At 43.5% G+C, this 72,089-nt stretch overlaps 1 protein-coding gene across 1 annotated transcript; it reads left to right on the plus strand.

Annotated features, from left to right (window-relative positions):
• Positions 1–44,759: 44,759 nt before the first annotated feature.
• Positions 44,760–57,980, plus strand: LOC125551525 (villin-2). The gene is made up of 24 exons (XM_048714781.2): positions 44,760–45,006; positions 45,707–45,814; positions 45,911–46,010; positions 46,108–46,176; positions 46,274–46,510; positions 46,589–46,766; positions 46,851–46,983; positions 47,660–47,819; positions 47,896–48,049; positions 48,131–48,231; positions 48,326–48,484; positions 48,793–48,861; positions 48,939–49,007; positions 49,273–49,410; positions 50,166–50,294; positions 51,462–51,609; positions 51,739–51,749; positions 51,840–51,980; positions 52,061–52,186; positions 56,493–56,549; positions 56,661–56,759; positions 56,848–57,046; positions 57,136–57,320; positions 57,426–57,980. The coding sequence occupies exons 2-24, from the start codon at positions 45,759–45,761 to the stop codon at positions 57,537–57,539; spliced, it is 2,832 nt and encodes a 943-aa protein (XP_048570738.1). The 5' UTR covers positions 44,760–45,006; positions 45,707–45,758; the 3' UTR covers positions 57,540–57,980.
• Positions 57,981–72,089: the final 14,109 nt, after the last annotated feature.

A 72,089-nucleotide genomic window follows, 5' to 3' on the forward strand; every position in this document is an offset into this window, starting at 1 on the left:
CAACGGCCACGTCAGCAGAGTCAATGCTGACGGGTGGGTCCCACTGTTTATGAACTAAACTAAACAGAAAATAAAACTAACCTAAACAGATATAGGGGCCCACATGGCAGTGGCTCCAGGGGTTAGTTAGAGCGTCATTAGTGGCTAATGACTTGCCATGTCAGCACTTTCGGCGATTAGTCGCCGGCGACCTCAAGTCGTGGAGGAGCCTGCACGGCAGGCCACGGGGATGGCAGGCGAGGGCACCAGGAGGAAGCCCAGGCCCATGCGCGTCTAGGGGAGGCCGCAGGGCCGTCGGGGATGGCCTGTTGTGACGGCGGCGGCGAGGTTAGTGGCGGCCGGAGCTCGGTGATGTGCGCGGGTGGCGCTGCGGGGTGCAAGCGGGCAAGGGGAGGCGCTAGCGAGGCTCAGCGCGGGGCGCCAAACATGTTACACAGCACGGGATGACCAAATGGTCGCCAGAGCGATGCCGGCGACAAGCTCGAGCGAAGGCGAGCTTCGGCCATGGTGGAACTATGGCCTAGAGGGTGCGAACGCGTGGGGTAGAAGAGGGGTTCAAAGCATGGGCTCATGGCGAGTGCAGCGGTGGCCTCGGCGTGCTCGGGGAAGCACCGGAGCGAGCGGGGCGGCGAGAGGGATCTCCGGCGGCCCAAGGAGGAAGACGATGGCGGGACGGCGATGCAGAGCTTCCGATGAAGCATGGCTGGATGGAGAGGACGAGGGAGGCGTGGCGATGCTCGTCGACACGTCGGAGAGGCTCGGGGATGGCTGTGGCTGCGGCTATGGTGAACGGCGGCGATGGGCGCGCTCGGGTGTGGCGCGGGAGAGAGCCGAGGAGGAGGGAGAAACACGGGAGAGTGAGGGAGGTCCAGGGGGTGCGTGGCATCGCGAGGGAGGTCCAGGGCGACGAGGGAGCACGCAGGCAGGGTGGAGGTGGCCGGCGTGTGGCTGCGCACGCCGGGCACGCGCCCCTGCCTACTGGCGCGAGGAGGAAGGCGACAGGAGGCACCAGGTGGGCTGGGCCAGCGAGCTGGGCCGGCTACAGGTAGGTGGGCCAGGTTATTCTTCTCTCTCTCTCTCTTATTTCTGTTTCAGCTTTTCGATTACTTTTATTCTGTTTTGAATTAGTAAAAATACTAATTCATTTTGAAAAATCTTAAAAATGATTGTGGCATATGTTTGGGTTATTTCCAACAACCTTAAAATACTTTCAAGATTATCTGGACATTTAAAATTATTTATAGGATTTAAATGTCCAAATGCAAATACTTATGATTTAATTCAAAAATCCATAAATGACCTAGAAAGGTGTGCACCATTTTTGTCAGAGGTTTGATAGAGGCTAAGGTGTCCCGATGTTTCGTTGAGATGGTGGCTATCGTTTTCTGTGGGAGTCGACCTTGACGATCCGACTACAAACGTGCGAGACGTCGCGCCTTAGCAATCGCTAAACCAACTTTCGAGGGTTATTGACCATGCCGGAGCACGATCAACCTGACCACGAGGGTCTGTTTCCTGCGAGCAAATGAAGAACAAGCAAGAGACTGAGATTGCAATCGGGATATTGCGAATATAAGATGAAAGCTTTATTGATCAAGGTGGGGTTCTGTGACGTCTTGGTCTGGTCGTTGGACACAAACGAAGTACGCGAAGTTGCAGCTATGGCGAACTTTTAATCTAAACAAAACCCAAAGTCTAAACGACGCCCTAAGGGCTGTATATATGGAGGAAGAGGGGGGAAATTCGTGGCCCTTGAGGGTGGGGTCCGAAACCAACCCTAACTCTTGTTTCCCCACACATACGGACTCTAAAAATAGCCTATACTTAAGTATTTCGAAATTACATGGGCCTGGCCCATTAATAAGGTGACGCAGCACCTAGAATAGCCTATGGACGAAATTTATGAAGTGGCATCTTTTATATTTCGTCCAAGGCTTCATGCACTCCTTATGGCGGCTTCAAAGTCCTGAAATCATCACTTGTAACTCCGTTCTTGATCCCCATGCGCATGACATCAACTCCATGCGTGTTCTTGCTCCAATGTTCATCCTTCTCCAAGCTAGGCCCTTCATTTGTAAGCAAAACAAATGTATCTAATTTAGGCAGCATCATAATATCATGAACATTAGAATCATTACCAAGAAATGAAAGTACCTGGTAATTTAATTGGCGTGCGCGAGCTCTAGTAATTGGTCCAGTATATGTAACAGTAGGGGCTGTGGGTGTAACAATGGTATTGATGTCCTCATCATCCTCCCCTTCTTGAAATGAAGTCGTCCTCGACGGAAGCGCATCTTCCTCACCCAAATAAGGCTTCAAATATGCAATGTTAAAAGTGGGACTAACCCCAAAATCTACAGGTAGCTCAAGTTTATATGCATTATCATTTATTTTCTCTAACACCTTAAAAGGACCATCAGCACGTGGCATTAGCTTTGATTTGCGCAGATTAGGAAATCTATCTTTACGCAAATGTAACCAAACAAGATCTCCAGGCGCAAACACAACATGTTTTCTACCCTTATCTCCAGCAAGTTTATATTTAGCATTCATATGCTCAATGTTTTCCTTAGTTAACTCATGCATTTTTAAAATCAATTCAGAACGTTCTTTAGCATCAAAATTAACCTTCTCTGAAGATGGAAGAGGGAACAAATCAATAGGTGCACGAGGTAGGAAACCATACACAATTTCAAAAGGACACATCTTAGTAGTAGAATGCAATGAAAGATTATAAGCAAATTCAATATGAGGCAAGCATTCTTCCCATATTTTCTTGTTATTCTTCAAAACAGCCCTAAGCATAGTAGACAATGTTCTATTGACTACTTCAGTTTGTCCATCAGTTTGGGGGTGACAAGTAGTACTAAAAAGCAGCTTAGTCCCCAACTTAGCCCATAAACATCTCCAAAAGTGGCTAAGAAATTTAGTATCACGATCTGAAACAATAGTATTTGGCACACACCATGTAAGCGAATAATTTCACGAAAGAACAAATCAGCAACATTAACAGCATCATCGCTTTTATGACATGGTATAAAGTGTGCCATTTTCGAGAACCTATCCACGACAACAAATATGCTATCCCTCCCCTTCTTTGTTCGAGGTAAACCTAAAACAAAGTCCATAGATATATCCTCCCAAGGAACACTAGGTACAGGCAAAGGCATATATAAACCATGAGGATTGAGTCGTGACTTAGCTCTTTGACATGTAGTGCAGCGAGCAACAAAACGCTCAACATCCCGTCTCATCTTTGGCCAAAAGAAATGTGTAGCAAGTATATCCTCCGTCTTCTTGACGCCAAAGTGTCCCATTAATCCTCCTCCATGCGCCTCCTGCAACAACAAAAGACGAACGGAGCTAGCTGGAATGCATAGCTTGTTAGCACGAAACACAAATCCGTCGTTACGAACGAACTTGTTCCATGTTCTCCCTTCCTTACAATTCTGCAATACATCTTTAAATTCAGCATCATGAACATATTGATCTTTGATGGTCTCCAAACCAAATATTTTAAAGTCAAGTTGTGAAAGCATAGTATAACGACGAGACAAGGCATCAGCAATAACATTTTCTTTACCCTTCTTGTGTTTAATGACATCAGGGAAAGTCTCAATGAATTCAACCCATTTAGCATGTCTACGGTTCAGTTTTGCTTGACTTTTAATGTGTTTCAAAGATTCATGATCAGAATGTATAACAAATTCCTTGGGCCATAAATAATGTTGCCATGTTTCTAAGGTCCGAACAAGAGCATATAATTCCTTATCATAAGTAGAATAGTTCAGACTAGGCCCACTCAATTTTTCAGAAAAGTATGCAACAGGTTTTCCATCTTGTAATAACACACCTCCTAATCCAATTCCACTAGCATCACATTCAAGCTCAAAAGTCTTATTGAAATTAGGAAGTTGGAGTAAAGGAGCATGTGTCAACTTATCTTTCAAAACCGTGAAGGCTTCTTCCTGTGCGGTACCCCAAACAAAAGGCACATCCTTCTTTGTAAGCTCGTTGAGAGGTGCAGCAATGGTGCTGAAATCTCTCACAAAACGCCTATAGAAACCAGCGAGGCCAAGGAAACTCCTCACTTGTGTGACCGTTTTGGGCTGCGGCCAACTCTCAATAGCTTCAATCTTGGCTTTATCAACTTCAATTCCCTATGGAGTAACAACATAGCCAAGAAAAGATACTCGGTCGGTGCAAAAGGTGCACTTTCCAAGGTTTCCAAACAAATGTGCATCACGTAGAGCAATAAAAACAGCACGTAAATGTTCCAAATGTTCCTCCAAAGATTTGCTATAAATCAATATGTCATCAAAGTAAACTACCACAAATCGTCCAATGAAAGCACGTAAAACTTCGTTCATTAACCTCATGAAAGTACTAGGTGCATTAGTTAACCCAAAAGGCATGACTAACCACTCATATAATCCAAACTTAGTTTTAAATGCTGTTTTCCATTCATCACCCAATTTCATACGAATTTGATGGTATCCACTACGCAAATCAACTTTGGAGAATATTGTAGAGCCACTCAATTCATCAAGCATATCATCTAGCCTAGGAATAGGATAACGATAACGAATAGTAATATTATTAATGCCTCTACAATCAACGCACATACGCGACGTACCATCCTTTTTCGGCACTAAAATGATAGGAACAGCACAAGGACTAAGGGATTCGCGTATATAACCTTTGTCGAGCAGTTCTTGTACTTGACGCATAATCTCCTTCGTCTCCTCTGGATTGGTACGGTATGGTGCACGGTTGGGTAGCGAAGCACCGGGAATTAAGTCAATTTGATGCTCAATCCCTCGAATAGGTGGTAATCCCGGTGGCACGTCTTGTGGAAAGACGTCAGCGAACTCCTGCAAAATTTTAGTGACATCAGGGGGCAAAGAGGAAGGCACGTCCTCGAATGAAAATAATGCCTCTTTGCACACAAAAGCATAGCAAACAGATTTGCTAAAATCTAGCTCATCAATATCAGATTTGGTGGCAAGTAAACATGAACTTTTCAATTTAATTTCAGAAACAACAGTAGATGGTTTATTATTAGGCTTCATTTGGTGCTCAAATTATTTTGCCACAATCTGATTTTCACTCTTATTTGTCTCCTATTTTGCTTTATTAGCTCTATTAATATCATCTTTCAAAATGGAATCAGGAGTCATAGGAAGCAAAGTAATATTTTTATCGTTATGAACAAGAGTATACTGATTGTTTCTACCATGGTGTACAGAATTTTTATCAAATTGCCATGGTCTACCAAGTAATAAGGAACATGCTTGCATAGGTACCACATCACAATCAACATAATCAGCATATGTAGAGATACTAAAATGCACACGAACAGTACGTGTTACCTTAACCTTGCCGCTGTTGTTGAACCATTGGATGTAGTAAGGATGTGGATGTGGTCTTGTGGTGAGAGATAGCTTCTCCACCATCTCCATGCTAGCCAAGTTATTGCAGCTCCCTCCATCTATGATCACACGAACAGAATGTTCCTTCACAACTCCCTTTGTATGGAACAAATTATGCCTCTGATTTTGCTCAGCTTGTGTAACCTGCACACTCGAAACACGTTGAGCAACTAAACATTCATACCTGTCGTCATCTTCAGGAGCCATGTATTGCGTCTCATGATCAGAATCGTCTCCACCGTGTTCTTCACGTGTAATAAGAGCCAAAGTCTCCTCATCATAGTCACTAGCGGACTCATACCCACCATCCTCAGTAACAATCATCACACGCTTAGATGGGCATTCTCTCGCATAATGACCTCCACCCTTGCAACATCGACAAATAATATCATGTGTTTACCCTGTTGATGCCATGGATGAAGAAGAGCTCTTTGCAGGCCCAGAAGGTGTGCTCTTGGCAGATAGTGGTGATTGTGCCTGCTTTATTGTATCACGGTTGGAGGTGGCAGCCGACGGAGGCGCCGGTGTAGCAAAACGTGTGGAAGTAGATGATGCACGTGGTGTCCATGATGAAGGTCGACCTGCAGAAAAGTTAGTCCGCGCCAATTCCTGTCGATCCTGCACTTCACGTTCAGCTTTACAAGTAAGATGGAATAAACGAGTGATATTAGTATACTCCTTATACTCTAGAATCGTCTGAATCTCTCTATTTAATCCACCCATAAAACATGCAAGCATAGCTTCATTCTCCTCAACAATACCACATCTAATCATGCCAGTTTGTAATTCCTGATAATATTCTTCTACAGAATTTTTTCCCTGTCTTAAGCGCTGCAATTTTTGAAGTAATTCACGTTGATAATATGGTGGAACCCAACGAGTACGCATAGCAGTTTTCAAAGCAGCCCAAGTAGCCGGAATAGGATATAATCTACAATGCTCAGACCACCAAACACATGCAAAACTAGTGAATGCACAAACAGCAGCAGGAACATGTCTCTCCTCGGGATATTGTAAACATGTAAATCGTTGTTCAGTTTCTAACTCCCAAGTAAGATATATATCAGGAACATATCTACCCTCAAATGGTGGAATATTCAATTTTAGTTTAGGGAGATGGTCATGATCTCGTACCTGAGGGTGAGCCCTACCATTGCCATTATTTGCATGTGGACGACCTAGTGGTTGCTGTGCTGGTGGTGGCACGTAGTTATGATTTTGATCAACCTCATCCTCATAATCTCCCACATAATCATCCTCCTCCACATCAGCAGTAGGAGCCACAGAAGTATCAACAGCAGCACCAGCAGTTTGGCCCGACTGAAGAGGGACACGGCTCGCTCGGCGGAGGGCTGTTTCCCGACGTGGAGGTAGTCGATGTTGTTGCTGTTGTTGCAGAGGTGCGGCAGGAGCAGCCGGTGGTGGTGGTGGAAAACGCGAAAGCAATTCAGCAAACTTGTTATCGAGCTTTGTTTCAAACGTCTTCTCCATGCCATCTATCTTCTCCATGGCCTCTTCAAATCTGTTTATCACATCTTGCACCTGTCCACTCATCATTTGCTGAAACGTATCATGAAGCTCCTTGTTCGTCAAGTTCTCCCAGTCAGTCTCGTCGGCTTGTGATCCTGACATGGTTAGCAGCAATAGAAACACACAAGAATATGATCCTACAGACTACTAACAAGTGGTGGTGGTGGCGGGTGTCACAAATCCGTCACGCAAATCTCAAATTCTTACCAGTTCTTACCCAGCAGCAGGCGGTGATCGGCAACCGTTGTAGTCAAAACTCTCAAAAGCTTGGATAGAGCGATTGCCAGGGAGAGTCAAACGCACGACGTAGATGTATGTGGAGCTGGGAAGGCTTATAGTATGGTAACAAAAAGGGTCAGCAATAATCAATTTAGAGATGCAAAGTTGAATAAACGCTCAACGACGGTACTGTGCTGGTCCTAGGCTAGACCGTGCTAGAGACGCGAGCCTAGAACACTAACAAAATCACGGCGCTGCACGTAAATAAGGGAAAAGCACACTCTGGAACTCTTTTTTTCACTCTTTTTTTGCGCTCCTTTTTTTTTGCGCTCCTCTTTTTTTTGCGAAAAATCACTATAATGGCGAGTGTCTCAAAACTCTTCCCTCGTCAAACTGATAGGATGGGCACGAAATTTTTTTTCACTTTTTTTTCGGAAATCAGGGCAGCGACGACGAAAAAGTGCGACAAAAAATCACTCTGATGGCATGTGGCTCAAAAGACTCAGAAAAGCCTAAAAATAGGATAGGGAAAAAAAATTTGCCCGTGAAAATTTTGGCCTAAAAACTGCCCGGGGGTCTCCAGACTCTTTTTTTTCCGAGACCTACGCAGGCAAGGAAACACGAATCAGAATTTAGATTGATCTCAAGAACAAACCTAATATGAGAAGAACTCGGATTGGTGGTGGATATATGGTTGTGGTATATGGCAGCGGTGGTGGTATATGGATACAGATTGGTGGTGGTATATGGATACGGATTGGTGGTGGTATATGGATATGGATTCAGAGCGGTGGCGGATAAGCAAAAGTGGTAGACGGGCGATGATGATGGTGCGGCGGCGGCGTGACAACTTATGACCAGAACTCGAAACTCTAAAAGACTAGACTCTAAGACCAGCAACTTGACACGACGATGCAACCGCAAATTCAACAAAGCAAAAACCCTAAAAAGATTATGCAAAGGCTCAGATTGGTTCGGATATGGTGAACTAACCCTAATTTTTTTTCTAGCTTTTTCGTGGACTGTAGGTATGAAGAACAGACTCGATCTAATCTACGAAAAACTTTAAAATCTCACCGAGCAACCTGGAAATTTGATACCACTTGATAGAGGCTAAGGTGTCCCGATGTTTCGTTGAGATGGTGGCTATCGTTTTCTGTGGGAGTCGACCTTGACGATCCGACTACGAACGTGCGAGACGTCGTGCCTTAGCAATCGCTAAACCAACTTCCGTGGGTTATTGACCACGCCGGAGCACGATCAACCTGGCCACGAGGGTCTGTTTCCTGCGAGCAAACAAAGAACAAGCAAGAAACTGAGATTGCAATCGGGATATTGCGAATATAAGATGAAAGCTTTATTGATCAAGGTGGGGTTCTGTGACGTCTTGGTCTGGTCGTTGGACACAAACGAAGTACACGAAGTTGCAGCTATGGCGAACTTTTAATCTAAACAAAACCCAAAGTCTAAACGACGCCCTAAGGGCTGTATATATGGAGGAAGAGGGGGGAATTTCATGGCCCTTGAGGGTGGGGTCCGAAACCAACCCTAACTCTTGTTTCCCCACACATACGGACTCTAAAAATAGCCTATACTTAAGTATTTCGAAATTACATGGGCCTGGCCCATTAATAAGGTGACGCAGCACCTAGAATAGCCTATGGACGAATATTATGAAGTGGCATCTTGTATATTTCGTCCAAGGCTTCATGCACTCCTTATGGCGGCTTCAAAGTCCTGAAATCATCACTTGTAACTCCGTTCTTGATCCCCTTGCGCATGCCATCAACTCCATGCGTGTTCTTGCTCCAATGTTCATCCTTCTCCAAGCTAGGCCCTTCATTTGTAAGCAAAACAAATGTATCTAATTTAGGCAGCATCATAATCTCATGAACATCAGAATCATTACCAAGAAATGAAAGTACCTGGTAATTTAATTGGCGTGCGCGAGCTCTAGTAATTGGTCCAGTATATGTAACAGTAGGGGCTGTGGGTGTAACAATGGTATTGATGTCCTCATCAAGGTTCTAGACCAATTCAAAAATGATGAACTTTTCTAAAGAGCATTCTGGGTTCTTGAAAATGTTTTTAAGTTGAACCTACTTGATTTAATTTTGGTGCTAGGGTTTGTCATCCCCATTTCAACTTCAATTGAAAAATAAACATGATGCGTGGATGCTTTAAGGCAACTAATGGCAAGCAAATTCTAGGGCTGTGACAGAAGCTAAGCGTCCCCACTTGCCTGGTAAAACTCGCTTATCCCCCAAGCGCCGTAATTGATGGCGCGGTTGGGTTACCCACGCCCGTATTGATGAGAATCCCGTAATAAGGGGACACGATCTCTGCTTTGACAAGACGTGTCGAAAAACTGCCTCGCGTTATGTGCGGGGCTGGTTGAAGGAAACGGTTCGTATAATCACCGGGCCATGACATAATGTCATGCTGCCAAAACAAGCCAGCAAACTAGATCTATGAAAATATTATTCTCTCTACGGTGGAATGTGGAACTTATTTTGCAGGGTCGGACACTATCCTCGTATTCAAATTCTTCTGTGATGTATTCGGAGAAGGAACCCGCCTTGCAATGCCGAAGACAATACTGCGCGCCGGACTCATCGTCATTGAAGCCTGGTTCAGGGGCTACCGAGGGAGTCCTGGATTAGGGGGTCTCCGGACAGCCGGACTATCTCTATCGGCCGGACTGTTAGACTATGAAGATACAAGATTGAAGACTTTGTCTCGTGTCCGGATGGGACTCTACTTGGCGTGGAAGGCAAGCTAGGCAATACGGATATGGATATCTCCTCCTTTGTAACCGACCTTGTGTAACCCTAACCCTCTCCGGTGTCTATATAAACCGAAGGGTTTTAGTCCGTAGGAAAACAACCATAACATACAATCATACCATAGGCTAGCTTCTAGGGTTTAGCCTCTCTGATCTCGTGGTAGATCTACTCTTGTACTACCCATATCATCAATATTAATCAAGCAGGACGTAGGGTTTTACCTCCATCAAGAGGGCACGAACCTGGGTAAAACATCGTGTCCCCTGCCTCCTGTTACCATCCAGCCTAGGCGCACAGTTCGGGACCCCCTACTCGAGATCCGCCGGTTTTGACACCGACAGTGCCCCTGCCCCCGTATATAAAGGAGGAGAGGGGGAGGCCGGCCGGCCCCTGTAGGGCGCACCAAGGAGAGGAGTCCTACTAGGACTCCAAGTCCTAGGATTCCACTTGGTGGAAGGGGGAAGGAGGAAGGGAGAGGGGGAAGGGAAGGAAAGGGGGCGCCGCCCCTTCCCCTAGTCCAATTCGGACTGCTAGGAGGGCACGGCCAGCCCCTTGTGGCCCTTCTCTCTCCACACTAAGGCCCATGAAAGCCCATTAGTTCCCCCGGGGGGTTCCGATAACCCTCGCGCACTCTGATAGTTACCAGGTACCTCTCGGAACTCATCTGGTGTCCGAATAACATCGTCCAATATATCAATCTTTATGTCTCGACCATTTCGAGACTCCTCATCATGTCCGTGATCTCATTCGGGACTCCGAACAAACTTCGATCATCGAATCACATATAACTCATAATACAAATCGTCATCGAACGTTAAGCGTGCGGACCCTATGGGTTCGAGAACTATGTAGACATGACCGAGACACATCTCCGGTCAATAACCAATGGCGGAACCTGGATGCTCATATTGGCTCCTACATATTCTACAAAGATCTTTATCGGTCAAACCGCATAACAACATACGTTGTTCCCTTTGTCATTGGTATGTTACTTGCCCGAGATTCGATCGTTGGTATTATCATACCTAGTTCAATCTCGTTACTAGCAAGTCTCTTTACCCATTCCGTAATGCATCATCCCGCAACTAACTCATTAGTCACATTGCTTACAAGGCTTATAGTGATGAGCATTACCGAGAGGGCCCAGAGATAACTCTCCGATACACAGAGTGACAAATCCTAATCTTGATCTATGCCAACTCAACAAACACCATTGGAGACACCTATAGAGCATCTTTATAATCACCCTGTTATGTTGTGACGTTTGATAGCACACAAGGTGTTCCTCCGGTATTCAGGAGTTGCATAATCTCATAGTCAGAGGAACATGTATAAGCCATGAAGAAAGCAATAGCAATAACACTAAACGATCATTATGCTAAGCTAACGGATGGGTCTTGTCCATCACATCATTCTCTAATGATGTGATCCCGTTTATCAAATGACAACACATGTCAATGGTCAGGAAACTTAACCATCTTTGATTAACGAGCTAGTCTAGTAGAGGCATACTAAGGACACTTTGTTTGTCTTTGTATTCACACATGTACTTATTTTCCGGTTAATACAATTCTAGCATGAATAATAAACATTTTCATGATATAAGGAAATATAAATAACAACTTTATTATTGCATCTAGGGCATATTTCCTTCAGTCTCCCACTTGCACTAGAGTCAATAATCTAGATTACATAGTAATGATTCTAACACCCATGGAGTCTTGGTGCTGGTCATGTTTTGCTCATGAGAGAGGCTTAGTCAACGGGCCTACAACATTCAGATCCGTATGTATCTTGCAAATCTCTATGTCTCCCTCCTTGACTTGATCGCGGATGGAATTGAAGCGTCTCTTGATGTGCTTGGTTCTCTTATGAAATCTGGATTCCTTTGCCAAGGCAATTACACTAGTATTGTCACAAAAGATTCTCATTGGACCCGATGTACTAGATATTACACCTAGATCGGATATAAACTCCTTCATCCAGACTCCTTCATTTGCTTCTTTCGAAGCAGCTATGTACTCCGCTTCACACGTAGATCCCGCCACGACGCTCTACTTGGAACTGCACCAACTGACAGCTCCACCATTCAATAAAATATGTATCCTGTTGTGACTTAGAGTCATCCGGATCAGTGTCAAAGCTTGCATCGATGTAACCATTTCTGATGAGCTCTTTGTCACCTCCATAAACGAGAAACATATCCTTAGTCCTTTTCAGGTATTTTAGGATGTTCTTGACCGCTGTCCAGTGATCCACTCCTGGATTACTTTGGTACCTCCCTGCTAAACTAATAGCAAGGCACACATCAAGTCTAGTACACAACATTGCATACATGATAGAACCTATGGCTGAGGCATAGGGAATGACTTTCATTTTCTCTCTATTTTCTAAGGTGGTCGGGCATTGAGTCTGACCCAACTTCACACCTTGTAACACAGGCAAGAACCCTTTCTTTGACTGATCCATTTTGAACTTCTTCAAAACTTTATCAAGGTATGTGCTTTGTGAAAGTCCAATTAACCGTCTTGATCTATCTCTATAGATCTTGATGCCAAATATATAAGCAGCTTCACTGAGGTCTTTCATTGAAAAATTCTTATTCAAGTATCCTTTTATGCTATCCAGAAATTCTGCATTATTTCCAATCAACAATATGCCATCTACATATAATATTAGAAATGCTACGGAGATCCCACTCACTTTCTTGTAAATACAGGCTTCTCCGAAAGTCTGTATAAAACCATATGCTTTGATCACACTATCAAAGTGTATATTCCAACTCCGAGAGGCTTGCACCAGTCCATAAATGGATCACTGGAGTTTGCACACTTTGTTAGCACCTTTTGGATCGACAAAACCTTCTGGTTGCATCATATACAACTCTTCTTTAAGATATCCATTAAGGAATGCAGTTTTGACATCCATTTGCCAAATTTCATAATCATAAAAGGCGGAAATTGCTAACATGATACAGACTGACTTAAGCATCGCTACGGGTGAGAAGGTCTCATCATAGTCAACTCCTTGAACTTATCGAAAACCTTTCGCAACAAGTCGAGCTTTATAGATAGTAACATTACCGTCAGCGTCAATCTTCTTCCTGAAGATCCATTTATTCTCTATGGCTTCCTGATCATCGGGCAAGTCAACCAAAGTCCACACTTTGTTCTCATACATGGATCCCATCTCAGATTTCATGGCCTCAAGCCATTTCGCGGAATCTGGGCTCATCATCGCTTCCTCATAGTTCGTAGGTTTGTCATGGTCAAGTAACATGACCTCCAGAACAGGATTACCGTACCACTCTGGTGCGGACCTTACTCTGGTTGACCTACGAGGTTCGATAGTAACTTGATCAGAAGTTTCATGATCATTATCATTAGCTTCCTTGCTAATTGGTGTAGGAATCATCGGAACTGATTTTTGTGATGAAGTACTTTCCAATAAGGGAGCAGGTACAATTACCTCATCAAGTTCTACTTTCCTCCCACTCATTTCTTTCGAGAGAAACTCCTTCTCTAGAAAGGATCCATTCTTAGCAACGAATATCTTGCCTTCGGATCTATGATAGAAGGTGTACCCAACAGTTTCCTTTGGGTATCCTATGAAGACACATTTCTCCGATTTGGGTTCGAGCTTATCAGGTTGAAGCTTTTTCACATAAGCATCGCAGCCCCAAACTTTAAGAAACGACAACTTGGGTTTCTTGCCAAACCACAGTTCATATGGTGTCGTCTCAATGGATTTAGATGGTGCGCTATTTAATGTGAATGCAGCCGTCTCTAAAGCATAACCCCAAAACGAGAGCGGTAAATCAGTAAGAGACATCATAGATAGCACCATATCTAGTAAAGTGCAGTTACGACGTTCAGACACACCATTACATTGTGGTGTTCCAGGTGGCGTGAGTTGCGAAACTATTCCACATTATTTAAAATGAAGACCAAACTCATAACTCAAATATTCACCTCCACGATCATATCGTACAAACTTTATTTTCTTGTTATGATGATTTTCCACTTCACTCTAAATTCTTTGAACTTTTCAAACGTTTCAGACTTATGTTTCATCAAGTAGATATACCCATATCTACTCAAATCATCTATGAAGGTCAGAAAATAACGATACCTGTCGCGAGTCTCAACACTCATCGGACCGCATACATTAGTATGTATTATTTCCAATAAGTCAGTTGCTCGCTCCATTGTTCTGGAGAACGGAGTCTTAGTCATCTTGCCCATGAGGCATGGTTCGCAAGCATCAAATGATTCATAATCAAGTGATCCCAAAAGCCCATCGGCATGAAGATTCTTCATACGCTTTACACCAATATGACCTAAACGGCAGTGCCACAAATAAGTTGCACTATCATTATTAAACTTGTATATTTTAGCTTCAATATTATGAATATGTGTATCACTACTATCGATATTCAACAAAAATAGACCACTCATTAAGGGTACATGACTATAAAAGATATTACTCATATAAATAGAACAACCATTATTCTCTGATTTAAATGAATAACTGTCTCGCATCAAACAATATCTAGATATAATGTTCATGCTCAACGTTGGCACCAAATAACAATTATTTAGGTCTAAAAATAATTCTGACGGTAGATGTAGAGGTAGTGTGCTGACGGCGATCACATCGACTTTGGAACCATTTCCCATGCGCATCGTCACCTCGTCCTTAGCCAATCATCGTTTAATCTGTAGCCCCTGTTTCGAGTTGCAAATGTGAGCAACAGAACCAGTATCAAATACCCAGGCACTACTACGAGCATTAGTAAGGTACACATCAATAACATGTATATCAAATATACCTTTCACTTTGCCATCCTTCTTATCCACCAAATACTTGCGGCAGTTCCGCTTCTAGTGACCAGTCCCTTTGCAGTAGAAGCACTCAGACTCAGGCTTAGGTCCAGACTTGGGTTTCTTCACTTGAGCAGCAACTTGCTTGCCGTTCTTCTTGAAGTTCCCCTTATTCCCTGTACCCTTTTGCTTGAAACTAGTGGTCTTGTTGACCATCAACACTTGATGTTTCTTCTTGATTTCTGCCTCCGCAGCCTTTAGCATTGCGAAGAGCTCGGGAATCATCTTATCCATCCCTTGCATATTATAGTTCATCACGAACCTCTTGTAGCTTGGTGGTAGTGATTGAAGAACTCTGTCAATGACACTATCATCAGGAAGATTAACTCCCAGTTGAGTCAAGTGGTTGTGGTACCCAGACATTCTGAGTATATGTTCACTGACAGAACGATTCTCCTCCATTTTGCAGCTATAGAACTTATTGGAGAATTCATATCTCTCAATTCGGGCATTTTCTTGAAATATTAACTTCAACTCCTAGAACATCTCATATGCTCCATGACATTCAAAACGTCTTTGAAGTCCCGATTCTAAGTCGTAAAGCATGGCACATCGAACTGTCGAGTAGTCATCAACACGCGTCTGCCAGGCATTCACAATGTTTGCAGTTGTTGGTGAGGGTGGTACACCTAGCAGTGCTTCCAAGACATAATTCTTCTGCGCAGCAATGAGGATAATCCTCAAGTTACGGACCCAGTCCGTGTAGTTGCTACCATCATCTTTCAACTTAGCTTTCTCTAGGAACGCATTAAAATTCAAGGGAACGGTAGCACGGGCCATTGATCTACAACAACATAGACATGCAAATACTATCACGTACTAAGTTCATGATAAATTAAAATTCAATTAATCATATTACTTAAGAACTCCCACTTAGATAGACATCCCTCTAGTCCTCCAAATGATCACGTGATCCATATCAACTAAACCATGTCTGATCATCACATCAGATGGAGTAGTTTTCAATGGTGAACATCACTATGTTGATCATATCTACTATATGATTCACGTTTGACCTTTCGGCCTTAGTGTTTCAAGGCCATATCTGCATATGCTAGGCTCGTCCAGTTTAACCCGAGTATTTTGCACATGCAAAACTGGCTTGCACCCGTTGTATGTGAATGTAGATCTTATCACACCCGATCATCACGTGGTGTCTCGGCATGACGAACTGTAGCGACGGTGCATACTCAGGGAGAACACTTGTACCTTGAAATTTAGTGAGGGATTATCTTATAATGCTACCTCCGTACTAAGCAAAATAAGATGCATAAAGGATAAACGTCACATTCAATCAAAAAAGTGATATGATATGGCCATCATCATCTTGTGCATTTGATCTCCATCTCCAAAGCACCATCATGATCACCATCGACACCGGCTTGACACCTTGATCTCCATCGTAGCATCGTTGTCATCTCGCCAACTATTGCTTCTACGACTATCGCTACCGCTTAGTGATAAAGTAAAGCAATTACATGGCGATTGCATTTCATACAATAAAGCGACAACCATAAGGCTCCTGTTAGTTGCTGATAACTTTTACAAAACATGATCATCTCATACAACAATTTATATCTCATCATGTCTTGACCATATCACATCACAACATGCCCTGCAAAAACAAGTTAGACGGCCTCTACTTTGTTGTTGCAAGTTTTACGTGGCTGCTATGGGCTTCTAGCAAGAACCGTTCTTACCTACGCATCAAAACCACAATGATTTTTTGTCAAGTGTGTTGTTTTAACCTTCAACAAGGATCGGGCGTAGTCAAACTCGATTCAACTCAAGTTGGAGAAACAGACACCAGCCAGCCACTTGTGTGCAAAGCACGTCGGTAGAACCAGTCTCATGAACGCGGTCATGTAATGTCGGTCTGGGCCGCTTCATCCAACAATACCGCCGAATCAAAGTAAGACATTGCTAGTAAGTAGTGTGACTATTATCTCCCACAACTCTTTGTGTTCTACTCGTGCATATAACATCTCCGCATAGACCTGGTCGGATGCCACTGTTGGGGAATGCAGTATTTCAAAAAAATTCCTACTATCACGCAAGATCTATCTAGGAGATGCATAGCAATGAGAGGGGAGAGTGTGTCCATGTACCCTCGTAGACAGAAAGCGGAAGCATTTAGTAACGCGGTTGATGTAGTCGAATGTCTTCGGATTCAACCAATCCTAGCACCGAACGTACGGCACCTCCGTGTTCAGCACATGTTCAGCTCGATGACGTCCCTCGAGATCTTGATCCAGTTGAGGACGAGGGAGAGTTTCATCAGCACGACGGCGTGGCAACGGTGATGATGAAGTTAACGGCGCAGGGCTTCACCTAAGCACTACAACGATGTGACCGAGGTGTGTAACCGTGGAGGGGGGCACCGCACACGGCTAAGACAATTGATCGTGTGTGTTCTAGGGTGCCCCCCTGCCCCCGTATATAGAGGAGATGGGGAAGCCGGCTGGCCCCTGTAGGGCGCGCCAAGGAGAGGAGTCCTACTAGGACTCCATGTCCTAGTAGGATTCCACTTGGTGGAGGGGGGAGGAGGAAGGGAGAGGGGGAAGGGAAGGAAAGGAGGCGCCGCCCCCTTCCCCTAGTCCAATTCGGACTGCTAAGGGGGGCGGCCAGCCCCTTGTAGCCCTTCTCTCTCCGCACTAAGGCCCATGAAGGCCCATTAGTTCCCCGGGGGGCTTCTGATAACCCTCCAGCACTCCAGTAGTTACCTAGTACCTCTCGGAACTCATCCGGTGTACGAATAACATCGTCCAATATATCAATCTTTATGTCTCGACCATTTCGAGACTCCTCGTCATGTCCGTGATCTCATCCGGGACTCCAAACAAACTTCGGTCATCAAATCACATATAACTCATAATACAAATAGTCATCGAACGTCAAGCGTGCGGACCCTACGGGTTCGAGAACTATGTAGACATGACCGAGACACATCTCTGGTCAATAACCAATAGCGGAACCTGGATGCTCATATTGGCTCCTACATATTCTACGAAGATCTTTATCAGTCAAACCGCATAACAACATATGTTGTTCCCTTTATCATCGGTATGTTACTTGCCCGAGATTCGATCGTCGGTATCATCATACCTAGTTCAATCTCGTTACTGGCAAGTCTCTTTACTCGTTCCCTAATGCATCATCCCGCAACTAACTCATTAGTCACATTGCTTGCAAGGCTTATAGTGATGAGCATTACCGAGAGGGCCTAGAGATACCTCTCCGATACACAGAGTGACAAATCCTAATCTTGATCTATGCCAACTCAACAAACACCATCGGAGACAACTGTAGAGCATCTTTGTAATCACCAGTCATGTTGTGACGTTTGATAGCACACAAGGTATTCCTCCTGTATTCGGGAGTTGCATAATCTCATAGTCAGAGGAACATGTATAAGTCATGAAGAATGCAATAGCAATAAAACTAAACGATCATTATGCTAAGATAATGGATGGGTCTTGTCCATCACATCATTCTCTAATGATGTGATCTCGTTTATCAAATGACAACACATCACTGGTACGCGTCGCTCCTAAACAAACGGTTTTTAACCTCTTTCCGCGACGGCATTTGGAACCGTCGCCAAGTGAGTGTGGGCGATAGGGGGTCCTTCCCACACGACCCAGAAACCGTCGGGGATATGCCCTCCTGGCACACACACATGCGGCAAAATGAGGTCGTGTGCGACCGGCGAGCGCTTAAATACGGAAATACATACAGTAGAGCTAAAAATACAATTATACGGCGAAATTGTTTCCAGTCGCAAGTACATCCCACACAGTCAGTCCCCGCTAAACGTTTCCGTTCGTATGTACATCCCACATAGTCGCTCCAAGGAAAACGTTTCTGTTCACAGGTACATCACACACAATTTTTCCTGTTAAATCATTTGCGTTATTGAATGTATCACACACGGACCGTAGAAGAAACTGTGTGGCAAAGGCTGTCCATCACACACAGTTTTTATGTGGTAAACGTTTGTGCAAGGTGGCCTAACGCAAACAGTTTTCAAGAGAAAGTCATGTGTGATTGTTCATTGATCCAACACGGTTCATTGATCCAACACGGTTTATTCCTAGAAACTGTGTGCGTTGCCTGAGGTCATCGCCCACGGTATTTTTTTCAACAACCGTTTGGAATAGCAAAACCCAATTATCCGATTATTCATAATCCATTTATTAATCTAATTGACATTTCATATTAAGCACACAATATATTTCATTTCCATATTAAGGAAGCAGAATTTCATAATTGAAATACATTAGAGTACAACATGATATAGCTTCAGCACTCAGCTACCCCATTACACAACATGTAGAACCTTTTGAAATTAGCATCATAGACGGTATATAGACAGATGCATCTCATCTGGAAAACTGCTGAAGCGGAAGGCGAATATTGAGCCTTCATTCATGTTGAAGGTCTTTGCAACTTTAGGCCAGTGCCTGTGGATGATTAACCGTCCGTCCTTCGTCCTCTTCAGGAACACTTCAATATTGAACCGTGGGTGTTGTATGAATACCTTACTCACCTCCTGACCATAGAGGTGGTTTGAGAGGTAATCATCAGTGAACTGCTTCAGAAAGGCCTAAAAACAAGGATGTGCATAAATATCTTCTCTATATTGGAAATGGGGCAAAGGAATAAAAAAGGCAAGGTATAATAGTTAGTACCATCTTGTAGTGAACTGATGTCTTCTTCATTGTGCAGACAAAGATCTTGTTGTTTTTTGTCGCTAATTTCTTTATCCTAACAATCTTTCTGAGTTTCTTGATTTGATTGATATTCATGGACAACTCATTCCCCCATATGCAAAAGGGTCGAACAGTGAGTCAAAACCTCTGACAGCAAGACCTACATGTGCAAGACCAAATTGTTAAAAACCAAAATATTAGAATGGTTCCTGCAATTGCACAACAATGTGCTATTAGACAATGGACCATGCACGTGCTAACCTCTATTGTAAACCTCAGTGCTTCGCATTGTTTCCCTGCAAGACATATAAGGTAGTTAGTCATCAGGTTAAGTAAGGGTTAGCATGCTATCAGTAAAATATGTTGATGAAAAATAAGCACATTGTAGATTCACCAGATTAATTCAAGCCACATGGAAAACCCATTTACCCAAACCAAGCATGCTTAAGAACTAGGAAATATAGCACTTGTATATGTTTCTCATGTATTAAGTGCAGCCAAATTCGATTTATTCCTCACATGCACAACAATACAAAATTCTACCCACGACAATTGGACATCGCATTGCAAAATTGAACCAAGCAGCTAACTGAACACCACAACAAATGAACCAAACATTAACTGAGCACCACATTGCACAATATAACATACTCCTAATAGAAGATCAGACAGTTAACTAAACAGTTAACTACAGCCAATTGTAGCAATTGTATTTGTTTCCCATGTATTTACTACAGCCAAATTCAATTTATTCCTCACATGGTATACAATAACAGAATGCACCCATAACTATTGAACATCACATTGCAGAATTGAACCAAACAGTTAACTAAACACCACAACACAAATGAACCAAACATTAACTAGGCACCACATTGCATAATGTATAACCAAACCAAGCATGCTTGACAACTTGGAAATATAGCAATTGCATTCATTTCTCATGTATTTCGTAAAGATAAATTCGATTTATTTCTCACATGGAAGACAATACAAAATTGCAGCCTGAAGAATTGAACATCACATTTGTAGAATTGAACCAAATAGTTAACTGACGATGAAAACTAATTAACAAAACAGTTAATAAGTGAGCACCACACTGCACGACATATATAACATATACACTAGAGCAACAGATTGCATGGTAAAATTAGATAGCACAATTCACTAGAATTTGTGAAGGAAAGGCAGGAGCAGCACACACAACGGGTAAACCGAGCATGCTTAACCGGCGTAGCTAGCAAATGGCAAGGTGCTCCTCCAAGATCTAGGGGTCAGCACGAATGGCAGCCATCACGACCTCATCCGCGCGTGCGGCCGCGATTTGCTTCTCCGCTACCAAATGCTCCTTGAGATCCTGGCTATACTACGTGCACCATGGCTTAGGGCGGTGCTTATTTGGTGGAGGGGTCGGTGATTTGGGTGGAAGGTGTCGCGCTCGTGCCGGTGATCGGGGCCTGTGGGATGTGGAAGGAGGAGGAGGATGGGGGTCGGGTGTGGATTACCTGCCTGGATAGACGAGGCCGAGCAGCGTGAAGGAGGGTCACCGACGAGGAGGCGGCGCTGCAAGCAAGGAGTGAAGGTTTCAACTTGGAAAGGTAGGCAGAAAGAGGGGAAATGTGGCTTTTGGTAAGGGGTAGGGGTGGGAAGGTAGATATTTCCGCGTAAGCCGAAAATTTGGAATTGCTTCAGCCAAAAAACTGGCGTGCAAAGTGTCATCAGACACGGTCCCTTATTCAGAACTATGTACGATATGTGGACATCACAAACGATTCAGATAGCTTCACCCGTGTGTGGTGAATTTGGACGTCAAAAGTTTTGGTTCGAATTTCCATGGTTACAGTGGTCATCCACGTCATTGCATAATTTGGGTACACAAAGGAGACTACAGCACACCTACACTTCTTAATCGAGCAATTTCAGCAATTAAACAGAGCTAGCTAACCTAAACATTACTCTAACAAATTAAAGACTGGCGCTCTTAATTAAACAAAACAAAGAGTACTACTACGGCTGGTGCTCGTCGATCTCCGTCGCCGCCTCCATGTCTAGCTCGCGCCCAACGGTCTCCTAGGGAAGGGGCTCCATGGCAACCATCACACCATACTTGGCAAGAATCTCGCCATCCGCGTCCGCCATCTCTTTGGAAAAGGCCGCCGCGAGCTGGGCGTGGGCGGACGCGATCTGGGCTTGGACGGGCTACGTCGTCGCAAGGTATGCGGCAGAGGAACGAATGGCTGCTCGAACGCTCTCGGCGATTGCCAGCTCTTCGGCCGTGGGTTGCCAACCATTGTCGGAGAAGCTTCGTTCGATTTGTGCGGTGACCGCCAGGAGCTGGGCGTGGGCGGCCTCCATCAGGGCTAAGGCCGCCGCTGCGGAACGGACAGCTGCTATGCCGCTCTCGCCAGTTGCTATCCCCGAGGAAGATGTTGTTGCCGCTACCTGAGAAGCAACAACGGCCGTTTGGGCTGCCTTTTCTGCCCGGTCGCAGATTGCGGCCGCGCTCATGCACCTTGTTAGCACGTGGATGGCGGTTGCGGCCACGCTCTCGCCGGAGTGGGCCACCGAAGTTGCCATCACGACGTGGGTCCACGTGCCCATCTTTCACCGGCGATGATTGAACAGTGAAATGATATTTGGGGAGCGAGCTAGTGTGCTTGAGACGCGGGCTGTGGACTGTAGCCGACGCACCTTCTCGCGTAAGCCATAGGCGTACTATACACCGACGGTGCTCCAGGATAATTTGTGCTGCATCTCACACGGTTGCTGATAATAAACTGTGTGCGATCTACTTGATTTTTCATCTTGATTTGAATTACATAATGGGCTCACAGCGGCAATGGACGGTGTTTAAATTGCTAGACCTTTTATCTGGAGTGAACATGCAGCTATATGTGTGTCGGAAAAGAATTGGAATTATCCAGGGTTCGTTTGAACATTTTATACATTAAATTGGTTTTCTAGCCATTTCAGGTGCATAATTCAAATTTGAACTACATGCACATGCTCCAGTGCATATAAATTGGTTGAAAATCAAATCTGTGTCCTTGGGTGCATGCTTAGGTCCCATGCAAGAAATGGGAATGAATTTCAAACACCAGGCACCGTTGATTGCTGGCAAAACATTGAGATGCCTGGTTTTTAAATTCTAGTAAATCCAAAACCCGTCTGAAATTCATGAAACTTGGCATGCTATCGTGGAGCGGCATCAACATGCCATGGTAAAAAATTTGTCCCATTTGGGGCAGGTTTGGGTATATGCTTCTCACAAACTGGAGCTTCTCACAACAAGCATGATGGTTTTCGGTAGGGAACGTCCCACCTTTGGGGACGAAACGATATCCATTGCCTCTTATTGCTTTCAAAAAATTTCTCATGTCAACATAGAACAACATGAGTGTTGTGTGAATTTTTGTGATTTTTCGGGGTTCGTTTGGACATTTTTATGCATTAACTGAGTTTTCAATGCATTTATGTGCATAATTCAAATTTGAACTACATGCACATGCTCCAGTGCATATAAATTGGTTGAAAAATCAAATATGTGTCCTTGGGTGCATGCTTAGGTCCCATGCAAGAAATGAGAATGAATTTCAAACACCAGGGCAAGGCATTTTGAAAAATTAGTTGCCACTTTAATATCTCAAACGGTTGTATAATTCAAACCGTGTGCGTTCTATTAACCATTCACGTGACGCCACGTGTCTTGGTTTTAATGGCTATAGGAGGTGCCGTGCGGAAAGCTGCTTGACCTCGATTGAATGTGAGGCGTGCGAGCGCCGTCCGGTCTGCAGGCTGACCGAGAGGCGTGCAAGTTGTCCTCGAATGCGCAGGCTCACCGGGAGGCGTGCGAGCTGTATGCTGCACAGGCTCACTAGGAAGCGAGCCCTTTGACTTCCATGGCCGCCCGCCTTGCTCGCATCCTCTCCATCAATGGCGCCCAATCCGTAGTATAATTCGCTTTTTAAACATAAAACAATCATCGCAAACATTTTAGTTAGAACACCCGTATGCAAACCGACAACTTCCCTAGGAAGCAAAGTGAAAATGTGCCGAGCAAGATTTCTGCTGCTCTTGATCGCAAACATTTTAGATAGAACACCCATGTGCAAAGTGAGAGCAGCGTAGGATTTGTACATCCCTTCAATGCAAACGGTTATTTTGGATGACCCGTATGCAACCACGTACAAACATTTTGGTAAGATTTGTCAATCCTTGTAACACTGCGATTTGTCAAAATATGAAGCTAAAAATCACTAGCAGTATCTAATTTTTGCAACTAAAATTCAGTAATTAAGCATAGATTTCATTCATAGATTAAGCAGTCGTTCTTAATTTATACAAATAGTTCAACTCGAGAGCTGAACCGACCAAAATTTTCCCCAATTGTTGCCAACCACGTACTGAAATAGCTAGTTCAATTATATATATAGTAGCTAATTTTTAAGTACGTTGTACAGTTCCAGCACATCCATAGTCAGATGAACTGAACAAAATAGCCCCTAAATACTACTACTACTACTACTACTACTACTACTACTGTCGAGGGACTTTGTACTACTTCCGGCCGCCTCTCCTCTGCCGAGCGTGCTCAGTAAGAGGTAGAGGAGGAGGAGCCTACCGACGAGCTGGGCAACCGCAATACGGTGCGTACCGCTGTTGCAGCTTCAACGACGCTCACCTCGAACGCCCTCTGCTGCTCCAGACGACCCCTCTCAAAGTGGTGGTTCTCCTCGTAGATCTCCCAATTCCTCGCCTCTAAGGCGGCGTGTGCCACGGCCACGGCGGCGATAAGGCTCTTTGCGTGCTCGACGAGGCGCTCCTCCTCCCTCTGCAGGAACTCGGTGTAGCGCGCAAGGTCGCTGACGCACATGCGGGCATCCACCTCCGCCTCCCGCCTTCGGGTGATGGTGGCGGAGCGGGTGATGACCCCGGCGGTCGACGGTGGGCTGGCGGCCACGGCAGCCGACGACGGGGTGGCAGCCACGACCACCACCTCCCGCCTTCGGGCCTCGGTGGCGGAGCGGGTGATGGCCATAGTGGCCAACAGTGGGGTGGCGGCCACGATGGCCACCTCCCGCCTTCGGGCCGCGGTGGCGGAGCGCGCGATGGCCCTGGCTTTCGACGGTGGTGTGGCGGCAACGGCGGCCGGCAACAGCTGCCGACGGGCACCGGCGGCGGAGCGTGTGGTGGGTGTTCCGCGCACACCCAATAGGGACGCCACGCGCACTACACTACGCCAGGGACTGCGCCGCTGCCGCCGTGTAGCCTCCCAGCTGGAGCTGTCCTCTAATGACGGCGGAGTGGCTGAGCGACGACGATGGACCGATGCCATTGGAGATTGTGGGAGAAGCAGACGAGATAAGCTACAGGAAGGGAGGGGAAAAATGCGATGCAGGACTCGCCGGCCGTGAGGGTTTTTATAGCAGGCCGGTAAGCATTGGGATTTTGGGGGATTTCACCGAGTCGGGCGGGAAGCTTGCGCGGAAACCTGCGAGGTTGCGCGGGAACGGGCTCACCGGCGATTCATTGGCGCCACGGTTTGGCCAAAAGAACGCCCCCGCACGCTGCGCAAGCTTGCGCTGTAAGCCGTATGCGGCAGCGGGGTGACAAGAGTGTGAGAGGAGGACGAAAGGCCACGTACACATACGATTAATAAAAAAACATTTGCAATTTAATTACCTACTATACCACCATCCTGGTTTATAAGTATGATTTAACTAATAGAATACGAATGCATGTCACCAAAGATTATATAGTTGGATTTGTATTTGAACATAGTTTCCGATTATATAATTTTTAAAACATTCATTAACATTTTGTTGGTTAAATTTGAGGGCAAAGTATGGCACAGAATATAAAGGAGACTATAGACTAGATGGAGGTGGTAGCACACGGCCGCTCTCTACGCAGCGACGCAACTGTCGACCGGCTTGTAGGCGACCATGTCATGCCTGCTCAACTGCTCTATGCGTGTGGTTGCTTGCGGTTCAGGCAGCCGTGGCACGCTCTGCTCGCGTCCCGCCGCGCGCGCTCTACTCTCGCGTCCCTCCGGGTGCTCTGCCCTCGTCCCTCCACGTGCGCTGCCAGTGTTTGGGGCTGGGCGCGGTGCGGCGATGCAGTTACCCGCTGCAAAAACTGCCATGCGGACGCGCCAAGAATCCACACCGCCCGGCCCCCTTTTATTCCTGTGTCCATTTACCTTCATCTCTCGTCCCACACGACAAAATAAGCACACCCAAGAGGACACATATAGAGAGGACATCCAGCGGTTCCAATGGCGCTCCCCGTGGCTCCAATGGCGCTCCCAGCGGCCGACGATGACAACGGCGGGCAATTCATCACGCATCACGTAGTGTACACCCACATGAGGCTGAAGGCCCTCTCGGTGGTGTACATGAACGATCCGGTCTCGATGGAGAGCTCCATCCAAACTATGGAGCAGTTCCTTGCCGAGGACAAGTACCGAGTGGTCGGCATCGACCTTGAGTACACCATCGATCGTGCCGGGCACAATCAGAAGGTTGTCGTCGCCCAATTGTGCATGCGACATGACGTCCTTGTCTACCACTACCACCTTGCCACAAGGCCTTGCGAGCATTTCTCCAGGTTTATCAACAGCTCCAACTACAGTTTCGCTACGGTGGACACCACCAACGATCTAAAAGCGCTCAAGGTTTCAGACTTGAAATGCCCGAATCTTGTCAACATCCAGCACCACTACAAGGTCTGGGGCAGCGACAAAAACAAATTGAACTCCCTGGTTGACCTCGCCTCGGCCATCATCGACCCCTACTACGCGAAGATGAAAGAAGAGAGCAATAAGGACAAGAACGCCTGGCACAGTGTGTGGCATGAGAGACTGGATGAACAACATGTCAAGTACGCGGCCATGGACGCGTACACAATCTACGAGATGTACATGCAGATCATTGACATGAGGACCTGTCTTCTTCCTAACCCAGACGAGGGATCGAGCCACATAGCAGTGGCGGGACCGTCACAAGAAGTAGATGACTAGACGATCGTTTCTCCTACTTTAGAATGCATGCAATTGTTTATTGAGGTGTGTGCGAATGATCTATATAGTCACTTATGTAATTGGATGTTTATTTCAGTTATATATATATGCATGTTATTCTACTGTAGACAGAGCAATTCACACGGCTTATTAGCAGCAATCGTCTGTGTTATTATTGGTCTTCGCACACATTTCTGATAACGGACCTGTTTGCCACGTATCACACACACCTTGATCTGGCTGACCGTTTCTTTTGTGTTGCCTAATCACAAACAGTTCATCCGAGTGAACCGTATGCTCTATATCGCACACGCCTTCATCGGGCTGCTTGTTTTTTTGTTCCGCCTCGTCGCAAACAGTTCATTGAGCTGAATCGTATGCCCTGCATCGCACACGCAACTAAATTCTGAACCGTGTTTGATAGCTCCGCCATCTCAAACATTCTGCACCTTTTGACGGTTCTTTTACACCACCGTTTGCGATTATGTCATCGCACACAGTTTCGTCGAAGGGTCTCTGATCTTAGTGTCGTGTTTGGACCATCCTGCAGTAGTGCATGTCTATGGTCAGGAAACTTAAGCATCTTTGATTAACGAGCTAGTCCAGTAGAGGCATACTAGGGACACTCTGTTTGTCTATGTATTCACACATGTACTAAGTTTCCGGTTAATACAATTCTAGCATGAATAATAAACATTTATCATGATATAAGGAAATATAAATAACAACTTTATTATTGCCTCTAGGGCATATTTCCTTCAGGATGTCCGGTGGTCGGACGTTCGGAAATGGTCAGAAGTCCGTGATTTCAGCTCGGGATCGGGGTGTCGGATTTTCGGTGGAGTTCGGACATCCGGTGGTTCCTGGGGCTCCGGATGTCCGATAAAGTGTCGGTCGTCCGATGGGTCTGGGTCAATGCGAGATGCGAGTTTCGGGATGCGATTTTGGGCAGAAATTGGGGATTTTAGGGTCAAAATTGATGAGATTTCGTGGATGGAAGATGAGGAAACTTGGGGAGATGCTAGATCCACTCGAAACCAAGAAAATCCATGGATGAGAATCAACAAAACATCATCAAACCAACAAATCACAAAAATTGGGGCTATTTTTGGTGGGAATTTTTGAAATTTATGACAAAATCAAGCAAAAGAAGGCTAGAAAACGGTGGGAGGGACTCCAAATACGTGATCAACGTGGCTCATGATACCATATGATATGGGGCTAACCTGGTGTAGGCCGATCTTTCAAGATTGCAGTGGATTCCCTCGAAGAACACGGGGAAGAATGGAGAGAAATCACATGGGGAAACACTCAAGAACAAGTCCAATCACACATCCACTAGACAATCAAACACACAAGATCCACAAGGTACATGAACAACAAAAGGAAAGATAAAAGGTAAAGTTCATCTCCAAGAGGAGGTCTTGATGGTATCCTAGACGGATCTTCCTGTTAGGGGTCTTGAGGATATATCCCGCAGGATCTTCTCACATGGAGGTCTTGAACTCCATGGGAGTGGTGGTCTCTCTCTCTCTCTCAAGAGTAGAGGTAGGTAGGATCAAAGCTCACATACAAATGAGCTATCACTTTGCTAACCCTAGCTAGGAGGAGGTAGGGGGTATTTATAGTCTAAGTGGGTGAAATGGTAAGTGGGAAGGGATACAAGGCCAAAGGCCCGCGGCTACGCACAGGCAGTTACCGGACGACCGGTGGGGGTTGGACGTCCGGTGGCTCGTTGCGGTCCAGACGTCCGGCGTGCATCGAAAGTCCGCTGATTCTTCTTGGGTGTAGCGGCACCGGATTTCCGGAGGTTGTCGGACGTCCGGGCGCTGGGACTTGTCGGACGTCCGGGCGCTGGGACTTGTCAGACGTCCGGTGGGCGTCGGTCGCCCGGCCGCTGTAGCACGCGTCAGCTGTAGTTCTTCTGGCCGTCTGGGATGCGTCAGGTACCGGATGTCTGATGGCGTCCAGACGTCCGATGGCTGTAGCTTGTAGCAGCTCCGTTTCTTCTGTCTTCTCTTCCATGCTTCCCTCGCGGATGGTGTAGGTGTTCCTTGGCGCTTGCACTCCTCATCGTCATCCGTGAAGCTCCGGTAATACCTATGCATGCACACGAGAGGAATGTCAAGTAGAATACCATCCTCGAAGGGGTCAAATGAACACGTATAAAGGAGATGATTCATCTTTATGTGTGTGAAGTAGATGTCACACGTGTCACTTGCCAAACGGACTCTTGACATGGTGATGTTCGTAGGATGCTCCACATCAGGACACCATGTTGGAGATAGAACTACACACAAGGTATTGCAATTCGGTTTTTATTGGCCTACTCTCTTCAAGGATGCTCGTAAGTTTGTATTATCTTGTGATGAATGCCAGAGAATTGGCAATATTAGTAGACGTCAGGAAATGCCTATGAATTATTCACTTGTTATTGAACCATTTGATGTTTGGGGCTTTGATTATATGGGACCTTTTCCTTCCTCTAATGGGTACACACATATTTTAGTTGTTGTTGATAAAGTTACTAAGTGGGTAGAAGCTATTCCAACTACTAGTGCTGATCATAACAGTTCTATTAAGATGCTTAAAGAAGTTATTTTTCCGAGATTTGGAGTCCCGAGATATTTAATGACTGATGGTGGTTCGCATTTTATTCATGGCGCTTTCCATAAAATGCTTGCTAAATATGATGTTAACCATAGAATTGCATCTCCATATCATCCTCAGTCTAGTGGTCAAGTAGAATTGAGCAATAGAAAGATTAAATTGATTTTGCAAAATATTGTTAATAGATCTAGAAAGAATTGGTCTAAGAAACTTGACGATGCATTATGTGCTTATAGAACTGCTTATAAGAATCCTATGGGTATGTCTCCATATAAAATGGTTTATGGAAAAGCTTGTCACTTACCTCTCGAACTAGAACATAAAGCTTATTGGGCTATTAAAGAGCTCAATTATGATTTCAAACTTGCCGGTGAGAAGAGGTTATTTGACATTAGCTCACTTGATGAATGGAGAACCCAAGCCTATGAAAATGCCAAGTTGTTTAAAGAAAAGGTTAAAAGATGGCATGACAAAAGGATACAAAAGCATGAGTTTAATGTAGGTGATCATGTTTTGCTATACAACTCTCGTTTAAGATTTTTTGCAGGAAAACTTCTCTCTAAATGGGAAGGTCCTTACATTATCGAGGAGGTCTATGATTCCGGTGCCATCAAGATCAACAACGCCGAAGGCACAAATCGAAGGTGGTAAATGGTCAAAGAATCAAACATTATATCTCAGGTACTCCCATAAATGTTGAGACCAATATAATTAATACCATAACACCAGAGGAGTACATAAGGGATACTTTCCAGAACATTTCATACTCCGAAAAGGAATAGGTATGTGGTACGGTAAGTAAACGACTCCTAAACGTTTCCAATGGCAATTTTCTCTATTTTGGAATATTTAAAAATTAAGAAAATTCAAAGTAGCCCGAAGAGCGCACGAGGCATCCACAAGGGTGGAGAGCGCGCCCTACCCCCTGGGTGTGCCCCCTGCCTTGTGGCCACCTCATGTACCCTCCGGACTCCGTTTTCTTGCACAATACTTGTTTTGGTCGGTAAAAATTCATTTTATATTCTCCCGAAGGTTTTGACCACTGTACCACGACAATATTTCCTGTTTTCGTTTTGAGCTGTTTTCTGCCAGATTTTTCAAGGCCAGGCATCATGTCTTCCCCCTCCTCCGACAATGGGGACGACTATGCTTGGCTGATGAAGATAGAGATGAAGATAGAGATGAAGAGAGAAGAACTCAGGGAAACTAATGAGGATGATAAGATCAAGAAGGCCGCGGGAGATCAAGCTCCGGCAGCAGAAAAAGAAGACATCCTTCAACCATACTACAATCATCTTACCCCTACTAAAATTGAAGCTTTCAAGATCATTGAAATAGTTCGTGTGCAAAAAATATATATCTCACTCGTGAAAATATTCTATTGCAAGAGCATATCACCGCCCTCCAGAGCATTATTCATAGATTGGAGCATCTCCTACGCTCGAAGTGTGGCATTACTTCATAATCAACTCCATCATCACCACCTTCGAAGAAGGAGCTAAATACATGGGTATGGGCACTCCCCTTGGCAATTGCCAAGCTTGGGGGAGGTGTGCTACCTCTTGAGCACTGCGTTGGTTTTCCCCGAAGAGGAAGGGATGATGCAGCAAAGTAGCGTAAGTATTTCCCTCAGTTTTTGAGAACCAAGGTATCAATCCAGTAGGAGGCTACGCGCCAGTCCCTCGTACCTGCACAAAACAAATAAATCCTCGCAACCAACGCGATAAGGGGTTGTCAATCCCTACACGGCCACTTATGAGAGTGAGATCTGATAGATATGATAAGATAATATTTTTGGTATTTTTATGATAAATATGCAAAGTAAAATAAAAGCAAAGTAAAAGCAAAGGAAATAACTAAGTATTGGGAGATTAATATGATGAAGATAGACCCGGGGGCCATAGGTTTCACTAGTGGCTTCTCTCGAGAGCATAAGTATTCTACGGTGGGTGAACAAATTACTGTTGAGCAATTGACAGAATTGAGCAGAGTTATGAGAATATCTAGGTATGATCATGTATATAGGCATCACGTCCGAGACAAGTAGACCGACTCCTGTCTGCATCTACTACTATTACTCCACTCATCGACCGCTATCCAGCATGCATCTAGACTATTAAGTTAATGAAAACAGAGTAACGCCTTAAGCAAGATGACATGATGTAGAGGGATAAACTCATGCAATATGATGAAAACCCCATCTTGTTATCCTCGATGGCAACAATACAATACGTGCCTTGCTGCCCCTACTGTCACTGGGAAAGGACACCGCAAGATTGAACCCAAAGCTAAGCACTTCTCCCATTGCAAGAAAGATCAATCTAGTAGGCCAAACCAAACTGATAATTCGAAGAGACTTGCAAAGATAACCAATCATACATAAAAGAATTCAGAGAAGATTCAAATATTGTTCATAGATAGACTTGATCATAAACCCACAATTCATCGGTCTCAACAAACACACCGCAAAAAGAAGATTACATCGAATAGATCTACACAAGAGAGGGGGAGAACATTGTATTGAGATCCAAAAAGAGAGAAGAAGCCATCTAGCTACTAACTATGGACCCATAGGTCTGGGTGAACTACTCACACTTCATCGGAGGGGCTATGGTGTTGATGTAGAAGCCCTCCGTGATCGATGCCCCCTCCGGCAGAGCTCCGGAACAGGCCCCAAGATGGGATCTCGTGGATACAGAAAGTTACGGCGGTGGAATTAGGGTTTTGGCTCCATATCTGATCGTTTGGGGGTACGTAGGTATATATAGGAGGAAGGAGTACGTCGCTGGAGCAACATGGGGCCCACGAGGGTGGAGAGCGCGCCTGGGGGGGTAGGCATGCCCCCTACCTCGTGGCCTCCTATTTTTTGTCTTGACGTAGGGTCCAAGTCTCCTGGGTCTTGTTCTTTGAGAAAATCATGTTCCCGAAGGTTTCATTTTGTTTGGACTCCGTTTGATATTCCTTTTCTTCGAAACCCTAAAACAGGCAAAAAAACAACAATTCTGGGCTGGGCCTCCGGTTAATAGGTTAGTCCCAAAAATAATATAAAAGTGGATAATAAAGCCCAATAATGTCTAAAACAGTAGATAATATAGCATGGAGCAATCAAAAAATATAGATACGTTGGAGACGTATCAAGGTGCCCCGGTATCATATCACCATGACATCTTTACCTTTATCGTTTTTCTTAGTTCCATCCTTTTGGTTATATCTTGATCTAGTAGAATAAAGTTTTTAGTATGATCTAGCTTTCAGTTTCGTTTTGATCTCTATCTATGTAATCGAGTCTGTGAGTTATATATATATATATAATAAAAGGTAGTTTTGAGTTGAGGGTTTTGTTGTCTTGCTATGATCTTGAGGGTATAAGAAGAAAAGAAAGGAATAAAAAGATCATATATTGATCTTATGGAGAGTAATGACTTCACATATAAAGAGTATGCTGAATAAAAGTTATTGAGAGTTGACAAACATAGTTTTGGTCATTGTTGCAATTAATAGGAAGTAATAAAGAAAGAGAAGCTTCACATATAAATATACTATCTTGGACATCTTTTGTAATTGTGAGCACTCATTAAAATATGACATGCTAAAAGGTTGATGTTGGACAAGGAAGACAACATAATCAGATATGTTTGCTTATATCTGAATAGAAGTTATATTGTCATGGATCCTCCAACATGTTGAGCTTGCCTTTCCCTCTCATGCTAGCCAAATTCTTTGCACCAAGTAGAGACAGTACTTGTGCTTCCAAACATCCCTTAAACCAGTTTTGCCATGAGAGTCCACCATACCTACCTATGGATTGAGTAAGATCCTTCAAGTAAGTTGTCATCGGTGCAAGCAATAAAATTGCTCTCTAAATATGTATGATATATTAATGTGAAGAAAATAAGCTTTATACGAACTTGTGATATGGAAGAAATAAAAGCCACGGGCTGCATAATAAAGTTCTTTATCACAAGCGGCAATATAAAGTGACGTTCTTTTGCATTAAGATTTTGTGCATCCAACCACAAAAGCGCATGACAACATCTGCTTCCCTCTGTGAAGGGCCTGTCTTTTACTTTTATCTTCTACCCTTATACAAGAGTCATGGTGATCATCACCTTTCATTTTTACATTTTTTCCTTTTGGCAAGCACTATGTGTTGGAGATACACACACACACACACTCGGATGTAGGTTATCATAAAGTATTATTGTTGACATTACCCTTGAGGTAAAAGGTTGGGAGGCGAAACTATAAGCCCCTATCTTTCTCTGTGTCCGATTGAAACTTTGAACCCATAAGTATCGCGTGAGTGTTAGCAATTGTGAAAGACTAAATGATAGTTGAGTACGTGGACTTGCTGAGAAGTTCTTATATCGACTCTTTCTGATGTTATGATAAATTGCAATTGTTTCAATGACAGAGATCATAGTTTGTTAGTTTTCAATGAAGTTTCTGATTCATACTTTACCTTGTGAATGAATTGTTACTTTAGCATAAGAAATTATATGACAATATATGTTGTTTTTCTAAAAGATGATCATGATGCCCTCATGTCCGTATTTTATTTATCTACACCTCTATCTCTAAACATGTGGACATATTTTTCGATATCGGCTTTCGCTTGAGGACAACCGAGGTCTAAGCTTGGGGGAGTTGATGCATCCATTTTGCATTATGCTTTTATATTGATATTTATTGCATTATGGGTTGTTATTACACATTATATCACAATACTTATGCCTTTTCTCTGTTATTTTATAAGGTTTGCATGAAGAGGGAGAATGCCGGCAGTTGGAATTCTGGACTGGAAAAGGAGCAAATATTAGAGACCTATTCTGCACAACTCCAAAAGTCCTGAAACTTCACGGAGAATTGTTTTGGAATATATAAAAATATTGGGCGAAGAAAGCACTAGAGGGGGCCACCTTGATGAGGACATCAATACCATTGTTACACCCACAGCCCCTGCTGCTATACATACTGGACCAATTACTAGAGCTCGTGCACGCCAATTAAATTATCAGGTACTTCTGTTTCTTGGTAATGATTCTAATGTTCATGAGAATATGATGCTTCCTAAATTGGATACATTTGTTTTTCTTACAAATGAAGGGCTTGGCATGGATAAGAGGGATGAACACTGGAGCAAGACCAAGCATGGAGATGATGGCATGTGCAAGGGGATCCAGAACGGAGTTACAAGTGATGATTTCAAGACTTTGAAGCCACCATAAAGAGTGCATGAAGCCTTGGACGAAATATACAAGATGCCACTTCATAAATTTCGTCCAGATGCTATTCTAGGTGCTGCGTCACCTTATTATTGGGCCAGGCCCATGTATTTTCAAAATACTAAGTATAGGCTATTTTTAGAGTCTGTATGTGTGGGGAAACAAGAGTTAGGGTTGGTTTCGGACCCCTCCTCCAACGGCCACGAAATTCCCCCTTTTCCTCCATATATACAACCCTTATGGTGTCGTTTAGAATTTGGGTTTTGTTTAGATAAAAGTTCGCCATAGCTGCAACTTCGCGTACTTCGTTTGTGTTCAACGACCAGACAAAGGCGTCATAGAACCCCACCTTGATCAATAAAGCTTTCCTCTTATATTCGCAATATCTAGATTGCAATCTTAGTTTCTTTCTTGTTCTTCGTTTGCCTGCAGGAAACAGACCTTCGTGGTCAGGTTGATCGTGCTCCGGCGTGGTCAATAACCTCTCGGAGTTGGTTTAGCGATTGCTAAGGCGCGACGTCCTTGCACGTTCGTAGTCGGATCATCAAAGTCGACTTCCTCCAAAACGATAGCCACCATCTCATCAAAATACGAGACACCTTTGCCTCTATCAAGTGGTATCAGATTTCTAGGTTGCTCGGTGAGATTTTACAGTTTTTCGTAGTTTAGATCAAGTCTGTTCTTCATACCTATAGTCCACGAAAAAGCCAAAAAAATTAAGGTTAGTTCATCCTATCCGAACCAATCTGAGCCTTTGCATAATCTTTTCTGTATTTGCTTTGTTGAATTTGCAGTTGCATTGTTGTGTCAAGTTGCCGGTCTTAGCGTCTAATCCTTTAGAGTTTCGAGTTCTGTTCACAGGTTGTCACATCACAGTTGCCATATATCACCACCGCATCATCATCATCGCTGCTGCCATACACCACCACCGCACCAACTTCATCGCCGCTGCCATATACCACCACCACATATTCACCGCCAATCCGAGTCCATATACGCCACCAAATATCAGTCGCCATCACGCCAATCCGAGTCCACCTGCAACATATATCCGCCACCAGTCTGAGTTCCACTAGACTCATCTCCGCCAGCAGTCCGAGATTCCACCAGATTCATCTTCGGCACCAGTCCGAGTCCAGTAATTGTTGCTTTGTTTTTGGATTCCAGATCACGCGATACTCCGAGTCGTGACAGAGTAGGACTCCCCAACTTTCGAGCCATCCGCAGAAGAAAAATAGTTCCAAACTAAAAAAAACTAAGTCTGGAAAATTCTGGCTAGGCAGTTTTTAGGACATTTGTAGACTTTTTCGGAAAAAAATTTGTTGCGGAGCAAAAAAAGTGCAAAAAAGTGAAAAAAGGAAAGAAAAAAATCAGAGTGTGCTCCTCCCTTGTTTACGTGCAGCGCCGTGATTTTGTTAGTGTTCTAGGCTCGCGTCTCTAGCATGGTCTAGCCTAGGACCAACACAGTACCATCGTTGAGTGTTTATTCAACTTTGCATCTCTGAATTGATTATTGCTGACCCTTTTTGCTACCATATTATAAGCCTTCCTAGCTCCACATACATTATGTCGTGCGTTTGACTCTCCTTGGTAACCGCTCTATCCAAGCTTTGAGAGTTTTGACTACGACGGATGCCGATCACCGCTTGCTGCTGGGTAAGAGCTGGTAAGAATTTGAGATTTGCTTGACGGATTTGTGACACCCACCACCACCTCTTGTTAGTAGTCTGTAGGATCATATTCTTGTGTGTTTCTATTGCTGCTAACCATGGCAGGATCACAAGCCGACGAGACTGACTGGGAGAACATGACGAATAAGGAGTTGCATGATAAATTTCAGCAAATGATGAGTGGACAGGTGCAAGATGTGATAAACATATTTGAAGAGGCCATGGAGAAGATAGATGGCATGGAGAAGACATTCAAAACAAAGCCCGATAACAAGTTTAATGAATTGCTCACACATCTTCCAGCACCACCACCGGCTGCACCTAACGCACCTCTACAACAACAACAACAACAACAACAACGTCGCCTTCCAAATCAAGTGGGACGAGCACAGCGCGTTCCCATTGACCCTGGGCAAAATTCTGGTGCCGCTGTTGATGCTTCTGTAGCTCCTGCTGCTACTGCAGAGGTGGAGGACCATTACGAGGATGAGGTTGATCAAAATCAGAACTACGTGCAACCACCAGCACCACCACCATCAGGTCGTCCTCAGGTATATCATCGCAATAGTAGGGTTGCACTACCATATGAGGTACGAGATCATGACCATCTTCCTAAACTGAAATTGAATATTCCACCATTTGAGGGTAGATATGTTCCTGATATATATCTTACTTGGGAGTTAGAAACTGAACAACGTTTTACATGTTTACAATATCCTGAGGAGAGACGTGTTCTTGCTGCTGTTTGTGCTTTCACTAGCTTCGCATGTGTTTGGTGGTCTGAACATTGTAGATTATATCCTATTCCAACTACTTGGGCTGCTTTGAAAACTGCTATGCGTACTCATTGGGTTCCACCATATTATCAACATGAATTACTTCAAAAATTACAGCGTTTAAGAGAAGGAAAAAATTATGTAGAAGAATATTATCAGGAATTACAAATTGGCATGACTAGATGTGGTATTGTTGAGGAGAATGAAGCTATGCTTGCACGTTTTATGGGTGGATTAAATAGAGAGATTCTGACCATTCTAGAGTATAAGGAGTATACTAATATCACTCGTTTATTTCATCTTGCTTGTAAAGCTGAACGTGAAGTGCAGGATCGACAGGCATTAGCGCGAACTAACTTTTCTGCATGTCGATCATCATCATGGACACCACGTGCATCCTCTACTTCAACTGAACCAGCACCTCCATCAGGTGCCACCTCCAGCCGTGATACAAGAAAGCAGGCACAACCACCACTATCTACCAAGAGCACACCTGTTGGGCCTGCGCAGAGCTCTTCTTCTTCCATGGCATCAACAGGGCACACAAGTGATATTATTTGTCGACGTTGTAAGGGAAGAGGACATTTTGCGAGAGAATGCAAATCTCAGCATGTGATGATTGCTACTGAGGATGGTGGGTATGAGTCCGCTAGTGACTATGACAAGGAAACTTTGGCTCTTATTACACATGAAGAACATGGTGGAGATGATTCTGATCATGAGACGCAATACATGGCTGCTGAAGATGCTGACATGTATGAATGTTTAGTTGCTCAACGTGTTTTGAGTGTGCAGGTTACACAAGCTGAGCAAAATCAGAGGCATAATTTGTTCCATACAAAGGGAGTTGTGAAGGAACATTCTATTCGCGTCATCATAGATGGAGGGAGCTGCAACAACTTGGCTAGCATGGAGATGGTGGAGAAGCTCTCTCTCACCATAAGACCGCATCCACATCCTTACTGCATCTAATGGTTCAACAACAGCGGCAAGGTTAAGGTAACACATACTGTTCGTGTGCATTTTAGTATCTCTACATATGCTGATTATGTTGATTGTGATGTGGTACCCATGCAAGCATGTTCCTTATTTCTTGGTAGACCATGGCAATTTGATAAAAATTCTGTACACCATGGTAGAAATAATCAGTATAATCTTGTTCATAAGGATAGCCATATTACTTTGCTTCCTATGACTCCTAAATCCATTTTGAAAGATGATATTAATAGAGCTAATAAAGCAAAACATGAGAAAAACAAAGAGTGAAAATCAGATTGTGGCAAAAGAATTTGAGCAACAAATGAAACCTAATAAGAAACCATCTAGTGTTGCCTCTGAAATTAAATTGAAAAGTGCATGTTTACTTGCCACAAAATCTGATATTGATGAGCTAGATTTCAGCAAATCTGTTTGCTATGCTTTTGTGTGCAAAGAGGCATTATTTTCATTTGAGGACGTGCCTTCCTCTTTGCCTCCTGCTGTCACTAACATTTTGCAAGAGTTCGCTGACGTCTTTCCACAAGATGTGCCACCGGGATTACCACCTATTCGAGGGATTGAGCATCAAATTGACTTAATTCCCGGTGCATCATTACCCAACCGTGCGCCATACCGTACCAATCCAAAGGAGACGAAGGAGATTATGCGTCAAGTACAGGAGCTGCTCAACAAAGGTTATATACGCGAATCCCTTAGTCCTTGTGCTGTTCCTATTATTTTAGTGCCGAAAAAGGATGGTACGTCGCGTATGTGTGTTGATTTTAGAGGCATTAATAATATTACTATTCGTTATCGTCATCCTATTCCTAGGCTAGACGACATGCTTGATGAATTGAGTGGCTCTACAATATTCTCCAAAGTTGATTTGCGTAGTGGATACCATCAAATTCTTATGAAATTGGGAGATGAATGGAAAACAACATTTAAAACTAAGTTTGGATTATATGAGTGGTTAGTCATGCCTTTTGGGTTAACTAATGCACCTAGTACTTTCATGAGGTTAATGAACGAAGTTTTACGTGCTTTCATTGGACGATTTGTGGTAGTCTATTTTGATGATATACTGATTTATAGTAAATCTTTGGAGGAACATTTGGAACATTTACGTGTTGTTTTTATTGCTCTACGTGATGCACGTTTGTTTGGTAACCTTGGAAAGTGGACCTTTTGCACCGACCGAGTATCTTTTCTTGGCTATGTTGTTACTCCACAGGGAATTGAAGTTGATAAAGCCAAGATTAAAGCTATTGAGAGTTGGCCGCAGCCCAAAACGGTCACACAAGTGAGGAGTTTCCTTGGCCTCGCTGGTTTCTATAGGCGTTTTGTGAGAGATTTCAGCACCATTGCTGCACCTCTCAACGAGCTTACAAAGAAGGATGTGCCTTTCGTTTGGGGTACCACACAGGAAGAAGCCTTCACGGTATTGAAAGATAAGTTGACACATGCTCCTTTACTCCAACTTCCTAATTTTAATAAGACTTTTGAGCTTGAATGTGATGCTAGTGGAATTGGATTAGGAGGTGTGTTATTACAAGATGGCAAACCTGTTGCATACTTTTCTGAAAAATTGAGTGGGCCTAGTCTGAACTGTTCTACTTATGATAAAGAATTATATGCTCTTGCTCGAACCTTAGAAACATGGCAACACTATTTATGGCCCAAGGAATTTGTTATACATTCTGATCATGAAACTTTGAAACACATTAAAAGTCAAGCAAAACTGAACCGTAGACATGCTAAATGGGTTGAATTCATTGAGACTTTCCCTGATGTCATTAAACACAAGAAGGGTAAAGAAAATGTTATTGCTGATGCATTGTCTCGTCGTTATACCATGCTTTCACAACTTGACTTTAAAATATTTGGTTTGGAGACCATCAAAGATCAATATGTGCATGATGCTCAATTTAAAGATGTATTGCATAATTGTAAGGAAGGGAGAACTTGGAACAAGTTCATTCTTAATGATGGATTTGTGTTTCGTGCTAACAAGCTATGCATTCCAGCTAGCTTCGTTCGTCTTTTGTTGTTGCAGGAGGCGCATGGAGGAGGATTAATGGGACACTTTGGCGTCAAGAAGATGGAGGATATACTTGCTACACATTTCTTTTGGCCAAAGATGAGACGGGATGTTGAGCGTTTTGTTGCTCGCTACACTACATGTCAAAAAGCTAAGTCACGACTCAATCCTCATGGTTTATATATGCCTTTTCCTATACCTAGTGTTCCTTGGGAGGATATATCTATGAACTTTGTTTTAGGTTTACCTCGAACAAAGAAGGGTAGGGATAGCATATTTGTTGTCGTGGATAGGTTCTCAAAAATGGCACACTTTATACCATGTCATAAAAGCGATGATGCTGTTAATGTTGCTGATTTGTTCTTTCATGAAATTATTCGCTTGCATGGTGTGCCAAATACTATTGTTTCAGATCGTGATACTAAATTTCTTAGCCACTTTCGGAGATGTTTATGGGCTAAGTTGGGGACTAAACTACTTTTTAGTACTACTTGTCACCCGACCCCCAAACTAATGGACAAACTGAAGTAGTCAATAGAACATTGTCTACTATGCTTAGGGTTGTTTTGAAGAATAATAAGAAAATGTGGGAAGAATGCTTGACTCATATTGAATTTGCTTATAATCGTTCTTTGCATTCTACTACTAAGATGTGCCCTTTTGAAATTGTGTATGGTTTCCTACCTCGTGCACCTATTGATTTGTTGCCTCTTCCATCTTCGGAGAAGGTTAATTTTGATGCAAAAGAACGTGCTGAATTGATTTTAAAAATGCATGAGTTAACTAAGGAAAACATTGAGCGTATGAATGCTAAATATAAACTTGCTGGAGATAAGGGTAGAAAACATGTTGTGTTTGCACCTGGAGATCCTGTTTGGTTACATTTGCGTAAGGATAGATTTCCTAATTTGTGCAAATCAAAGCTAATGCCACGTGCTGATGGGCCTTTTAAGGTGTTGGAGAAAATAAATGATAATGCATATAAACTTGAGCTGCCTGCAGATTTTGGGGTTAGTCCCACTTTTAACATTGCAGATTTGAAGCCTTATTTGGGTGAGGAAGATGAGCTTCCGTCGAGGAAGACTTCATTTCAAGAAGGGGAGGATGATGAGGATATCAATACCATTGTTACACCCACAGCCCCTGCTGCTATACATACTGGACCAATTACTAGAGCTCGCGCACGTCAATTAAATTATCAGGTACTTTCATTTCTTGGTAATGATTCTAATGTTCATGAGAATATGATGCTGCCTAAATTGGATAGATTTGTTTTGCTTACAAATGAAGGGGCTGGCATGGATAAGAGGGATGAACACTGGAGCAAGACCAAGCATGGAGATGATGGCATGCGCAAGGGGATCCAGAACAGAGTTACAAGTGATGATTTCAAGACTTTGAAGCCACCATAAGGAGTGCATGAAGCCTTGGACGAAATATACAAGATGCCACTTCATAAATTTTGTCCAGAGGCTATTCAAGGTGCTGCATCACCTTATTATTGGGCCAGGCCCATGTATTTTTGAAATACTTAAGAATAGGCTGTTTTTAGAGTCCGTATGTGTGGGGAAACAAGAGTTAGGCTTGGTTTCGGACCCCTCCTCCAAGGGCCACGAAATTCCCCTTTTCCTCCATATATACAACCCTTAGGGCGCCGTTTAGACTTTAGGTTTTGTTTAGATAAAAGTTCGCCATAACTGCAACATCGCAAACTTCATTTGTGTTCAACGACCAGACAAAGGCGTCACCGAACCCCACCTTGATCAATAAAGCTTTCCTCTTATATTCGCAATATCCAGATTGCAATCTCAGTTTCTTGCTTGTTCTTCGTTTGCCTGCAGGAAACAGACCTTCATGGTCAGGTTGATCGTGCTCCGGCGTGGTCAATAACCTCTCGGAGTTGGTTTAGTGATTGCTAAGGCGCGATGTCCTCGCATGTTCATAGTCGGATCGTCAAAGTCGACTTCCTCCAAAACGATAGCCACCATCTCATCGAAAGACGGGACACCTTTGCCTCTATCACACCTGCCATCCACAAGGGTGGAGGGGTGCCCTACCCCCTGGGCGCGCCCCCTGTCTTGTGGGCCACCTGGCAGGCCCCTGATGCCCATATTCTGCTATATGGTGTGTTTTGACCTGGAAAAAAAATCAGAAGAAAGCTTTCGGGACGAAGCGCCGCCGTCTCGAGGCGGAACTTGGGCAGAATCAATCTAGGGCTCCAGCGGAGCTGTTCTGCCGGGGAAACTTCCCTCCCGGAGGGGGAAATCGAAGCCATCATCATCACCAACGATCCTCTCATCGAGAGGGGGTCAATCTCCATCAACATCTCCACCAGCACCATCTCCTCTCAAACCCTATTTCATCTCTTGTATCTGATCTTTGTTTCAAAACATCAGATTCGTACCTGTGGGTTGCTAGTAGTGTTGATTACTCCTTGTAGTTGATGCCAGTTGGTTTATTTGGTGAAAGATCATATGTTCAGATCCTTAATGATAATTAATACTCCTCTGATTATGAACATGCACATGCTTTGTGAGTAGTTACGTTTGTTTCTGAGAACATGGGAGAAGTTTTGTTATAAGTAATCATGTGAATTTGGTATTGTTCGATATTTTGATGAGATGTATGTTGTCTTTCCTCTAGTTGTGTTATGTGAACGTCGACTACATGATGCTTCACCATGATTTAGGCCTAGGGAAAGGCATTGGGAAGTAATAAGTAGATGATGGGTTGCTAGAGTGTCAGAAGCTTAAACCTAGTTTATGCGTTGCTTCGTAAGGGGCTGATTTGGATACATATGTTTCATGATATGGTTAGATTTATATTAATTCTTCTTTCATAGTTGCGGATTCTTGCGAGAGGGGTTAATCATAAGTAGGAGGCTTGTTCAAGGAAGGGCAGCACCCATGCACTGGTCCACCCATATATCAAATTATCAAAGTAACGAATGCGAATCATATGAGCATGATGAAAACTAACTTGACAACAATTCCCATGTGTCCTCGGGAGCACTTTGCTTTATATAAGAGTTTGTCCAGGCTTGTCATTTGCTAAAAAAGGATTGGTCCACCTTGCTGCACCTTGTTTACTTTTGTTACTTGTTACTCGTTACGAATTATCTTATCACACAACTATCTGTTACCGATAATTTCAGTGCTTGCAAAGAATACCTTGCTGAAAACCGCTTGTCATTTCCTTCTGCTCCTCGCTGGGTTCGACACTCTTACTTATCGAAAGGACTACGATAGATCACCTATACTTGTGGGTCATCAATGACGATATAGTATTATATGAGTTATTTGATTTGGTGACCGAATGTTGTTAGGAGTCCTGGATGAGATCACAGACATAACGAGGAGTCTCGAAATGATCGAGAGGTAAATATTGATATATAGGACGATAGTATTCGGACACCGAAAGTGTTTCAGGGGTTGCCGGGTACTTATCGGGTCACCGAAAGGGGTTTCGGGCAGGGAAAATTTTGTTTTTGCCACTCTAGATTTTGCCAATTTTCCTTATGACACTCTAGATTTTGACATTTCACTTTTGCCACTCTTAGCTTTTGACAATTATCACAATTGACATTTCATGGCAAAAGCAAAATAATTTCATTTCATTTTTGTCACTCTTAGCTTTTGAAATGTATCACAATTGCCACTCTGAAAATTTTGCTTTTGCCATGGAAATAGCAATTGTGATAATTGTCAAAAACTAAGAGTGGCAAAAGTGAAATGTCAAAATCTAAAGTGGTATAAGAAAAATTGGCAAAATCTAGAGTGGCAAAAACAAAATTTTCCCTTTCGGGCACCCCTAGCAAAAAAATATGAGCCTTATGGGCCAAGAGGGGAAACGCACCAGCCCCCTACGGGCCGGCCTATGAGAAGAAGGAAAGAGGGGAAAGGGAAAGAAAAGAGAGAAATAGGATCCCCCTTCCTTCCCTCTCCCCCCTCTTTCCTTCCCCCTCAGTTATATATGGAAAGGGGGGGGGGCAGGGCAAGGCAAGAGCCCTAGGGCTGCCGCCAGGTCTCTTGGGGCGCCCTAGGGGCTGCCTCCTCCCCTCCCACCTATATATACATGGGAGGGGACGCCACACAAGGACAACAGAACATTGTCTTAGTCGTGTGCGGCGCCCCCCGTTCACCGTTTGCTCCATCGGTCATATTTTTGTAGTGCTTAGGCAAAGCCCTACGGAGAACACATCACCATCACCGTCATCACACCGTCGTGCTGCCGAAACTCATCTATTACCTCGCCGTCTTGCTGGATCAAGAAGACAGAGGATGTCACCGAGCTGAACGTGTGCAGAACGCGAAGGTGTCATGCGTTCGGTACTAGATCGGTTGGAGCGTGAAGAAAAAGTTCGACTACATCAACCGCGTTGTGAAACGCTTTCGCTTACGGTCTACGAGGGTATGTAGACACACTCTCCCCCTCGTTGCTATGCATCTTCATGGATAGATCATTGATTGTGCGTAATTTTTTTTGTTTTCATGCAACGTTTCCCAACATAAACGTGTTTAAAATATGGTAGCAGATCGACTGGTGTCGTACAATCTCATAGAATACCATACTGTTATATGGTTACATAAAGGACCATAATGTATCAAGGAGTTTCTGTCTCTCGATTGTAACCCTAACATCTTGCAAAAATTTCTTTCAACCCGCAAACAAAATATAAAATAATAAAATAAAGCTCTGAGTGAGAAGAAAAGTGTTTATCATCACACACCGTGTGTGTGTGTGTGGGTAGCAGCGTTTCAACCGCAGGGCCGCACGGGCGGATCTATTTGCCGGTTTAAGAGTTCCGCATCCATCTCCCTTCCCTCGCTCCTCCGTCTCTGCCGCTGCCGTATAAATAGGCAGGGGGCGTTTTCTTAAAAAAGCCAGGCCCGAAACGCCGCTGCGTTGTATTTCTTAGATCTCCGTTCCATCCCACACACGCCCGCCCACGACACAAGAGAGTGGTGGTGAGGAGGAGGAGGAGGGCGGGAGCAAATCATAGCTAGCGCCACCCCGCTTCCTTCCTTTATTTAGCCAGCCTCGCCTCCGCATTTTCCTGCCACCTCCATCCATCCCCCCATCTATCCATCCCTCGCGCCCCGTCCCACCGGGATCGTTCCAAGGTATGCATCTCTCGTCGATTCTCGGGCTGCCAAGGTTTAGTTTCCTTGTGATTTGATCCCACTAGTGTGTGTGGCTCCGGCCGGCGTGTCGTATTTCGGGTGGGATTAAAGGTCCCCACTACGTTTCGAGGTTGGGATTGTGGTTTGTTTCATCCACCGATCGTCAGGAATAGGGGTTAAATGCAATTGGTTAAATGTGAGCGGTCGGCCAACGTCTGATATAGGTCAGTTGTCGTCAATGATCCGGTTGGCCGAGCTCATCGGACATTGATCACTGCGTCTCCGATCGCCTACATATTTCAATGCGATTCCCACACATGGTCGTTGGTTCTGCGCATGCATGCCTAGGTTCAGGTCTTCTCATCAGACTTGCAGTTTTTGGTCCGAGCAAGAAATACTGCAGTCCATGCCTCGTGATTTGTCACGGCTGCTCTTCTCTTATTTACTACTCCCTCCGTTCCGAATTACTTGTCGCGGGTATGGATGTATCTAGATGTATTTTAGTTCTAGATAAATCCATTTCTGCGACGAGTAATTTGGAACGGAGTGAGTACATTATTGATTCCTTTCTCCCAGCTGCTAATATCGTTCGTATCTTATTAATTTTATTCAAATCCATGTCTATCTAGGATATAGAGTAACTATAGTTCTCCTTTTTCTATATGAGCTAACTATAGTGTTTCTCTGGTTCCTTTCTCAGTATACAAGTTCCAGGTGTTGTGTGGTGGAGTCCCCTTTAAGGTTGCTTCTAAATGTCAAGTGCAAAACAGGTGCTTGATCCTGCATTTCAAGGAGCTGGCCAAAAACCGTATCCTTTCATTTCTTCAAATAGGCCCTGTTGCTTTGCTTTCGCCCAATACTTCCCTTGTCTCTTTATGTTGCATGCCCCTTCACAACACTACAGTGGGACAGAAATATGGCGGATTGAAGATTTTAAGCCAGTTCCTTTGCCAAAGTCAGATTATGGTAAATTCTACTGTGGAGATTCATATATTGTTCTGCAGGTGATTGTTTCTTCTTTCAGAGGAATCTTTCTGAATTCCTATTTCTTCTCACCAAGAATACCCTTTTTAATACTACTGGTTTTCATATTTCTGCTAGACGACTTGTAACAGGGGCGGTGCTTACCTCTCTGACATTCACTTCTGGATTGGGAAAGATTCTAGTCAGGTACATCTTCTATAATACCAAAACCTTTTCTGTACCGAGCACAATGGCATTTCCCTCTAGCTCAGTCCTCATCCTCACTTGATATCTTGTCATACAGGATGAAGCTGGCACTTCAGCAATCAAGACAGTTGAACTTGATTCCATGCTTGGGGGTCGTGCAGTCCAGCACAGGGAACCCCAAGGCTATGAATCTGATAAGTTCCTATCATACTTCAAGCCATGCATTATACCCATGGAGGGAGGTTTTGCTTCTGGGTTTAGAAAGCCAGAGGAGGACAAATTTGAAACACGGCTGTATATTTGCAAAGGAAAGAGAGCTATCAGAGTTAAAGAGGTGTAATACATTTCCTTTCTTCCGGTGCTTCCAGAAATACATATCAAGAACTAATCATACAGTGTCTTGTTTATTCAGGTTCCATTTGCTCGTTCCTCACTAAACCACGATGATGTCTTTATCTTAGATACTGAAAAGAAAATATATCAATTCAATGGTGCTAACTCCAATATTCAAGAAAGAGCCAAAGCACTGGAAGTGATCCAACATTTAAAGGACAAGTACCATGAAGGAGTTTGTGATGTTGCAATTGTTGGTGAGATGGCCAACATTTTAACTAAATACTTGTGACATAGTGAAGCAAGTAAACGTATTTACTTATAGTTGCTTTTTATAATAGATGATGGAAAATTGCAAGCAGAATCAGATTCCGGTGAATTCTGGGTGGTTTTTGGTGGTTTTGCACCAATAGGGAAGAAAGCTATAAGTGATGATGATGTTATTCTTGAAACTACACCAACAAAGCTTTACAGGTACCTCTACAAGGATAATTTTTTTTTTGAAATAATTGTAAAAGGATTGCAACATCAAACTAACCAACAATTAGGTACTCATCAATTTTGAACTTATGCATTGTTATAGTGAATTACATATTTGTACCTACAAAAGGCAGTTACACCTATTGGAGAGTCAGAAGTGAGGGCTGTGAGATGTGAGTCAGTAGGTTGAGAAGTTGGAGACTTCGTACCTCTCTTCGTAAAACAGAAACTTCACATATAGAAGTTTATGGTTAAAGAGCGTAGCCATTGAAATAGCTCGACTCTATGCTGAAACTAAAATCCTTTGGACGGTGTTCGGATATCTTTCATTACCATTTCTTAGATTAGCCTGCTCTTTATATAGGTTTCTGCAGTTTCCTGTTAGTCAAGTAATATCTACTGAATGGGCAGCAGACTTCTAGTTGACCTGTAAAGTTTATCACTCCCTCCATCCCATTATATAAGATGTTATTACAACCAATATGCGAGGGAGTACTATATATGGAGTATATCGGTTGTAATAGCATCTTATATTATGGGATGGAGGGAGTACTATATATGTAGGTCTGCTTGCCCCATTGTACGCTAGATTTATTTTACAAGTTTTCAGTCTCAACTTTGTATTCATTCCTTGAACTGTCTTCACACATGTCAACTGTTATGTTTGCAGTGTCAATAATGGTAAACTGACGTTAGAAGATACCGTTTTGACAAAATCAATTCTTGAGAACACTAAATGCTTTTTACTTGACTGCGGGTCCGAGTTATATGTATGGGTTGGTCGAGTAACACAAGTGGATGATAGGAAAGCTGCAAGTGTGGCGGTTGAGGTAAACGCACAGGACATCATTTTGAGCTTGTTATCTTGTTCAAATAAGTCATCCTATCTATATATTTGATTTGCAGGAATTCATTGTTAAGCAAAATAGGCCAAAGACAACAAGAGTAACTCAAGTAATTCAAGGTTATGAGGACCATACGTTCAAGTCCAAATTTGATTCGTGGCCTGTAACTAACACGGCAGGAGCCAGCGGGGAGGATGGCCGAGGAAAAGTTGCAGGTAGTTTATTTTTTATTGTACATTGGGATATTAAAAAGTTCCTCTTTTGATTGGTGTTGATAATACTTCGTTCTCCTCTAGCGCTGTTGAAGAAAAAAGGTGATGTCAAGGGAGCCTCAAAAAACAGCCCTGCAGTAAATGAGGAAATTCCTCCTTTGCTAGAAGGCGGTGGAAAGCTTGAGGTTTTGCTTATCATGCATCATAATTTACATGTTATTTTAATAACCACAACTGGAAACAGGAAAGTGCCATAAAAACATTATGCACATATTTCAGGTATGGTGTGTTGATGGCAGTGCTAAGACTGCTCTTCCGAAGGAAGATCTTGGAAAATTTCATAGCGGGGATTGTTATATTGTTCTCTACACATATCATTCGGGTGACAAAAGAGAAGAATTCTATCTAACTTACTGGATTGGGAAGAATAGTATACTGGTAATTGGGTTTTCACCGTTCTCAAATGTTTTATACACAGCACCTTACTATTGGTTATATTTGCTTTCTCGTCTTTTTTTCGAGATTGCCCCATATTTTTGTGCCTTTTCTTACTTTGCGTGTGATCACCACATCATTGTGATGATAAATTTGATTGATTGTATTGCACGTTTTCTTCTTGACCTTTCTGTTATTTTTAATGAATTCTTATTCTTCTCAGCACAATTAGTTATTTCTATGCTAGGTTTGTTATTAATCCCCACCCCACCACAAAACTGTGAACTTACTCTGTGATTTATTTCTAACAGGAAGATCAGCATACGGCTCTTCAAATAACTAATACAATTTGGAATTCAATGAAAGGAAGACCTATTCTGGTACTGTATTTATGTCGTGACAATTTGCACAAAATATCCAGAAAGGAGTTTGACATGTCTTGTATTTGGTATTGCAGGGTCGTATTTATGAAGGGAAGGAGCCTCCACAGTTTATTGCTCTTTTCCAGCCCATGGTTATTCTTAAGGTATGGTCTCTACTTCCTACCTTACTCAAGTAATGTATACTGATTGGGTTCATAATAAGTGCTATCCTGTGAGGAGCAAACTATGGACTGATAGTTCTAAAAAAAACTATGGATTGATCTGTATAGCTGAAGATATTTACATTGTCAAGTACTCCCTCTGTAAACTTTTGTAAGGCTTTTTAGATCACTAAAGTATGATCTAAAAAGTCCTATAAAAGTTTACAGAGGAAGTATCAACTAAGTTTATATTACTAAAATCATGCAGGGTGGAATCAGCTGTGGGTACAAGAATTCTGTACAAGAGAAGGGCTTGCCAGATGAAACATATCCTGGCACTGGTGTCGCTCTTGTTAGAATTAATGGAACATCAATTCATAACAATAAAACACTTCAAGTCGATGAGGTATGGTCTACCTCTACCTGTGCTTATTTGATTCAAAATGATAATATTTCTTGGAATTATGAAACTGTATTTAATGCTTATTTTTATGTTGTTAAGATGACATATCATAATAATGACTAAGAATTTAGTTAGCTTCTGAGATTCTTTTTGCTCAAATGTAGTTTCATGATTTGGCATAAATGATTCATAATAGAGTACCGTAATGGTGAACAGTGAAAAATTCATAGTATTGTGGTTTACCCGTGCTGTTAGGAAGCAATGCTGTGAAGTAAATATAGTAGGTTAACCTGTGATTGCGCATCCATCATTTGTGCATCTGCGCGTTAAAATTTTGGTGAGTTTTTGTACACAATCATCGTGACTTACATGCCATTTTATAGTTAATGTGATTGCTTATGAAAAAATGGATTTTATTTCGTAATCATTTGAAATGGGTACTAGGGAAAACCAGTGGAAAAACCAGAGATGGGAGTGGGAAAAAAATCAAAATTGGGAGGAGGGAGGGCTGACCATACGTGGGGGTTTGGACGAAGGAAAGAAGAGCAAACGTCAACCTTATGTTCTTTCTAAATAGTGGAGATAGAGATTGGACTGATTTTCCGATAATAAAACTCTGTCGCCCACATTCTTGTTCTTCAGAATGACCTTTTAGCTTACTTTGCTCATTAAAAACTTTACATATTTACCACTAACCTTAGGTAGTACGAATCAAACGTTTGCTACCTTTAATTAACTTGTCAGTAACAATTTTATAGGTGTCAACATCCTTGAGTTCCACGAATTGTTTTGTCTTGCAATCTGGAAATTCAATGTTTATATGGATTGGCAACACAAGTTCTTATGAACAACAACAGTGGGCTGCAAAAATTGCTGAGTTCTTGAAGGTATGAAAAAAGATACCACCTTGTTATTTCCCTTCTGTCTTTTCTAGTTAGTGCAATTTCGTGTTTACAAAAAAAAAAGATAAGCTGTGCTCCTATTGAGAACTTGATAAATCTGTGAAAGTGAAGCTCATGTTACATTTTCTCATTCTCATAAAATATCTTTCTAGGCCTTAGATCAAATGAGATGACATCTGTTGAGTTGTATCTAGTTGTGTTTGTGTGTGGCCATGAGTCCCATATACTCTTTTAAGGGCGGTATGTACGTGACTTGTACTATGATCCTTATGATATAAATGAGACATGTTCACCTGGAATGAAAAACTTCTGCAGAACTTACGGTGAACCTGGAGAGGAAAAAAATCATCCCGAATTTTTATTTGGACTAATCTACTAGAAGAATTAATTTCAAGATAAAATTTAACAGTGTATCAATACCAGTCTTATTTTGACCAAGTTTATCTAAAGGTAGTTCATGTTAACAACTTTACCATATTCGAGTTGTAAGTGGCCAAATATGAGCAAATTTGTATAGAAATACCAAAGTGCTCTTAGCTACATTTTTCTTCATTTTATTTTAAGTGCCTTTTCATGCAATTTCTGATATTAAAACCAAACCACTATGCATAACAGATGCACCAGTTGCACATGTGACACTGAAGTTACAAACAACTGGAAAGGCTACACAAAATCTGTCTGTTTGATTGAAGGGTACTTGTTTCTACCTAATAAATTGCATGAAAGCAATGCAATATTTGAATTAAGATGGTTGTTTACAGTTTCTGTCGTAAATTTTGTACTCCCTCCGATCCATATTACTTGTCGCTCAAACGGATGTATCTAGAAATATTTCAGTACTAGATACATCCATCGGAGTGAGTAGCACTTAAAAAAACACTGACCTTCATGAGTAAAACATTAGAGAATATGAAATAATATGAACATGATTGCTGTCACAGATAAGGCCTGTTTGGAACGCGGGCATTTTGTAGGAAACAGTTGCATCCTACAGAAGGAAACAGGGCAAATCCCTGCTTCCAAACGAGGCTGACTTGGTTGTCAAGCCCCTCGAATATCCTGTTCTTACTACAGAACGTTTGATATTTCCATCAATTTCCAGCTACTTATTGCTAACTATAATTATGCGATGTGATGTGTTCCAAACCACAGCCTGGCGTTGCTGTCAAACATTGCAAGGAGGGAACTGAAAGCTCTTCTTTCTGGTCTGCTCTTGGTGGAAAACAGGATTACTCAAATAAAAATGCCACACAGGATGTTGTTAGAGAACCCCATCTCTACACATTCTCATTTAGGAATGGTCAGTTCTATCCTGAACTTAAATCCATATTTTTTTTTATTGCTACTACTTTGGGAGTTTATGTTCTTTAAGTACCCTAATCATCTTCTGTTGTGTTGTTTTCATTGTTCATGTCGCGCCACTTATCAGGCAAGCTGGAGGTTTGTCATCTTATTCTATGAAGCCTAAATTTCGTATGCTCCAGCACTTCTTCAGGATTGCAAATTTTGAAAAAGCTTCTGTATCTGTAGGTAACTGAAGTTTACAATTTTTCACAAGATGATCTGTTGACCGAAGATGTGATGGTACTTGACACACATGCCGAAGTCTTTGTCTGGATGGGTCAGTGTGTGGACACAAAAGAGAAACAAATGGCATTTGAAATTGGCGAGGTATAATATGAAGTATTATATTTGTTGTTTTCATCTGTATTAGTACCGTTCAACGTAGATAAATAACCACTTCTCCGCAGAAATACATAGAACATGCGGTGACCTTCGAAGGTCTTGCTCCTGACGTGCCTCTCTATAAAGTCAGTGAAGGGAATGAACCTTGCTTCTTTAGGACATACTTCTCCTGGGATAACACAAGATCTCTGGTATGCCATTCTTATTTACCAATTGCATCTTACTTTTTTTTTTCTCTCACTTCTAACTCTGTTCTATTTATCACCATTTATATGGGGTAGCAGATATTTTGAACGGTTTACTTGAGGGGCATTGCTGGCTTCGTATATGAAAATCTTTCCTGTCTTTTAGTTTCTTTCGCCCCGCTTTATATACATAGCAACGATCAACAACAACCCGGTACAACGCATGCCACCACAACACACGCACGCACCCAAGGCAGGATACATAGCTGCTGATCGCAGCAACACCACCCCTAGCACTACAAGAGCAACCGGGGGCTCAACCGGGAACACGCCACCGCAAAGAAATGAAGCCGCATACGATGAACCGTGGGCTTCAAGGCGGCACCTTCAGGAAGGATACGACACCGGAGCGCTGTCACCGCCCGATCTGAGGATCAGAGTTTCCCCTGGAGCAGCATGACGGACAGTGAGAGCCGCGACGACGCCTTCACGAAGGGAACGAGCTTCGCCACTGTCGGTCCTTCCGAAGATAGAACAGGTTTTCAGCCCGGCCAACACTCACCACCACCGAACGCCACACCCCGGCTACCATGCCGCCCACACGGCCATGGCCACCGGGCAGCACCAAGCCACGTGCTCTGCCCAAAAGCACCGCGCTACCACCTCCAAGGCCGCCGCCCTGGCATCCAAGACCTTGACACCACCTCACCCGAGATCCGCAACTACCACAGCGAAAGAGACGAGTGGAAAGGACCCGCCTTTCACACCCCTGGGCAGCCCCCAGCGCTGAGACTCAATAGGCCGGCCAAAGCTGGCCTCCATCGACCCGTCGTGCAGCACTGGGTGCGAGGCGAGCTCGGTCATATGGCACCGTGTGCGAGACGAGGTCGGTCCTGCTGCACCGTGCGCGAGACGAGCTCGGTCTTGCCGCACCGGGCTCAAGACGACTATCGACCGCAGCTGGGAGAAGGACAGCCCTTCGATGAAAGTAGCGTCCGTATGATGAGGAGAGGGGTCAAAGGCCGACACATGCCGCCTACGAGCGAGCCGCCGCCAGAACAAGCCAGCCGCCGCCGCAACCAACCTGCCACCTCACGAGCCGCTGACCGACAGGACGATGCCGGAGAAGACCAGCCGCCGCCGTGGAACGGCCCGGACCACCGCCATGAGCCACCACCATGCCGTGGCAGCCCACATTCACACCTGGACCTTGAGGGCCAGCCCCGAGCCGCCCGCCGGCGGCCATGGTCCAGATCCGAGCTGATCTGGCCGGCCACCACCGCCGCCAGCAGCAGCAGGCGTGCCGCCTTGGTCCACGGCCATCGCCACGACCCCACCAGGTCGCAGCCCACCACTGCACCGCCTGACGCCCACACGCCTGCCAGACCAGATCTGATCTGGACAGGGCCGCCATCGCCGCCACGCGCGCCGCCGCCGCCGCCAAGTGCGCGCCGGCCCGCCCCCACCCGATCTGGCCCGAGCGAATCCGCCGCAGCCGCCGCACCGCAAATGCCAGCCTAGCCGCCTCCGCGACGCCACCAGGCGCCCTCACCGCTGATCCGGATCAACGCCGCTGGCCCCCTTCCCTGGACGAGCAGCCGACCCACGCCAGCCATGGATCTCGCACGGAGGGGAGACGAAGGCTTTGCCCGGTGGCACTGTTGTGCGGCGGCAGGGGAGGAACAGAGGGAGGAGGTGAGGGGCAGCGGCGATTAGGGTTCCCCCGGGTGCTCGTGGGAGCACGGCGGGAGGGAGAGGGGAGAGAGTCCTGGCGTTCCTTTCTAACCAAAGATTGTGGAATCCCACTATTATGATAGAAGTCAATTCTCTGACCTTAGTCCGAACCTGTTGCTTATCGAGCACCACCGTTCTCTCGCGTTGATGTTCATATTTGGAGTTAAGCTCCCAAGTCTGAAGCCACGGAGGAAAAAAACCCGGAAATGTCTGGCAAACGAGCACTGCACCATGAGATGGTCGATGAACTCCGCAGCCTGATTGCAAAGCAGGCAGCAGGGTGGGTGTTGCATTCCACTTCAGGCGAGCCGATCTGCTGTCTAACGTGGATCTCTAATCACAAGGCATGTGAAGAACTGTTCCTTGGGAGGGGCAGCATTCTTCAATAGCACACTAGCATAGTCCGCTTCCTCTGTACCGAAGAAAAAAGCTTGGTAGGCCGAGCTGGTTGTGTATTTCACGGATGCCATCAGTCTCCAAGTGAAACTGTCCTCCACATCTCTCAGCGGCGGTGTCATCTGGATAAGCCTCCATAGCTCCATGAATTCAACGATCACATCTAAGGTGAGGGTCCCTCTGATATCATTAATCAACTTGCCCTCTGCTAGAGCGTCCGCCACTGATCTCCGTTTACCACCTTAGCCTTCACCAATGGTTATAAATTTGGTGCGATGTCGTGAGCACTGCATCCCTCAGTCTACCTATCATGCCAAAAGCTCACCGTATCATCTCTGCTAATCGTGCACTTGGTCGCCACAAGAAAGAGTTGTGTGGCCTCCTCGGAGATAGAGGGTGATAGCCTGGGCCAAACCCTGATTGGCCCAGTTCTCTGAAGCCAGAGCCAGCGAATCTGCAAAGCCTTATTGAGATAATTAAGTCGATGAATGCCAATGGTTTGCAAATCAGCTCTCAAGCAACCAGGCAATGACCTCCCTTTGCCTCCTTGGTGCCCCTCCAGAAAAAAATATGGCAGAGCTCGGTGATGGTCTTGAAAATCCATGGAGGGAGCTCAAGGGAAAGCATATGGTAAATCGTGATCGCAGTGAGCACAAATTTGGTCCACAGGAGGTGCAGTACCTTATTCAAAGTGAGCGACGTGAAGAATCTAGAAAACTAATCCACAGGAACTTATGAATCTTGGGAAGTAACTGCAGTTGGTGTACACACTTTGTTTTCACTAATTTGGCCCAATATTGGTTAATACAAGCCACTAAGGGACTTGGGAGGTTAGACATAATTCTGCTCAGATATCAAAATCTAAAATAATTGGACGAACTGTAAACATGGATATCTTCGTCCATATAAAGAAATTGTGCAAAGTGGTGACAATATGATAGCTGGTGGAAGAAAACAGAAACGTTTGGGAATACAAATTTGAATTTGATGTAAAATAAGATGATTTTTTTCCGCGGTTGATGAGCTGCTCCCACAGCCATAGTCTCAAAAAAAAAAGTGCCATGAGCATTACATGTATGTAAAGTGTTTTTTTCCTGTAAGTTGTCAGTGCTTGTATTCTTTAATTCAAAACCTTAATATTTATTTTAGAGCAAAGGCTGTTATGGCTGAGCTTTGTATTGAAAACCGTAAAGTCATAAGTTTTTGCTGGGGCTGCAAGCTTGCAGGTAAAGTATATTACTCCGCTATTTGACTATAACTATCCCTAGCCCACCACATACACATCAAAGAAATAATTTAATGTAAGAAAAAGTTTGTAAAAAATTACTATGAACGGCATACGTAAATTGCAGAAGCTTACTACACCCTGGTTATCTCAATGGACATTTATTTGAAATGGAGAATCCCAAGGTTGTGGACAATCTAGTGAAATGAAGGAAATATGAGAAACATTGCCTACTAGCTCTACCAGACCACCTACTCTAGCAGTTACTACATGAGCTTAAAAGAATCAAGCAAAACCATCACCATTACCAAAGATTGCTTGGGAGAATAGTTAACAAGGTTAAGAACCAATTGATAAGTTCCTAAAGAAGTCAAATATGTGTTTTTAACCGACACTACTTGAGATCATCCTACAGCCGGTGTCGTATTTGTTCGGAGCGGCCAAATAGACTATCTCGAGAAGTCGCTTTGGAGGTACCAGAATTATCCAGACTTTATCATGGTTCCATGGAATATCTGCTCCTCTTATCAAGTCCGCTGGCATTCCTGTTCTGGTACTGTCCAAAAAATATATATCTGGGAGCTGGATTATTTAGATTTTAGGGGTTTACGTTCACAACTTTCTAAACTAACCCAATCAATTCTATACCTGTAAGTTTGAGTTAACCCTGAAAATTCAGTAGGAGGATTGTTGAAGTGATTCTATACCTGTAAGTTAAGTTAACCCTGAAAACTCAGTAGGAGGATTGTTGAAGTGATAGAACTACCCTATACCCTTTTCACTGTTCTTTTTCTTTCTTCTATCTCGCCTCCATAATTATATCGCTGTGGTAAATGCCAGCATTGCTATTTCTCCTTGATTTCTTACACTGGCCTGTGTTATCACATTTGGTCGTACCACTTTCCTTTCTCACACTTGTTTTAGGATGTTTTATAATAAACTTCGCCCTTGAAACAGATTCACGGGAATTCATTTCAGAAGAAACTTTCACTTATGTTTGGAATGCGTTCAGAGGCAAGTTACATTTTTTTTCTCTTGAAGTATTTGCTCTATTGTTTATGGAAAAGGTACTTGGAAATGTAAAGCCAATTTCAGTTTTGTAAAGTAGTTAATAATTGCTTTCAGAGCGGGCCTAAGGGCTCAGGTGATGGTGGACCAACTCAAAGGGCATCAGCACTGGCTGCACTTTCATCCGCTTTTAATCCATCTTCCCAGGATAAACAGGTAAGTTAAGCATTTCTTAGCCAACTATTATTAACTAATTAATAAAATGCATATCTGACAAGTCAACTAATGTTGTGATCTTCTTTAGTCTACTGATAGGCCTCAAAGCTCTGGTGATGGTGGACCTACTCAGCGTGCTTCGGCATTGGCTGCATTATCATCTGCACTCAATACGTCAGGGAAACCCAAAAGCCCACAATCACAATCTCGTGCAGGTCAAGGGTCTCAGAGAGCAGCTGCTGTTTCAGCATTGTCTAATGTTTTAGCTGCCGAAAGCCCCCGCATTGGTAAGCGGAGATTTGTGTTTACGTTCTTGTTTCTTCATCTTGATTGATACCAAATACTGTACGTATTAACAACTTGAGCTGATTAACAGATGCAGAGGGTGAAGCAGCGGGGTCCTCAGAATTTGATATGGTGGATGAGGGGGAGCGAACTGAGCCTGACGTATCACGGGAAGAGACTGCCAACGAAAATGGTGGTGAAACAGTCTTCAGCTATGACCGTCTGATATCAAAGTCTACCGACCCTGTCCGTGGAATAGATTACAAGCGCAGAGAGGTTTGTCATTTTCATAGCCTTTTTTTTAATGATAATAAAGTCGGCCATAGAAATCTATAACCTGCCGGATTTCAAAGGCTTATTCCACTATATATGCTTTTGCAGACATATTTGTCGGACAGTGAATTCCAGACTGTATTTGGTATGAGCAAGGAGGAGTTCTACAAGCAGCCAAGGTGGAAGCAAGAACAGCAGAAAAGAAAAGCGGATCTTTTCTGAAGCATAGCCTTCTCCGGCCGGTGCATCCTAGTTTTCTCTTCCATGAACAAGCCCATGCATGCCCAGCAGTCTTTTCATGTTCCAGACGCGAGACTACCTGCTGCTGGTTTATCTGCTGATTTGATTTCCCCAAGTTTTATAGGGTACAGTATTATTTATATTATTCCTACATGATCTGCGTTACGCAAGTCCAAGGGTCGTTCCTACATCAATTACTCTGAGCTTCTCGTGGTTATTCTTCGTCGATGCACATTGTGTACACTATTTCCATGCTCAAATTTGTAACAAGGGCCGCTCTTGGCGTCGTTTCGTTTCTGATGGTCATGCTATGTTGGCACTGAGATGTATGACACAAATTCATATCCAGATTTCTGCTTTTACTTTTGTTTTCTTTTGACAAAATATACTTCTGCCTTTTAGACTTGTATTTTTTGTGTGTCACTACTTGGAAATTGGTCGTTGTCGAGTGTTGTTATCTTTGCCGAGAGTCAAACTGCGGGAGCTCGAAAAAAAACAACGTAAGCCGAGTACGGTTCTTGGTAATGACTTGGCAGAGGCATTCCGTTGCTGAGAGCTAGGTAAAGGGAACTCGGTAAGCAAAATAAACTCGGCTTATACTAACTATGCTGAGTTTCTTGCAGGCCAAACTCGGCAAAGTTTACCACATGAAACATGTGGTAAGCAATCCAAACAATTCAAAAAAAAAACTCGGCAAAGTTTGTGCCATGTGGCGACAACATCGGTTGTTGTGTACTCTGTCATGGCAGGCCGAGTTTGTCAAGCTCCCACATTACCGCCGAGTTTGTCAAGCTCCCACATTACCATACTTGGCATAGTTTTTGTAAGATATTTTTTTTTCTTTTCACCACGTGGACTGTTTTGCCAAGTTGCCGGCCGTAAGCACTCGTTAGCTGATCTGACCTGAATTATTTCTTATACATACTGATCCCCTGCCGCCTCCTCCTCACTGTCATTGTGCTGCCCACACCTACCCACACCCCGACAGCTTCTCCTCCGGCCGTCTCCCCAGGCCGCTCCTCCCCTCCCGGCGGCGCACTCCACCATTTTGGACTCTAGCCAATGAAACCAAAAGTCTGAAATGATGAAAAGGGCTAGACAATCCACATATACACTTCAACACGTTCTCTCACATGTGACGCGGGAAGTCAACATGTGGCTAGTACATGAAGCTTAACATGGTATCAGGGGCTAAGATATTGAGTTCAAGTTCTGACTTTTGCAATTTATCAAAAAAATCTTGCCCTCGCCCCCTCTGTGCCCATGTATAGTCCTCTGGAGTCATATCTATGAGTCTATTCACGTGTCGTCTTTCCGCGTCACACGTGAGAGGGGGTGTTGAAGTGTATGGATTGTCTAATCTGTTCCATTAGTTCAGACTTTTATTGTGTTAACTAGTGCATGAAACTTAACAATGAATAGTTGTAATCAGACCTTCTTTTGACATATCTATCCTATTCTTATTTGGGTACCATATGCACCTCTACACATATGAATAATGAAATTAATTTATATATGCATGCATGTATATATGGAAATGGATATGGAAATTTCATATGAATATTGTTATGGATAAGTTTTGTGTGTGTGAGAGGAGGGGAGGGGGATAGGATGAGGTTAGGAGAATAGGGTGGGTCTACTGTACAAACATCTTTTCTTTCTTTCCCTAATAATAAAGCGATTATCGCTTTTGCCCGTCAGCTCATTGTCGTCGCGCTTTTGCTAAACCCCCATGTGTTTTTAATACAACCCGCAGTCCTTCTTCTAATAAAAACGGTTCGTTGAAAAAGGTGAGGTGCGGGCGGAGCTGGGCGGAGCAGTAGCAGAAGGGGCGGCGCGGCGGAGCGGGAGAAGCTGGTTGAGCCCTTGTCACCGGACGGCTACAACCGTCTCCTGCTTCCTTTCCAGCCGCAGCGAAGCAGGAGAGGTTGAGGGGCAGGCGGAGTGGGAGAGGTTCAGGCACGACGCGGAGGAGCATGAGAGGTTCAGGGACGGTGCCAGCGGAGCAGGAGAGGTTCATGGGCGGTGCCCTTGTTGCCGGACAGCCATCCTTGCTGCGCTTGATGGAGGACAGAAGGGGGAACATTTTCTGGTGGGTACGCCGGCCGCGGGTGAGCTTCAATGTGACATGTCTGCCGCCGCCAATCCTCTCCGGCCTCCTCCGTCGTATCCTTCTCAATCTCCAACGAGCTGCTCCCGTGTCGTGATTTGGATGGACGATCGGAGTCCGTGTCCTTGTCCAACACCTAGCAATGGAGTGCCCGACCTGGATTTGAGTTGCTTGCTATAAGAAGGAGCGGTCCTCGGATGGAATCTCCATCAGATTGCGTCCTTGGACCATAAGCTCCATCAAAGCCTATCCAAATTGCTTTTTTGACACAACGTACAATGTCGCCGTCGAGTTCGCTGGAGGAAGAAGTGTCGACTTAAGATGTACTAGCCACATGTTGACTTCCATCCATCCATCTGTCCAACCATCCAGACAATCCACATATACACTTCAACATGTGGCTAATCGAAGACCATCTGTCCAACCGTCCAATTTCGCCTGCCTCGGCTACACCAGAGGTATGTATCCCCTTCATATTCACTGGATGGAATCCCCTGTTTGTCCCCTGCCTCTTGTCTTCGATTCTGTTCTGTAGCCTGACTGAAATAAGGGACAATGCTTAAATTATAAAGCATGAGAAAACTGATGGAGCGAGGTTAGTACAACAGCAAAGTTTTGTAAGCTCATGTGAGTCATGTTATTCTCTCTACAATATTGCATGAATGTGTACAATCAAATTTATAGACTGATTTAGTAGTCTTTGTGATTGCTACATGCAAGTCAGTTTATAGTTTCTGAGGGGAACGACCTGATCCATCTTTTCTTGTGATCTGAATTATGATGTAGGATATAGCCACAAGGGTTATTTCTTCTGTTGGCAAGTAATCTTAAGACTTTTTTCCCGGGTGATTCGTAAGATAGATTACCCTACACATTTCACAATTTTAGTATCTCTTATGCACCTAAATCTATAGAGATACTAAGTTTCCATGATTTGAAGCCTTCTGGTGATTCGGGGATTATGGGGTCACTGAGTGCCCTGCTTGTAAGGTTGTCTGATGTAAAGTTTATTTCTCTTTTTTATTTTTTATTCTTTCCCATTTAATTCATGAGCGCTTATTAAATTTTGTAAACATTAAAAAACAAACATTTGTTTAAATTCACTTTTACTCGGATTCATTAATATTAAACACAGATATTTTTAAATTTCAAGACCATTTTTTAAGTTTGAACTTTTAAAAAGTTTGAAAACCTATTTTATTGTGACCATTTTTTAAAAAAAAATCATGATTTTTTTTTCTAAAATTCATGATTTTAAAATTTACCATATTTTTAAAAATCCTTGGACATTTGTTAATTAAGCTAAAATATTTGATTAAAAAAGTTAGCCTATTTTTTGAGCTAGACATGGGGTGAGCGGGAAAACAACTAAGCACACGAGAGGAGCAGGGAGCTAAACTTAGCGAACGAGAGCTTTCGTGGGGCAGCCCATGTGAGCGCTATATCAGCAATTCCACAGTTTGAATGTGAAATAGGAGCTCCCGAAAGGCTCAAACAACCACCACGGGCTGACACCAAAAACGGAACGTATAAAGACACCACAACTATGCACCAAACAACTTTACTCTCCTTTTGGAACAAACAGTGTCTCTAATAGTAACTTGACACGGTATACGAACACTAAACACAGCTAGAACATAAATTAAACACAAGCCAACACAGATAAAATCTAAACAAGACAACTGATTACCATAGTCTACTAGGTACAAAAGAGTTAATCCCACGACTGAAGAACGGAGCGGCGAAGCGCGCGTTAGCCTCTAGTATATCTTTAACCGGAAAAAAATTCAGGTTCCCGCAGGTTTTGACTTGACTAACAAATTTAAGTGAATTTGTTTTTCCTTTTTGTGCTCTTCTTTTTATTACTCAAATAAATCTGTAATTTAGGCAGGCTAACATCAATGGGCTACAGGCCATAACCATGTACACTGGTACTGTAGGCAAACAACTATGGAATGTTAGTGTATTGATAGTGCTAATTATATACTATCGTAAGTGATGCGGAGCATCCCATGATTAGGGCTGCAAACGAGTCGAACTCGAGCGAGTTGGAGTTGGTTCAGCTCAACTCATATGAAAATTTGAGCGAGCTCAAACTAAGTGAAGCTCATGATCGAGCTGTAGAACATGACTCATGCTCAGCTTGTAACGATCTCGAGTCGATCTCGAGCTAATTTCGAGCTAAATGAGATGATAAAAATTATAAATCTATGGATGAAAAACAAAAAATTAAGGTGAATATGCAAGGAACCTTCGCCAAAAATATAGGATATTTAACACATAATCAACCACGTGCCATAATTAGGCCTAAATCTTCTCTGCACTTAATTAAGTTTCCATGTTCGTTGATAAATAAAATGGAGAAAAAATATGAACAACATATATGGTAATAAATTATCTTATTTTCATTTAATATATGGCATGATCATTTAACATAATGATACTCTGTCGAGCTATCGAGCTAAAATCGATCGAGCCAACATTGGCTCAAGATCGGCTCGTTTCTCGGTCGAGCTACATAAAGTGTTCAAACTCAGCTTGTTTATTTTCGAGTCGATCTCGAGTCGAGTCAAAAAACGAGTTGATCTCGAGCGGCTCACGAGCCTCGAGCTTTTCTTGCAGCCCTACCCACGATCATCCCCATGGATGTATCTACATCTCCCACGACACCACTTGGACCCATGACAAGAGCCCGAGCAAAAGCTATCGAAGATAAGGTGAACTCGCTCCTCTCCGAACTACCATTTTCCACTCACGTGACATGGCTGCTACCTGAAACAGAAACATTATGTGTGATCAGGTACTTGGATGAAGGCCACAGAGCAGCTACGTCCAACGGACAAGATGGCGAGGACACCAAGGAACATGGACATGAAGAGGGTCCGCCCAGTCCGAAACGGGCGGTACTGCTGCCCACAACAAGCGGTACTACTGCTAAAGGCCCACAAGCTGTACTACCAACCCACATCCGCTCTACTGCCGCTCAACCCGACAAACTCCTGTGATCGAGCGATACGAGTCTAGTACTACCGCCCAGCCCAAGCGGTACTACCGCTAAAGCGGTACTACCGCCCTAGGGTCCGGTACTACCGCCCTGCCTGTGCGTAGAGAACGGGCCAAGGGCCCATGTATCCCACTTCTCACTTACCCCTTCACGGGCTTAGACTATATATACTCCCCCACCTCTTCCTAGCTAGGGTCAGCGTTGTGTTAGCTCATATGTGAGATAGAGCTTCGCTCATCCATCCAAATCTACTCCATGAGAGAGACCGACACCTCTTCGGAGAAGATCCACTTGGATACAAGACCCCTAACGGGAAGACATCAAGACCTCCTCACGGAGAAGAACCGGCTACCCTATGTATCGTCCTTTGTTGTATTCGGATCGTGTATCTCTTTTGTGTTTCGAGGATCTAGCATATGTGTGATTGTTCTTGTTGGTTTGAGTGATTCTCTCGTGTTTCCTCTCGTGAATCCCCTCGTGATTTATCCTAGTGTTCTTTGTTTTCTTCATGGGATTTGCTCCAATCATGAAAGATCGGCCACCTAAGGTTCTACCCTACATAATCTTGGTATCATGAGCCACGTTGATCGCGATTTCAGAGCCCCCCCTTTGTTTTCTAGCCTAGTTTTGTTGGTCTTGTCCCAATTTCAAAAATTCCCCACCAAAAATAGCCCCAATTTTTTGATTTGTTGGTGTGATGAAGTTTTGTTGGATTTGATCCATGGATTTGCTTTGTTACTAGTGGATCTAGCATCTCCCCAATTTTCTCCACTTTCCATCCACGAAATTTCTCAAAATTTGACCCCGAAATCATCCTTTCCCACCCCAAAAACTCCCCCGATCCAGAATTGTGAATTTCCCCGACACAAGCGGTACTACCGCCCACCCCAAGCGGTATTACCGCCCATCCTAGCGGTATGTAATGCCCCGGATGTAACATTCCATAATTGTAACTCCAACTCTTGCCATTTCCGGTTATGTGATATGTTATATCCTCCATGGTTGGGGTTTTGTCTTTCGTTTTGCATTTTGTTCATGTAATGCATTTATTACCATGTCATCATGTGCATATCATTGGCATTCGTGTTCGTCTCATGCATCCGGTCATTTTCCCCGTTGTCTGTTTCGGAATTCGACACTCCCACATGCACCCGTTACACCGCTCAGATCTCGTTTCGTGAGCAGTAGAAAAACGTTCTCGGAATGGTCCGAGGTTTGTCGAGTGGCCTTGGTACATCACCGGTAGGCCGCCTGTCAAATTTCGTTCCATTTGGAGGTCGTTCGATGCCCCAACGGTTAACCGGGTAACCGCAAAAACCCCTCTCTCATTGCAGCCCAACACCCCCAAAACAGCCCACTAGTCCATCTAAACCCCCTCCATACTCTCCGTTGTTGGATCATGATCGTGTGGGCGAAAACCGCACCTCATTTGGACTCTCCTAGCTCCCCCTACCTATAAATATGCCCCCTCCTCAAATTGAGGATGAAACCCTAGATGCACCTCCACCCTCCGCGCCGGACACGTCCATGCTACGTCTCCAACGTATCTATAATTTTTGATTGTTCCATGCTATTATATTATCAACCTTGGATGTTTTATATGCATTTATATGCTATTTTATATGATTTTTGGGACTAACCTATTAACCCAGCGCCCAGTGCCAGTTTCTGTTTTTTCCTTGTTTTTGAGTATTGCAGAAAAGGAAAACCAAACGGAGTCTGACCTAAAAATTCACGGAGATAATTTTTGGACTAGAAGAAGCCCACGGAGTACCAGAGATGGGCCAGAAGAGCCCAGAGGCACCCACGAGGGTGGGGGCGCGCCCTACCCCCTGGGTGGCGCGCCCCCTACCTCATGGCCGCCTCGGGAACCCCCCTGACTTGTTCCCGACTCCAACACCTCTTATATATACCCAAACTTCCAGAAAGAAACCTAGATTGGGAGTTCCGCCGCCGCAAGCCTCTGTAGCCACCGAAAACCAATCTAGACCCGTTCCGGCACCCTGCCGGAGGGGGGAATCCCTCTCCGGTGGCCATCTTCATCATCCCGGCGCTCTCCATGACGAGGAGGGTGTAGTTCACCCTCGGGGCTAAGGGCATGTACCACTAGCTATGTGTTTGATCTCTCTCGTGTTCTTGATTCAACACGATTTTGATGTATCGCGAGCTTTGATATTATAGTTGGATCTTATGATGTTTCTCCCAATCTACTCTTGTGATTAATTGAGTTTTCCCTTTGAAGTTATCTTATCGGATTGAGTCTTTAAGGATTTGAGAACACTTGATGTATGTCTTGCATGTGTTTATCTGTGGTGACAATGGGATATTCATGTGATCCACTTGATGTATGTTTTGGTGATCAACTTGCGAGTTCCGTGACCTCGTGAACTTACGCATAGGGGTTGGCACACGTTTTCGTCTTGACTCTCCAGTAGAAACTTTGGGGCGCTCTTTGAAGTTCTTTGTGTTGGTTGAATAGATGAATCTGATATTGTGTGATGCATATCGTGTAATCATACCCACAGATACTTGAGGTGACATTGAAGTAACTAGGTGACATTAGGGTTTTGATTGATTTGTGTCTTAAGGTGTTATTCTAGTACGAACTCTAGGATAGATTAAACAGAAAGAATAGCTTCGTGTTATTTTACTATGGACTCCTGAATAGATCGATCAGAAAGGATAACTTTGAGGTGGTTTCGTACCCTACAATAATCTCTTCGTTTGTTCTCCGCTATTAGTGACTTTGGAGTGACTCTTTGTTGCATGTTGAGGGATAGTTATATGATCCGATTATGTTATTATTGTTGAGAGAACTTGCACTAGTGAAAGTATGAACCCTAGGCTTGTTTCAACGCATTGCAATACCGTTTTCGCTCACCTTTATCATTAGTTACCTTGCTGTTTTTATATTTTCAGATTACAAAAACCTATATCTACCATCCATATTGCACTTGTATCACCATCTCTTCACCGAACTAGTGCACCTATACAATTTACCATTGTATTGGGTGTGTTGGGGACACAATAGACTCTTTGTTATTTGGTTGCAGGGTTGTTTGAGAGAGACCATCTTCATCCTACGCCTCCCACAAATTGATAAACCTTAGGTCATCCACTTGAGGGAAATTTGCTATTGTCCTACAAACCTCTGCACTTGGAGGCCCAACAACGTCTACAAGAAGAAGGTTGTGTAGTAGACATCAAGCTCTTTTCTGGCGCCATTGCCGGGGAGGTTAGCGCTTGAAGGTATATGTTTAGATCTTGCAATCGAATCTTTTTGTTTCTTGTTTTATCACTAGTTTAGTTTATAAAAGAGAACTACAAAAAAATGGAATTGAGGGTGCCTCATATGCTTCATCTTTTTAATATCTTTGGTGAAAAATAAGGATTCCGATAATTGTGCCAAAGTGTTAGAAGAAGAATGCATTAAAATGTTTGGCACAAAATATTTGAATGATGAGCATGATTGCAATGTTGTTAGTATGAATTCTTTGAATACCCATGATGCTAATGATATGCAAAGCCACAAGCTTGGGGATGCTATGTTTGATGAAGATGATATTTTTTGTCCCCCAAGTTTTGATGAGCAAATTTATTATGATGAAAGCATCCCTCCTATCTATGATGATTATTGTGATGACACATATGCTATAAAGAATAATGATATCCATGAAACTTGTCATCATGATTTTAACTTTCAATTGGATTATGCCTCACATGATAGTTATTTTGTTGAGTTTGCTCCCACTACTATTCATGAGAAGAAATTTGCTTATGTGGAGAGTAATACAAATTCTATGCTTGCAGATCATGAAAAGAATGCTTTATGTGATGGTTAATTGTTGAATTCATTCATGATACTACTGAAAATTATTATGAAGGAGGAACATATTCTTGTAGGAATTACAATAATATCAAGTTTCATCTCTATGTGTTGAAAATCTTGAAGCTATGCTTGTTTTGCTTTCCTATGCTAGTTGATTCTTGTTCTCATAAGTTGTTTGCTCACAAAATCCCTATGCATAGGAAGTGGGTTAGACTTAAATGTGCTAGTCATATTCTTCATGATGCTCTCTTTATGTTTCAATTCTTATCTTTTATGTGAGCATCATTGAAATCATCATGCCTAGCTAGGGGCGTTAAACGATAGCGCTTGTTGGGAGGCAACCCAACTTTATTTTTGTTTTTTACTTTTTGTTCCTGTTTAGTAATAAATAGTTTATCTAGCCTCTGTTATGATTGTGTTTTTTATGTTTTAATTAGTGTTTGTGCCAAGTAAAGCCTTTAGGATCTTCTTGGGTGATTGTTGTTTGAACTTGCTGATAAAAACAAAAAAGTATGCGGTCACGAGAATAATTTTCATTTTTACCAAAGAGCGATAAAATACCAACTCCAAATGCAGTAGATCAATATATAAATTTTCTTGGTCGTCCTAATTTATCAGAATTGTTGGAGTTACAGAAGTATTCGAAACCTATAGATTGCTATAGACTATTCTGTTTTTGACAGATTCTGTTTTCATTGTGTTGTTTGCTTATTTTGATGAATCTATGAGTAGTATCGGAGGGTATGAACGATAGAGAAATTAGAATACAGTAGATATTACACCAATATGAATTTAGAATGAGTTCACAACAATACCTAAGTGGTGATTCATTTTCTTATACTAGCGGAGCTTACGAGTTTTCTGTTAAGTTTTGTGTTGTGAAGTTTTCAAGTTTTGGGTAAAGTTTTGATGGACTATGGAAGAAGGAGTGGCAAGAGCCTAAGCTTGGTGATTCCCAAGGCACCCCAAGATAATATTCAAGGACAACCAAGAGCCTAAGCTTAGGGATGCCCCGGATGGCATCCCCTCTTTCGTCTTTGTTCATCGGTAACCTTACTTGGAGCTATATTTTTATTCACCACATGATATGTGTTTTGCTTGCAGCGTCATTTTTTTTTATTTTGTCCAGCTTTCTGTTTGAATAAAATACCAAGATCTGAAATTCTTAAATGTTAGAGAGTCTTCACATAGTTGCATAATTATTCGACTACTCATTGATCTTCACTTATATCTTTTGGAGTAGTTTGTCATTTGCTCTAGTGCTTCACTTATATCTTTTTAGGGCATGGCGGTGGTTTTATTTTGAAGAAACAGATGGACTCTCATGATTCACTTATACTATTTTGAGAGTCCTAAACAGCATGGTAATTTGCTTTGGTTATGAAACTAGTCCTAATATGATGGGCATCCAAGATGGGTATAATAAAAACTTTCATATAGAGTGCATTGAATACTATAAGAAGTTTGATACTTGATGATTGTTTTGAGATATGAAGATGGTGATATTAGAGTCATGCTAGTTGAGTAGTTGTGAATTTGAGAGATACTTGTGTTAAAGTTTGTGATTCCCGTAGCATGCACGTATGGGGAACCGTTATGTGATGAAGTCGGAGCATGATTTTTTTATTGTCTTCCTTATGAGTGGCGGTCGGGGATGAGCGATGGTCTTTTCCTACCAATCTATCCCCCTAGGAGCATGCGCGTAGTACTTTGTTTCGATAACTAATAGATTGTTGCAATAAGTATGTGAGTTCTTTATGACTAATGTTGAGTCCATGGATTATACACACTCTCACCCTTCCACCATTGCTATCCTCTCTAGTACCGCTCAACTTTCGCCGGTACCATAAACCCACCATTTATCTTCCTCAAAACAGCCACCATACCTACCTATTATGGAATTTCCATATCCATTTCGAGATATATTGCCATGCGACTTTCCACCGTTCCGTTTATTATGACGCGTTCCATCATTGTCATATTGCTTTGCATGATCATGTAGTTGACATTGTATTTGTGGCAAAGCCACCATTCATAATTATTTCATACATGTCACTCTTGATTCATTGCACATCCCGATACACTACCGGAGGCATTCACATAGAGTCATATTTTTTTCTAAGTATCGAGTTATAATTCTTGAGTTGTAAGTAAATAAAAGTGTGATGGTCATCATTATTAGAGCACTGTCCCATGTGAGGAAAGGATGATGGAGACTATGATTCCCCCACAAGTCGGGATGAGACTCCGGGCGAAAAATAAAAATAAGAGAAAAAAGAGGCCATAAAAAAAGAAAGACCAAAAAACAAAAAACAAAACAAAAACAAAAAAATGAGAGAAAAAGAGAGAAGGGGTAATGCTACTATCCTTTTACCACACTTGTGCTTCAAAGTAGCACCATGATCTTCATGATAGAGAGTCTCCTATGTTGTCACTTTCATATACTAGTGGGAATCTTTCATTATAGAACTTGGCTTGTATATTCCAATGATGGGCTTCCTCAAAATGCCCTAGGCCTTCGTGAGCAAGCAAGTTGGATGCACACCCACTTAGTTTCTTTTTGAGATTTCATACACTTATAGCTCTAGTGCATCCGTTGCATGGAAATCCCTACTCACTCACATTGATATCTATTGATGGGCATCTCCATAGCCCATTGATACGCCTAGTTGATGTGAGACTATATTCTCCTTTTTATCTTCTCCACAACCACCATTCTATTCCACCTATAGTGCTATGTCCATGGCTCACGCTCATGTATTGTGTGAAAGTTGAAAAGGTTTGAGAACATCAAAAGTATGAAACAATTGCTTGGCTTGTCATCGGGGTTGTGCATGATTTAAATATTTTGTGTGATGAAGATAGAGCATAGCCGGACTATATGATTTTGTAGGGATAGCTTTCTTTGGCCATGTTATTTTGAGAAGACATGATTGCTTTATTAGTATGCTTGAAGTATTATTATTTTTATGTCAATATTAAACTTTTGTCTTGAGTCTTTCAGATCTGAATATTCATGCCACAATAAAGAAAATTACATTGAAAATTATGTTAGGAAGCATTCCACATTAAAAATTACGTTTTTATCATTTACCTACTCGAGGACGAGCAGGAATTAAGCTTGGGGATGCTTCATACGTCTCCAACGTATCTATAATTTTTGATTGTTCCATGCTATTATATTATCAACATTGGATGTTTTGTATGCATTTATATGCTATTTTATAAGATTTTTGGGACTAACCTATTAACCCAGAGCCCAGTGTCAGTTTCTGTTTTTTCCTTGTTTTTGAGTATTGCAGAAAAGGACAACCAAACGGAGTCCAATTGATCCAAACGGAGTCCAACTGATCCGAAAATTCACGGAGATAATTTTTGGACCAAAAGAAGCCAACGGAGTACCGGAGATGGGCCAGAAGAGCCCCGAGGCACCCACGAGGGTGTGGGGTGCGCCCCCTACCTCGTGGCCGCCTCGGGGACCCCCTTGACTTGTTGCCGACTCCAACACCTCTTATATATACCCAAACTTCCAGAAAGAAACCTAGATCGGGAGTTCCGCCGCCGCAAGCCTCCGTAGCCACCGAAAACCAATCTAGACCCGTTCCGGCACCCTGCCGGAGGGGGAATCCCTCTCCGGTGGCCATCTTCATCATCCCGGCGCTCTCCATGACGAGGAGGGAGTAGTTCACCCTCGGGGCTGAGGGTATGTACCACTAGCTATGTGTTTGATCTCTCTCTCTCTCTCTCTCTCTCGTGTTCTTGATTCGGCACGATCTTGAGTATCGCAAGCTTTGCTATTATAGTTGGATCTTATGATGTTTCTCCCCCTCTACTCTCTTGTGATGAATTGAGTTTTCCCTTTGAAGTTATCTTATCGGATTGAGTCTTTAAGGATTTGAGAACACTTGGTGTATGTCTTGCCTGTGCTTATCTGTGGTGACAATGGGATATTCACGTGATCCACTTGATGTATGTTTTGGTGATCAACTTGCGAGTTCCGTGACCTCGTGAACTTATGCATAGGGGTTGGCACACTTTTTCGTCTTGACTCTCCGGTAGAAACTTTGGGGTGCTCTTTGAAGTTCTTTGTGTTGGTTGAATAGATGAATCTGAGATTGTGTGATGCATATCGTATAATCATACCCACAGATACTTGAGGTGACATTGGAGTATCTAGGTGACATTAGGGTTTTGGTTGATTTGTGTCTTAAGGTGTTATTCTAGTACGAACTCTAGGATAGATTAAACGGAAAGAATAGCTTCATGTTATTTTACTACGGACTCTTGAATAGATCGACCAGAAAGGATAACTTTGAGGTGGTTTCGTACCCTACAATAATCTTTTCGTTTGTTCTTTGCTATTAGTGACTTTGGAGTGACTCTTTGTTGCATGTTGAGGGATAGTTATATGATCCGATTATGTTATTATTGTTGAGGGAATTTGCACTAGTGAAAGTATGAACCCTAGGCCTTGTTTCAACGCATTGCAATACCGTTTTCGCTCACCTTTATCATTAGTTACATTGCTGTTTTTATATTTTTAGATTACAAAAACCTATATCTACCATCCATATTGCACTTGTATCACCATCTCTTCGCCGAACTAGTGCACCTATACAATTTACTATTGTATTGGGTGTGTTGGGGACACAAGAGACTCTTTGTTATTTGGTTGCAGGGTTGTTTGAGAGAGACCATTTTCATCCTACGCCTCCCACAGATTGATAAACCTTAGGTCATCCACTGGAAGGAAATTTGCTACTGTCCTACAAACCTTTGCACTTGGAGGCCCAACAACGTCTACAAGAAGAAGGTTGTGTGGTAGACATCAGTCCGCGGGCACCGGACACGTCCGCCGCCGCGCCCAGACCAACCACCGCCCGACACGTGTCCACCCGCGGCCTGTGAGCCCACAGCAGGCCCTCCCAGCCCATCACCTGGGTACCGCCGCCTCCCGCTTGCCGCCACCTCGCTCGCGCGCCTCGCCACCACGCCGACCGCCATTGCCCGCCAGAGCTGCCCGCCCGCGCGCCTCGCCGTCCGTCGTCGCCGCGCCTACTCCACCGCCCCGCCGCGCCCCCCTCGTCGCCGGCCAGATCCGGTCGGGCCGGACGAGATCCGCCTCGCCGGCCTCTCCCCCGACCTCCCCGGCCCATCTTCGATGAACTCCGGCGAACCTCGGGTTCCACGCCCGGGTCAAACCCTAGATCCGCGAGGGGTATATTTTTCCAAGTCCCCAATATTTCGTCTCATGTGCAACTCTTTGACATGCCATATCTCCTTGTCCGTAGATCCGATTTGCGCATATGATATATCGAAATGTTCGTCTCGTGTTGCTACTCATGTTAGTGTCATTTTCATGCATGTTACTGTCAATATTGATGCCTTAATCTTCACTGCAAAAGTGCTATATGATGTTGGCTGCTGGAATTCATCATAACTTGCTGATTTGTCATTTTCATTGCATTTTGTGTGTGCATCCTTTGAGCATCATGTCTACATGTTTTAGGAGCATCTTCATGCCATATTGACATGGTGCAAGCCTTGTATTTTTGTGAGCTCTATGGTGACTAGCACAAGCATACAAAG

The sequence above is a fragment of the Triticum urartu genome, chromosome 4A (assembly GCF_056163025.1).
Source record: "Triticum urartu cultivar PI428250 chromosome 4A, HENAU_Tu73, whole genome shotgun sequence".
Classification (NCBI taxonomy): domain Eukaryota; kingdom Viridiplantae; phylum Streptophyta; class Magnoliopsida; order Poales; family Poaceae; genus Triticum; species Triticum urartu.

What these genes read in the sequence shown, in the direction of transcription:
- LOC125551525 (XM_048714781.2), top strand. Translation starts at nt 45,759, where the DNA reads ATGTCAAGTGCAAAACAGGTGCTTGATCCTGCATTTCAAGGAGCTGGC. An exon ending in ATTCATATATTGTTCTGCAG is followed by an intron (nt 46,011 to 46,107) that starts GTGATTGTTTCT and finishes TATTTCTGCTAG; the next exon opens with ACGACTTGTAACAGGGGCGG. An exon ending in TTGGGAAGAATAGTATACTG is followed by an intron (nt 48,485 to 48,792) that starts GTAATTGGGTTT and finishes TATTTCTAACAG; the next exon opens with GAAGATCAGCATACGGCTCT.